Source organism: Ischnura elegans, chromosome X (genome assembly GCF_921293095.1).
Source record: "Ischnura elegans chromosome X, ioIscEleg1.1, whole genome shotgun sequence".
Classification (NCBI taxonomy): domain Eukaryota; kingdom Metazoa; phylum Arthropoda; class Insecta; order Odonata; family Coenagrionidae; genus Ischnura; species Ischnura elegans.
In genome coordinates, this window is record NC_060259.1 from 31,846,456 (window position 1) to 31,904,676 (window position 58,221).

General features: G+C 34.8%; 1 protein-coding gene across 2 annotated transcripts; it reads right to left on the reverse strand.

Moving 5' to 3' along the window:
* Nucleotides 1-22,821: 22,821 nt before the first annotated feature.
* On the reverse strand, nt 22,822-56,355 carry LOC124170475 (NADP-dependent malic enzyme-like). 2 transcript variants are annotated; one of them, XM_046549196.1, is made up of 13 exons: nt 56,094-56,355; nt 48,024-48,210; nt 47,777-47,935; nt 47,483-47,664; nt 47,232-47,412; nt 45,640-45,768; nt 37,871-38,053; nt 37,316-37,454; nt 36,340-36,426; nt 35,132-35,274; nt 27,367-27,537; nt 27,063-27,186; nt 22,822-26,136 (listed from the first exon to the last, which is right to left on the reverse strand). In XM_046549196.1, coding segments are annotated over exons 1-13 (1,821 nt in total). In that variant the 5' UTR covers nt 56,096-56,355; the 3' UTR covers nt 22,822-26,002. The 2 variants fall into 2 exon arrangements, with proteins under 2 accessions (XP_046405152.1, XP_046405151.1); XM_046549195.1 differs by lacking the exon at nt 56,094-56,355 and adding an exon at nt 48,672-48,852.
* Nucleotides 56,356-58,221: the final 1,866 nt, after the last annotated feature.

Below are 58,221 nucleotides of genomic sequence, written 5' to 3' on the forward strand. Positions count from 1 at the left end.
CTCAAAGTGAAAAAATTAAAAATTTTACTTGGAAGTAAATATTTTTGTTGCAAACGCGAATTCACTACTAAAAGTGATAACATTAAAAATTCTACTGGAAAATGAATATACTTGTTGCACACGCGAATTCACTACTCAAAGTGAAAAATTTTAAAATATTACTTAGAATTATTACCTAGAAATATGAATCTTGTTGCAAACGCGAATTCACTACTCAAAGTGAAGAAATTAAAAATATTACCTAGATAAGTATATACTTGTTGCAAATGTGGAATTCACTACCCACAGAAAAAAATTCAAAAATCTTACTTGGAAAAGTATATCATTTGTTCAAACGCGAATTCACCACTCAAGGTGAAAAAAATTAAAAATGTTACTAATTAGTGAATATTCTTTTTGCAAACGCGAATTCACTACTCAAAGTGAAAAATTTTAAAATGTTCCATGGAAATGAAAATTCTTGTTTCAAACGCGAATTCACTACTTAAAGTAAAAAAAAAAATATGTTACTTGGAAAAGAATATTCTTGTTGCAAACGCGAATTCACAACTCAATGTAAAAAAAATAAAAATGAAACTTAGAAATAAATATTCTTGATGCGAAATTGAATGATACCTAGAAAAAATGAATATTCTTGTTGCAAAGGCAAATTTACTTCTGAAAGATAAAATTTTAAAAATGTAACGTGGAAATGAATATTCCTGTTGCAAACGCGAATTCGCTACTCAATGTTAAAAAATAAAAAATATTACTTGGAAATTTCTTGTTGCAAACGCGATTTCACTACTCATGGTGAAAAATTTTAATATATTACATAGAAATGAATATACTTGTTGCAAACGAAATTCATCAAGGAAAGATAAAAATTTAAAAATGTTACTTGGAAATAAATATTCTTTGTTCAAACTTGAATTCACCACTCAAAGTGAAAAAATTAAAATTTTACTGGAAAATGAATATTCTTGTTTAAAACACGAATTCACTACTTATAGTGAAAAAAATTAAAATGTTACTTGTAAAATAATATTCTTGTTGCAAACGCGAATTCACAACTCAATGAAAAAAAAATGTTAAATGTTACTTGGAAATGAATATTCTTTTTGCAAACGCGAATTTACTACTCAAAGTGAAAATTTTAAGTATATTACTTAGAAATGGATATTTTTGTTGCAAACGAAAATTCCCTACTGAAAGATAAAAATTAAAAAATGCTACTTGGAAATAAATATTCTTTGTTCAAATGCCAATTCACCACTCAAAGTGAAAAAATTAAAAATTTTACTTGGAAGTAAATATTCTTGTTGCAAACGCGAATTCACTACTAAAAGTGACAACATTAAAAATTCTACTGGGAAATGAATATACTTGTTGAATACGTGAATTCACTACTCAAAGTAAAAAATTTAAAAATATTACTTAGAAATGTTACCTAGAAATATGAATGAATTAATTAATGATTGAATTTCCTAGAAAAAATGAATATTCTTGTTGCAAAGGCAAATTTACTTCTGAAGGATAAAATTATAGAAATGTAACGTGGGAATGAATATTCCTGTTGCAAACGCGAATTCGCTACTCAAAGTTAAAAAATTAAAAATGTTACTTGGAAATGAACATTCTTGTTGCAAACGCGATTTCACTACTCATAGTGAAAAATTTTAATGTATTACTAAGAAATGAATATACTTGTTGGAAAACGCAAATTCATCAAGGAAAGATAAAAATTTAAAAATGTTACTTGGAAATAAATATTCTTTGTTCAAAGTTGAATTCACCACTCAAAGTGAAAATATTAAAATTTTACTGGGAAATGAATATTCTTGTTGCAAACGCGAATTCACTACTCAAAGTAATTTATTTAAAAATGTTACTTGGAAATGAATATTCCTGTTGCAAACGCGAATTCACTTCTTAAACTGAAAAAATTAAAAATGTTACTTGGAAGTGAGATATCTTGTGGCAAACGCGATTTCACCACTCAAAATAAGAATATCAAAAATGCTCCATGGAAACGGAAATTCTAATTTCAAACGCGAATTCACTGCTAATAATAAAAAAATCAAAATGTTACTTGGAAAAAGAATTTTCTTGTTTCAAACACGTATTCACTACTTAAAGTGAAAAAATTTAAAATGTTACTTGGAAGAGAATATTCTTGTTGCAAACGCGAATTCACAACTCAATGTAAAAAAAAATTAAAAATGATACTTAGAAATATATATTCTTGTTAATAACGCGAATTCACTACTCAAAGTGAAAAAATTAAATATGTTACTTGGAAATGAATATTCTTGTTGCCAACGCGATTTTCACTACTCAAAGATAAAAATTAAAATGTGTTACTTGGAAGTAAATATTCTTTTTGCAAACGCGAATTCGCTAATCATAGTGAAAAAAATTAAAATGTTACTTGGAAATGTACAACCTTTTGCAAACGCGAATTCACTACTCAAGGTGAAGAAATTAAAAATAATACCTATATAAGAATATTCTTGTTGCAAATGTGGAATTCACTACCCACTGAAAAAAATTTAAAAATGTTAGTTGGAAATGTATATCCTTTGTTCAAACGCGAATTCACCACTCAAGGCGAAAAAAATTAAAAATTTACTTAGAAGTGAATATTCGTTTTGTAAACGCAAATTCACTACTCAAAGTGAAAAATTTAAAAATGTTCCATGGAAAGGAAAATTCTTGTTTCAAACACGAATTCACAACTTATAGTGAAGAAAATTAAAATTTTACTTGGAAAAGAATATTCTTTTTGCAAACGCGAATTCACTACTCAAAGTGAAAATTTTAAATATATTACTTAGAAATGAATATTTTTCTTGCAAACGAATATTAACTACTGAAAGATAAAAATTAAAAACTGTTACTTGGAAATTAATATTCTTTATTCAAATGCGAATTCACCACTCAAAGTGAAAAAATTAAAAATTTTACTTTGAAGTAAATATTCTTGTCGCAAACGCGAAATCACTGCTAAAAGTGAAAACATTAAAAATTCTACTGGGAAATGAATATACTTGTTGCACACGCGAATTCACTACTCAAAGTGAAAAATTTAAAAATATTACTTAGAAATATTACCTAGAAATATGAATGAATTAATGAATGATTGAATTTCCTAGAAAAAATGAATATTCTTGTTGCAAAGGCAAATTTACTTCTGAAAGATAAAATTTTAAAAATGTAACGTGGAAATGAATATTCCTGTTGCAAACGCGAATTCGCTACTCAATGTTAAAAAATAAAAAATATTACTTGGAAATTTCTTGTTGCAAACGCGATTTCACTACTCATGGTGAAAAATTTTAATATATTACATAGAAATGAATATACTTGTTGCAAACGAAATTCATCAAGGAAAGATAAAAATTTAAAAATGTTACTTGGAAATAAATATTCTTTGTTCAAACTTGAATTCACCACTCAAAGTGAAAAAATTAAAATTTTACTGGAAAATGAATATTCTTGTTTAAAACACGAATTCACTACTTATAGTGAAAAAAATTAAAATGTTACTTGTAAAATAATATTCTTGTTGCAAACGCGAATTCACAACTCAATGAAAAAAAAATGTTAAATGTTACTTGGAAATGAATATTCTTTTTGCAAACGCGAATTTACTACTCAAAGTGAAAATTTTAAGTATATTACTTAGAAATGGATATTTTTGTTGCAAACGAAAATTCCCTACTGAAAGATAAAAATTAAAAAATGCTACTTGGAAATAAATATTCTTTGTTCAAATGCCAATTCACCACTCAAAGTGAAAAAATTAAAAATTTTACTTGGAAGTAAATATTCTTGTTGCAAACGCGAATTCACTACTAAAAGTGACAACATTAAAAATTCTACTGGGAAATGAATATACTTGTTGAATACGTGAATTCACTACTCAAAGTAAAAAATTTAAAAATATTACTTAGAAATGTTACCTAGAAATATGAATGAATTAATTAATGATTGAATTTCCTAGAAAAAATGAATATTCTTGTTGCAAAGGCAAATTTACTTCTGAAGGATAAAATTATAGAAATGTAACGTGGGAATGAATATTCCTGTTGCAAACGCGAATTCGCTACTCAAAGTTAAAAAATTAAAAATGTTACTTGGAAATGAACATTCTTGTTGCAAACGCGATTTCACTACTCATAGTGAAAAATTTTAATGTATTACTAAGAAATGAATATACTTGTTGCAAACGCAAATTCATCAAGGAAAGATAAAAATTTAAAAATGTTACTTGGAAATAAATATTCTTTGTTCAAAGTTGAATTCACCACTCAAAGTGAAAATATTAAAATTTTACTGGGAAATGAATATTCTTGTTGCAAACGCGAATTCACTACTCAAAGTAATTTATTTAAAAATGTTACTTGGAAATGAATATTCCTGTTGCAAACGCGAATTCACTTCTTAAACTGAAAAAATTAAAAATGTTACTTGGAAGTGAGATATCTTGTGGCAAACGCGATTTCACCACTCAAAATAAGAATATCAAAAATGCTCCATGGAAACGGAAATTCTAATTTCAAACGCGAATTCACTGCTAATAATAAAAAAATCAAAATGTTACTTGGAAAAAGAATTTTCTTGTTTCAAACACGTATTCACTACTTAAAGTGAAAAAATTTAAAATGTTACTTGGAAGAGAATATTCTTGTTGCAAACGCGAATTCACAACTCAATGTAAAAAAAAATTAAAAATGATACTTAGAAATATATATTCTTGTTAATAACGCGAATTCACTACTCAAAGTGAAAAAATTAAATATGTTACTTGGAAATGAATAGTCTTGTTGCCAACGCGAATTCACTACTCAAAGATAAAAATTAAAATGTGTTACTTGGAAGTAAATATTCTTTTTGCAAACGCGAATTCGCTAATCATAGTGAAAAAAATTAAAATGTTACTTGGAAATGTATAACCTTTTGCAAACGCGAATTCACTACTCAAGGTGAAGAAATTAAAAATAATACCTATATAAGAATATTCTTGTTGCAAATGTGGAATTCACTACCCACTGAAAAAAATTTAAAAATGTTAGTTGGAAATGTATATCCTTTGTTCAAACGCGAATTCACCACTCAAGGCGAAAAAAATTAAAAATTTTACTTAGAAGTGAATATTCGTTTTGTAAACGCAAATTCCCTACTCAAAGTGAAAAATTTAAAAATGTTCCATGGAAAGGAAAATTCTTGTTTCAAACACGAATTCACAACTTATAGTGAAGAAAATTAAAATGTTACTTGGAAAAGAATATTCTGTTTGCAAACGCGAATTCACTACTCAAAGTGAAAATTTTAAATATATTACTTAGAAATGAATATTTTTCTTGCAAACGAATATTAACTACTGAAAGATAAAAATTAAAAACTGTTGCTTGGAAATTAATATTCTTTATTCAAATGCGAATTCACCACTCAAAGTGAAAAAATTAAAAATTTTACTTTGAAGTAAATATTCTTGTCGCAAACGCGAATTCACTGCTAAAAGTGAAAACATTAAAAATTCTACTGGGAGATGAATATACTTGTTGCACACGCGAATTCACTACTCAAAGTGAAAAATTTAAAAATATTACTTAGAAATATTACCTAGAAATATGAATGAATTAATGAATGATTGAATTTCCTAGAAAAAATGAATATTCTTGTTGCAAAGGCAAATTTACTTCTGAAAGATAAAATTTTAAAAATGCTACTTGGAAATAAATATTCTTTGTTCAAATGCCAATTCACCACTCAAAGTGAAAAAATTAAAAATTTTACTTGGAAGTAAATATTCTTGTTGCAAACGCGAATTCACTACTAAAAGTGACAACATTAAAAATTCTACTGGGAAATGAATATACTTGTTGAATACGTGAATTCACTACTCAAAGTAAAAAATTTAAAAATATTACTTAGAAATGTCACCTAGAAATATGAATGAATTAATTAATGATTGAATTTCCTAGAAAAAATGAATATTCTTGTTGCAAAGGCAAATTTACTTCTGAAGGATAAAATTATAGAAATGTAACGTGGGAATGAATATTCCTGTTGCAAACGCGAATTCGCTACTCAAAGTTAAAAAATTAAAAATGTTACTTGGAAATGAACATTCTTGTTGCAAACGCGATTTCACTACTCATATTGAAAAATTTTAATGTATTACTAAGAAATGAATATACTTGTTGCAAACGCAAATTCATCAAGGAAAGATAAAAATTTAAAAATGTTACTTGGAAATAAATATTCTTTGTTCAAAGTTGAATTCACCACTCAAAGTGAAAATATTAAAATTTTACTGGGAAATGAATATTCTTGTTGCAAACGCGAATTCACTACTCAAAGTAATTTATTTAAAAATGTTACTTGGAAATGAATATTCCTGTTGCAAACGCGAATTCACTTCTTAAACTGAAAAAATTAAAAATGTTACTTGGAAGTGAGATATCTTGTGGCAAACGCGATTTCACCACTCAAAATAAGAATATCAAAAATGCTCCATGGAAACGGAAATTCTAATTTCAAACGCGAATTCACTGCTAATAATAAAAAAATCAAAATGTTACTTGGAAAAAGAATTTTCTTGTTTCAAACACGTATTCACTACTTAAAGTGAAAAAATTTAAAATGTTACTTGGAAGAGAATATTCTTGTTGCAAACGCGAATTCACAACTCAATGTAAAAAAAAATTAAAAATGATACTTAGAAATATATATTCTTGTTAATAACGCGAATTCACTACTCAAAGTGAAAAATTTAAAATGTTACTTGGAAATGATTATTCTTGTTGCAAACGCATTATTCACTTCTCAAATTGAAAAAATTAAATATGTTACTTGGAAAAGAATATTCTTGTTGCAAACGCAAATTCACAACTCAATGTAAAAAAATTAAAAATGATACTTAGAAATAAATATTCTTGTTAATAACGCGATTTCACTACTCAAAGTGAAAAATTTAAAATGTTACTTGGAAATGATTATGCTTGTTGCAAACGCAATATTCACTTCTCAAAGTGAAAAAATTAAATTTGTTACTTGGAAATGAATATTCTTGTTCCAACGCGAATTCACTACTAAAAGATAAAAATTAAAATGTGTAACTTGGAAATTAATATTCATTTTGCAAACGCGAATTCCCTACTCATAGTGAAAAAAATTAAAATGTTACTTGGAAATGTATAACCTTTTGCAAACGCGAATTCACTACTCAAGGTGAAGAAATTAAAAAGTATTACCTAGATAAGAATATTCTTGTTGCAAATGTGGAATTCACTACCCACAGAAAAAAATTTAAAAATGTTACTTGGAAATGTTTATCCTTTGTTCAAACGTGAATTCACCGCTCAAGGTGAAAAAAATTAAAAATGTTACTTAGAAGTGAACATTCTTTTTGTAAACGCGAATTCACTACTCAAAGTGAAAAATTTTAAAATGTTCCATGGAATGGAAAATTCTTGTTTCAAACACGAATTCACTACTTATAGTGAAAAAAATTAAAATGTTACTTGGAAAAGAATATTCTTGTTGCAAACGCGAATTCACTACTCAAAGTGAAAATTTTAAATATATTACTTAGAAATGAATATTTTTGTTGCAAACGAATATTAACTAGTGAAAGATAAAAATTAAAAAATGTTACTTGGAAATTAATATTCTTTGTTCAAATGCGAATTCACCACTCAAAGTGAAAAAATTAAAAATTTTATTTGGAAGTAAATATTCTTGTTGCATACACGAATTCACTACTCAAAGTGAAATATTTAAAAATATTACTCAGAAATTTTACCTAGAAATATGAATGAATTAATGAATGATTGAATTACCTGGAAAAAATGAATATTCTTGTTGCAAAGGCAAATTTACTTCTGAAGGATAAAATTTTAAAAATGTAACGTGGAAATGAATATTCCTGTTGCAAACGCGAATTCGCTACTCAAAGTTAAAAAATTAAAAATAATACTTGGAAATGAACATTCTTGTTGCAAACGCGATTTCACTACTCATAGTGAAAAATTTTAATATATTACTTAGAAATATTACCTAGAAATATGAATGAATTAATGAATGATTGAATAACCTAGAAAAAATGAATATTCTTGTTGCAAAGGGAAATTTACTTCTGATAGATAAAATTTAAAAAATGTAACGTGGAAAAGAAAATACTTGTTGCAAACGCGAATTCACTATTAAAAGTGAAAAAATTAAAAATGTTACTTGGAAATGAAAAATCTTGCTGCCAACGCGATTTCACCACTCAAAATGAGAAATTCAAAAATGTTCCATGGAAACGAAAATTATTGTTACAAACGCGAATTCACTACTCAAAGTGAAAAATTTAAAAATATTATTTGGAAATGAATATACTTGTTGCAAACGCGAATTCACTACTCAAAGTGAAAAATTTAAATATATTACTTAGAAATGAATATTCTTGTTGCAAACGCGAATTCACTACTCAAAGTGAGAAAATTAAAAATGTTTCTTAGAAATGAATATTTATGTTTCAAACGCGAATTCACTACTCAAATTAAAAAAAATTAAAAATGTTACTTGGAAATGAATATTCTTGTTTTCAAGGCGAATTCACTTCACAAAGTGAACAAATTAGAAATGTTACTTGGAAATAAATATTCTTGTTGCAAACGCGAATTCAGTACTCTAAGTTAAAAAATTAAAAATATTACTTCGAAATAAATATACTTGTTGCAAACGCGAATTCACTACTCAAAGTTGAATATTTATATCTAGGTTACATATTTAAATATTTTTTTTTCAAACGCAAATTCAATACTCAAAGTGAAAAAATTAAAAATGTTTCTTAGAAATGAATATTTATGTTTCCATTGCGAATTCACAACTCAAATTTAAAAAAATAATTAAAAATGTTACTTGGAAATGAATATTCTTGCTGCAAACCCGAATTCACTAGTTTAAGTGAAAAAATTAAAAATGTTACTTGGAAATGAAATTTCTTGTTGCACACGCGAATTCACTACTGAAAGTGAGAAAATTAAAAATGTTCCTTGGAAATGAAAATTTTTGCTACAAGCGCGAATTCACTACTCAAAGTCATAACATTAAAAATATTACTCGGAAAAGGATATTCAATATGAAACGCGAATACACTAAAAGTAAAATTCTTGTTGCAAACGCGAATTCAGTACTCAAAGTGAAAAAATTAAAAATGTTACTTGGAAATGAATATTCTTGTTGTAAACGCGAATTCACTACTAAAAATGAGAAAATTTAAAATGTTACTTTGAAATGGATAATTTTGTAGCTCAATGACCTTCTTGGAGTCGAGACCCTCTTTGACAGCCAAAGATCACTTACCTTCGTGGAAAAGATGCTGCAATGAATTTTGACTTTGAATGGTCAATGTTCATCGTTGGGCTTGAAAGGACAATGACCTTCGTGGAGTATAATGTGATTGCACTGGTTTACCATTGAAAGGTCAATCATATTCGTGGGGCTTGATAGGTAAATGACCTTCGTGGAGTCGAGATTCAATGACCTTTTTTGACCTTGAAAGTTCAATGACCTTCGTGGAGCCGAGATGTATATGACCCTCTTTGACCGCCAAAGGTCACTTTCCTTTGTGGAAAAGACCTTTTGCAGACTGCAATGACCTATTGACCTTGAAAGGTCATTGACCTTCGTGGGGCTTGAAAGGTAAACGACCTTCGCGGAGTCGAGATTTCAATGACCTTGTTTGAACTGAAGGGTCAATAACCTTCATGGAGACGAAATGTCATTGACAACTTTTCCCCTTCAAAGGTCAATGACCTTCGTGGGGCTTCAAAGGTCAATGACCTTCGGGGTCTTCAAAGGTCAACCACCTTCGTGCAGACGAGATGCCAATGACCTAGTTTGAACTTGAACGGTCAATGACCTTCGTGGAACTTCAAAGGTCATTAACCTTCGTGGAATCGAGATCTATATTACCTTCTTTGACCGTGAGAGGTCAATAACCTTCGTGAAGTAGAGATTTCAATGACCTACTTTGACCTTGAATGTCAATGATCTGCGTGGAGTCGAGATGTATATGAACTTCTTTGACCTTGAAAGGTCAATGACCTTGGTAGAGCATGAAGGATCAATGACCTTTGTGAAGAAGAGATTGAATTGACCTTATGACCTTGAAGTTCATTGACTTAGGTGAGGTCGAGATGTAAATGACCTTGACCTTGAAAGGTCAAGGACCTTCGTGACGTCATGAGGTTGATGACCTCCTTGAAGTTAGAAAGGTGAAGTAAAGGCACTATTTATATACTTTTGTTGCTTAAAGGGCGATAAGGTACAAATAAGGAAAATTATAATTTATACTTCAGAAGTCAATTTCATGATGTAAACAAGATTCCACCACAAAGTAAGAAAAATGTGAAATGACACCTCAAATGTGAATTTTTTTGTTATAAACACTATTTCATTACAAAGTGAAAAAAGTTGAACAATTACACTACCAAATGCTACCACTACTTTTGTGGGTTTAAATAGGATTTCAGAACAAAGAAAGAAAATTACGAAATGACACTTAAGAAGTGAATATTTTTGCTAAAACATGACTTCAGTGTATAGTAAGAAAATGCGTAATTTTAAACCAGAAATGAATGTTGTTCTTATAAAAACGATTTTAGTATAAGGCAAGAAAAATTTTAATTGAGTCTGAAGTGAAAACTTTTGCTGATATCACGATTTTAGTACAAAGTAAGAAAATTTTAAAATAACGCTCTGAAGTGAATATTTTTGATATAATCACGATTTCAGTACAAAGTAAGGAAAAGGCGAAAAGACGCTCCGAAAATGTATTTTTTCTATAAGCATAATTTTAGCAGAAAGTAATAGAAATGCGAGATTAAGTGTGGTTAGTACGAATACGATTTTAGTAAAGTTTAAGAAAAATACGTTATAAAACTACAGAAATGATTTTTGTTGCTAAAATCACGATTTAGGCAAAACGTATGAAAAATGATAAAATAAAAAAATACGAAATGATACTACTTACATATTTTTGTCGCATTAAAACGATTTCAAAACTAAGTAAAAAAAGACAAATACATTCGTGGAGTCGAGATGTCAGCAACCTTCTTTGCCCTTTAAAGGTCAATGACCTTCGTGGAGTCGAGATGTATGTGACCTTCTTTCAGCAGAAACATCAATGACCTTCGTGGAGTCGAGATGTCAACGACCTTCTTTGCCCTTTAAAGGACAATGACCTTCGTGTGGTTGAGATGTATGTGACCTTCTTTGTTTAGAAAGATCAACGACTTCGTGGAGTCGAGAAGTCAATGACGAAGATGTATGTGACCTTGCAAGGTCGATGACCTTTTTGGAGCTTGAAAGTTCAATAACCTTCGTGGAATAGAGATGTCAATGAATTTCATTGACCTTCAAAGGTCAATGACCTTGGTTGAGTCGAGATGTATATGACCTTCTTTGACCTTGACAGGCTTTGACCTTCGTGGAGTCGAGATGTCATTACCTTCTTTGACCCAGAAGGATCAATGACCTTTTGGAGTCGTGATATATAGAACTTCTTTGAACTTGAAAGGTCAATGACCTTCGTGGAGTCGAGATGTGAATAACGCATTTTTCTTACCTCGCACTGAAATCTAAAAAAAAAATTAAAAATACAATTCTAAATGCAATTTCGTATTTTTCATACATCGCTCTGCAATCATGTTTATGAGAATAAAATTCAAATCTTGACTGCCATTTCGCCTTTTTCCTTACATCGCACGTAAATGGTCTTACAGCAATAAAATTAAATTCTGGAGTGTCATCTCCATTCAATAAAATACATATCTGCTTTGCCATTTCGCATTTTTTTTTTTTACATCGCACTGAAATCGTGTTTAGGCATAAAATTCAACTCTGGAATGTCATTTCGCATTTTTCTTGCATCGCACTTAAGACATGTTTGCACCAAATAATTTAATTCTGGAGTGCTCTTTTGCATTTTTCTTCCATCGCACTCTAATCGTATCTATAGCAGTAAAATTCAATTCTGAAATACCAATTCGCATTTTTCTTTCATCGTCTTGAAATCGCGTTTATAGCAATTAAAAAAATTCTTGTGTGCCATTTTTCATTTTTTTACATCGCAATGAGAACGTGTTTATAGGAATAAAATTTAATTCTGGAGTGCTATTTAGCATTTTTCTTACATTTCCCTAAAATCGTATTTATAGCAATAACTTCAACTCTGGAGAATTAACTCACATTTTTCTTACATCGCAATGAAATTGTGTTTATAGCAAATAAATTCAAATGTGGCTTGTCATTTCGAATTTCTCTTATCTTGCAATGAATTCGTGTTTATGTCAATAAAATTCAAATCTGGAGAGCAAATTTACAATTTTTCACATCGCACTGTAATCTTGTTTATAGCAATAAAATCACTACTGCAGAGTCATTTAGCATTTTTCTTACAAAGCACTGAATACGTGTTAATAGCATTAAAAAACCAACATTAGAGTTCCTTTTCGCCTTTTCTTGCATTGCACTGATATCGTTTTCATAAGAATGAAATTCAATTCTGGATTTTCATGTCATTTTCATTTCAATTTTTCTTACATCGCTCTGCAATCAATTTCAATTCTTGAGTGCCATTTCGCACTTTTCTTACATCGCACGTAAATGGTCCTATCTAACCCAACCCAAACACAACCCAACCCAAGCCAAGCCAACCCAACACACAAATGAAATTCAATTCTGGAGTGACATTTCGCTTTTTCCTTACATCGCACTGAAATCGTGTTTGTGGCAATAAAATTACATTTTGGAGTGTCATTTCCATTCAATTAAATTCATATCTGGTGTACCATTTCGCATTTTTTTACATCGCACCGAAATCTTGTTTACACATATGAATTTCAATTCTGGAGTGTCATTTCGCTTTTTCCTTACACCGCACTGAAATCTCGTTTATAGCAATAAAATTCAATTCTGGATTGTCATATCGCATTTTTCTTGCATTGCACTGAAATCGTGTTTATGGCAAGAAAACGCAAATATAGATTTTCATTTCCCATTTTTCTTAAATCGCACTGAAATGTAGTGCATAGCAATTAAATTCATTTTTTAATGCCATTTCGCATTTTTCTAACATCGCACCGAAATCGCGATTAAAGCAATAAAATTCAATTCTTGAGTGCTATTTCGAATTTTTCTAACCTCACACAGAAAACATGCTTAATCGAAAAAAAATAATTCTAGAATGCTTTTTTGTTTAATTTTCTTCCATCGCACTTAAGTGGTGTTTATAGCAATAAAATTCAATTCCTGAGTGTCATTTCGCATTTTTCTAACATCGCACTAAGGACATATTTGTACCAAAATATTTAATTCTGGAGTGCTTTTTTGCATTTTTTTCCATCGACTCTAATCGTGTCTATAAAAATGAAATTCAATTCTGGAGTACCAATTCGCATTTCTCTTTCATCGCCTTGAGATAGCGTTAATAGAAATAGAATTTAATTCTGGAGTGCTATTTCGCATTTTTCTTACTATGCCCTGAAATCGTGTTTTTAGCAATAATTCTGGAGCATCATTTCGCCTCATCTTACATCGCCTGAATTTGTAATTATAGCAATAAATTTCAATTTTGGAGTGCCATATCGCATTTTTCTTACATCGCACTGAAATCGTGTTTATAGCAATAAAATTAAAATGAGGAGTGTCATTTCATTTTTCTGTTATCTCGCACTGAATTCGTGTTTACAGCAATAATATTCAAATCTGGAGTGCAATTTCGCAATTTTGTCACATCGCACTGAAATCTTGTTTATAGCAATGAATTCAATACTGGAGTGTCATTTCGCGTTTTTCTTGCATCACACTGAATTCGTGATAATAGCATTAGAAAACGAATTCTAGAGTGCCATTTCGCCTTTTTCTTACATCGCACTGTAATCGTGTTCATAGCAATCAAATGCAATTCTGGATTGTCATTTCGCATTTTCCGTACATCGCATTTAAACTGTGTATTTAGCAATTAATTTCAATTCTGGAGTGTCATTTCGCATTTTTCTTACATCGCCCTACAATCGGGTTAGCCGCCGTAAAATTTAATTCTCAAGTGTCGTTTCGTTTTTTTTACCTCGCACTGAATTCGTATGAATAGCATTAAAAAACCATTTCTAGAGTTCAATAATGGCTTTTTCTTACATTGCACTCAGATCTTATACTTAGGAATAAAACCCAGACGGCACAGGAAGTTTTCGTACCTGAATACGAGGGTGGACCATCAAGATACAAAAATCGCGCTTAGGAAGTTACTAAAAAGGTTTTGTTTCTTTATTTCCTATAGTGACGGAAAAAGATGCAAGAGGACTGGCAAATTCATATGCATCGATAAAATTGTATCTCATCGATAAAACTGTATTCGGTCTGGGACTATTTTCTTTCGCGGTTGGTGCCATCTGGTGCCATCGTGCCATATTCTCCTAGCAAGATCACATGTCTTCACAAGCTAGCACAAGCCGTTGGAGATCGCGTCGTTTACGTAACGTCTTACCACATTTCAGGGATTTTTGTGGTCAAGTTTGTGAAAAATAGAGCGTCTGGTAATAGTGAAGTTCCCCTTATTCTTTAATTTCATTCACTGGGCTTCAGAAACGTTTTTGTGAGATATTTTTGTTAAAAATGCCTTTCGTGTGTTTATTGTCGGGATGACGTAATGGAAACTCCGGGACATGGTTCAAGGTTTTAGCTTTCCAAAAGATCCTGAGTTGAAGAAGAAGTGCATTTGGGCGATAAGAAGAAAACATTTCACCCCTACGAAAAGCTGTGAGGTATGTACTCTTTCTCGCTGTAATTATTTGGATGTAATTTTAAGTTAGAAGTGGCTTCGGGATGTTGATACATCAACATCCCGAACTATTCAGTACTATAGTACTATTCAGTACTAAAAATGGTGATTGAAAATATTGTAGCAGCAATTCTTTTCAAAATTCTTGCATTTTAGTTGTCTTTTTTGTATTAATTCATTCGGTGAACGTGTGGTTAAAAGGAGAAACTAGGAATAAGCTGCCAAGTTTATAGGATCGAATATTGCTTCTTAGCTTGCCCTATGGTGTATTACACGTCGGCTTTCATCATTTCAAATTATCTTATGCTATAGTGTAAAACAATAAAAATATCAGGCATACAAATATATACTATATTTACGAGCCTAGTAATTTGATTTCTCATGCAGAAATACCAAATATTGGAAATGATTTGACCTAATAAGTTACATGGTATTTTATTATTTGTTAATTTTAGGTGTGTGAGCTTCACATCGCACCATTGTGATATCAGGAAGTAATCTGTGGCCTTGGACGAGAAGACGAGGAGAAAATTCTTGCTGAATTGAAGGTGCCCAGATCGGAGGAAGGTACCATTGCTTCACTGTTACCTGTCGCCAAGAAGACAGACATTGTGGCAGAAGTGACATATTTGTGGATGTGGATTTGATTTGTGCAAGTTGATGCTGTGATAGTGGACGTTCATCGGAGAAAGAATTGAAGATAGTTTTTATGTATCGACCAGTCCTCTTTTAAATAATTTTTTATTCGAAAGAGAATAAGAGTAATTGTTTCGCTAAATTAGATGTGGGATAGAAGAGAAAATTGGAAATATTATTGTGGTTGACAATAGAAAATACATAATACAGACATTGTGGCAGAAGTGACATATTTGTGGATGTGGATTTGATTTGTGCAAGTTGATGCTGTGATAGTGGACGTTCATCGGAGAAAGTATTGAAGATAGTTTTTATGTATCGACCAGTCCTCTTTTAAATAATTTTTTATTCGAAAGAGAATAAGAGTAATTGTTTCGCTAAATTAGATGTGGGATAGAAGAGAAAATTGGAAATATTATTGTGGTTGACAATAGAAAATACATAATACAGACATTGTGGCAGAAGTGACATATTTGTGGATGTGGATTTGATTTGTGCAAGTTGATGCTGTGATAGTGGACGTTCATCGAAGAAAGTATTGAAGATAGTTTTTATGTATCGACCAGTCCTCTTTTAAATAATTTTCTATTCGAAAGAGAATAAGAGTAATTGTTTCGCTAAATTAGATGTGGGATAGAAGAGAAAATTGGAAATATAATTGTGGTTGACAATAGAAAATACATAATATATGTATTGTATTTCTGTGGGTTTTTTTCTTTCCTGCCTCTTTAAAATTTCTTGTGGTGGTGACTTCATGCAAAGTAAGTATAAAATCGGAGGTGTGATCTAAGAGATACCATGTTTTATTTTACAAGTGTTTATGCTGGTGATTTGGCAGGACTTTCATATTTTTAATAGGTTGATACATTTACTGCAGTGACCTAGAGACTTTTACTCATCCCAAATAATTTTTCAAATACTTTAGCGCCTGATATGGGTAAGTTTTAGTAGCTGAGACTGAACTATACGTTAATTTTTGCTTGCATTTTGATGAATTCGATCATACTAATAGCAAATGTGTCAGCAATCCTGTTTCATCGGCAATTTTTATTTAAAAATTTTATTTCGTCAGGCTTTAGGGTAAGCTTTTTAATGCTCGTGGGCTATGTGATGTCTTATTTAGTGTCAAAAATAATAAGAATTTACTCTTATTAACATCTCAAGGTTTCCAAGTAAGTACGAGCCACTTGAGAATGCTAGATGCTGGGGATGCGTGAATTAGCCTTGAGAATCTCATTTTTCGCAGTTATTTAAGTGGCCGAATAAGTTTTGTAAGTTCTCAATGGGTAAATAATACTATATCATGAATTCTAATTACCATGAAAAACTCACAACCGACAAAAACTTTGTCGGTCGTGAGTCTTTCATGGTAATTAGAATTCATGATATGGTGTTATTTACCTATTGAGAACTTACAATTCAAAATGATTCGTATCAAGGTTCTCGCTACGGTCGGTAGCTATCGATTGTGTTGCGTTCGATACATTTTACGATCGTGCGAGTTACGATATATCTAATTTCGACCTAATCGATTGAGATTAGCCTGAGTGCCGTGTTCCTGCGCGCTTCGTATCCAATCGTACGTGCTTAGTAGCGGACATTCACATGCTGCGTACGCGCTTCGTCGACAGGCCGCGAATGGAAATTATCCATTGACGAAAAGCGACGGAGCGGCACAGTATCCCCTTAGTCAATGGGTACTATGTACATACAAATTAGATACGGAGGGTTCTGTGCCTTCTGGGAACTTAATACTGGAATCTCATTTGGCATTTTTCATACAGCGCATTGAAATTGTGACCATAAATGTCAATTCTGGAGTGTCATTTCGTATTTTTCTTACCTCGCACTGATATCTTGTTTATAGGAATAAATCCCATTCTGGAGTGAATTTCGCACTTTTCTTGCATCACACTGAAATCATGTTAGAAGCATTGAAATTCCTTTCTGGTGTGTCGAGTCACATTTTTCGCAACATCGCAATGAAATCATGTTTGTACCAAAAAAATTTAATTCTGGAGTGCTTTTTTGCATTTTTATTCCATCGCACTGTAATCGTGTTTATAGCAATAAAATTCAATTCTAGAGTACAATTTTCCATTTTTTGTACATCGCCATGAAATCCCGTTTATAGCAATAAATAACAATTTAGGTGAGTCATTTTGCATTTTTCTTACATCGCACTGTAATTGTATTTCTAGTAAAAAAATTCAATCCTGGAAAGTGATTCGCATTTCTCTTACATCGCACTGGTGTTTACACAAACAAAATTCAATTCTGGAGAGTCATTTCCATTCAATAAACTTCATTTCTGGTGTGTCATTTCACATTTTTCTAACATCGCACTGAAATATTGTTTACGCATATAAAATTCAATTCTTAATTATCATTTCGCATTTTTCTAACATCGCTCTGAAATCGAGATTTTACAAGTCAAATTCAAATCTGGAGTGCCTTTTCGCATTTTTCTTATATCGCATTTAAATGGTGTTTATGTCAATACAATTCAATTCCTGAGTGCCATTTTTAATAGTCCTTACATGGCACATAAATGGTGTTTATAGCAATAAATTTCAATTCTGGATTGCCTTTTCGCATTTCTCTTACATCGCACTTAAATCGAGTTTATAGAAATTAAATTCAATTGTGGATAATAATTTCCCATTTTTCTTACATTGCACAGCAATAGTGTTTATAGCAGAAAAAGTCATTTTTCTAGCGCCATTTCGCATTTTTCATACATCGCACTGAAATCGTGTTTATAGCAATAAAATTCCATTCTGGAGTGTCATTTCGTATTTTTTTAACTTCGCATTAAAATCTTTTTTATTGCAATAAAATTCTAATCGGGAGTGTCATTTCGCCTTTTTCTTACATCCCACTGAAATGCTGTTTATAGCAATAGAATTCAATTCTGGATTGTCATATGCCATTTTTCTAATATCGCACTGAAATCGTGTTTATAGCAATAAAATTCAATTCTAAAGTGTTATTTCGCATTTTTCTTGCATCGCACTGAAACGGTTTTTATAGCAGTAAAATTCAATTCTGGATTGCCATTTAGCATTTTTCTGATATCGCAATGAAATCGTGTTTATAGTAATAAAATTCAATTCTAAGAACAATTTCGCATTTTTCTTACATCGCACTGAAATTGTGTTTATTGTGATAAAATTTAACTTTCGATTGCTTTTTCGAATTTTTCTAACATCGCACTGAAAACATGGTTATAACAAGAAAATTTAATTTTGCATTTTTGCTTTTTTCTGCCATATCACTCTAATGGGGTTTATAGCAATAAAAATCAATTCTTGAGTACCATTTCGCATTTTCTTGCATCGCACTGAAATCGTGATTATAGCAATAAAATTGAATTCTGGAGTGCAATTTCGTATTTTTCTTACATCGCACATAATTGGTGTATAAATCATTAAAATTCAATTCTAGGTGCCGTTTCGCATTTTTTTTACATAGCACTGAAGACGTGTATGATGCAATTAAATTCAATTCTGGGGTGTCAATTCGCATTTTTCTAACATCGCACTGAAAAATGTTTGTACCAAAAAAATTTAATTCTGGAGTGCTTTTTTGCATTATTATTCCATCGCACTGTTACCGTGTTTATAGCAATAAAATTCATTTCTGGAGTGTTATTTCTCATATTCCTTTCTTCGTATTGAAATCGTGTTAATGGCAATAAAATTCAACTCTGGTTTATCATTTCATAATTTTCTTACTACCTACTAAAATCGTATTTAAAGCAACATAATTCAATTCCGGAGTGTCATTTTGCATTTTACTTCATTCGTCCTGAAATTGTTTATATAGCAATAAAATTCAATTCTGGAGTGTCATTTCGCATTTTTCTTACTCCTTGCTGAAGTCGTGTTTATAGCAATTAAATTATATTCTGGAGTGTCATTTTGCATATTTCTAGCTTCTTACTGAAATCGTGTTTATAATTCCAGCAAGACTCAATCATTGACAGCCAAGGCTGGAGTGGGAAGGATATTTGGAGAGACTGGCAGCCCGGCACAGGCTGAGTATGAATGTGAAGCGGCTCGCTGAGAATAGGAATTTAGAAAGTGGCTGGTGGACCCCAATGCCTAATAGCAAAAGGTGAAAAAAGAAGATGAAGATGCCTGATCATTTTATGTAGTGTTACATAACTGAATATTTTAAAACATATTGATTTGTCATTCATTCCGGCAATTTTACCAAGTTATGCCTTCCAAGTTTTATGATTAATTGTTACTTGAACGTTTTTCATCTAAACTGGGTTTACAGCCTTTCTAACCATTTTACCAAGCATATGTACGTGAAGAATGAATGAAACTACAAAATTACTGAAAAACATGTGAGTACAACAGGTAGTGTTTAATTATTTGCTAATTGTGACATTTGTGTTTTTTCTTCTTCACTTTCTTTTTGTACTCTTTATTTGAATAGTTCTACCTTCCTATTAATTAATTACTTGCTACAAACATGAAGTTAGGGAGTTGGATGGGAATCTTGGAGCACTGCACTAGGTGTGTACTCTTACTTTTGGACAAATTCAAGAATGTACACTCCAGTGAGCTTGTAAACGTGGAATTTGCTCCAGGGTCATACTTCACTGATGGCATAAATTTCTGAGGGAACAGGTTCCTAGGCACAAATGTAGGCCACAAGGGTGCTCAATCATCTCCATCAAACAGTTGAAAGTAAGTGTAATGTTATTAATCATGTCTTGAGTCAGTTGCATGAATCTATGTGCCAGATTTACCTGCAACAAAGTAGCATTTCCACTAAATTATGCATTCCATTAGTGCACTATTTTGCACTCATTTGAAGCATGTCGGATGAAATTAAGTGAAGTTTACAGTAAAGTTAACAAAATGTGCTTACTAGGCACTCTATTCAACATCATGTGCAGAGGCGGATCTATCTAGCCCCCATAGATCCACCATCGATAGATATGGTTTAGATTAGATTATATAGACATAGATTGGGTCGAAACACATGCTAGATAATACCGAAAATTTTTGAGGTTGCCACTTGGTACAAAAGTATTTAGTTATATTTTCCAAAGTATTTACCTGCTTTAACAAATTGAAATGCAAGTTAGCTCTAACTAAGGGCCTATTTCACATGCTTTTGGTATGATACTAGCATGTGGCACATCCAAATATATCAACCTAGACAGAATGGTAATTTTGTTCAGACCCCCACCACTGCTTGGAGGTAATCTACCCCCCTTTTGACCTTATCATGGATCCACCAAGGCGTTACCTGTGTGGAATCCCTTACTGAGGAGAGAGCAAGGCAGAATAATCTCTTGAATATGATAATATTTAGTTATTTGAGGGTATTAATGACAGATATTTGTATTGATTGAGATTTTAGCGATATGTTATCAGTCTTTAACTTCAAATAAACATTGCAAGGAGAAAATTTTTAAATACCTAACATTCCAAGATATGTAGGTGGATGGTATGGATGGGTAGAAAATTGATGCGGATGAAAAATATTTAGAAAGGAGAAACCACCCAAAAATGTTAAGGTGGTGCAGATGGAGAAAATTTTCAGGAAGGGTAGAAAATTGATTGGAATGCAGAAGGAACTGTGGCATACTATAAGGCCTAGGATGTGATACAAACAGCAGGTGATGTAGATGTAAAGCAGAAGAATAATGCTGGTGTTAATAGATAGGTGATAGGATACCTAGACTAAAGAGCTAAATACCATCGTCATAAAAATTAAAGGACAGACTAAGACATGAAATCATTACCACAGAGATGATGAAAATAACAGCAGGATATGGGACAATTTTTCACTCCATTTTTACCTAATAGAAGGTAAAAAACTATTACATTACTTAACTTGCATTTCACTCCCATACAAATCTTCATAACAGAATATCAAGTAGTTAACTTACACTTACCTTTCCCACTCATCACAAACATGAATTTTTCTCATCACATACTCTTACCCTGTTGCCGAGAGATTTTCATATTTCTATTAGGTGCGCTACTAAGTTGCCGCTGTTTGTTATTAGATGGCTCTAGCAGTGAGCCGATTTCGACTTATCAGAAACGTCATAAACCAAACTTAGACAATTGGTAAACAAACCGCTTCACAACAATGGTGAGTTTGTGTTGGCGTCAAATACTTATTGTTGCATGAAAATGTCCAAGCTATTGCCAAGTAGCCGTCATTTGTGGGTAGATTTGATTTTCTTCTTTAATTCGAATAAAACAGCAGTCAAAGCGCATCGAGGGCTCCAAAAAGTTTTCAGAGATACTGCTATAAGTTAAACAATGTGTCGTGATTGGTTCCGTTGCTTCAAAGACAGTCATTTCAATGTTGACAACCGTCCGCGTGAAGGAAGACGAAAAACCTTCTAAGATACTGAAATGGTGGCATTGATCTATGAAGATCCATGCCAAACTCAAGAAAAGCTTTCTTCAGCATTAGTAGCTACTCGCCTAGCAATTTCCAAGTGGTCGCAAGCGATAGGAACGATTCAAAAGTAAGGAACTTGGATTTCATATGATTTGAAACCAAGGGATGTTGAGCGACTTTTTTCACCTATGATAAACAGCTCCATCATGAAAAGAGAGTTTTCTTCATCACATCATGACAAGTGATGAAAAATGGATTTACTACATAAACATAAAGAGAAGAAAGTCTTTGAATCTGCATGGTCATAGCTCTATGTCATCGGCTTGGCCGATATTCACTCTGCGAAGGTTATGCTGTGTGTCTAGTGGGACCAGGTCGGTGTTATTTACTATGAACTGTCAAAACCAAACAAAACCATTACTTGGGAATGGTAAGGACTCCAATTGATGCAATTGAGCTGAGTACCGTGAGAAAAACAGCCATAATACAAGCAGAGGCACGACAAAGTGATTATACAGCATGACAACACCCGATCTCATGTTGCAAAATCTGGTAAAACCTACCTGGAAACTCAAATGGGAAGTCCTAATCCACCCGCTATATTCATCAGATATTGCGCCGTCCGATTATCACGTTTGATGGCACATGGACAGGCACATGGATCAGCAGTTTCACTCACATGAAGACTTCAAATAATGGCTTGATTAGTGGATAGCCTCAAGATGAAAACCTTTTCCCGTAACGGTATTCAAGCTCTGCCAGAAAGATGGGAAAAAGTTGTAGCCAGCAATAGAAAATACTTTAAATGATTCAATTGCAACATTTTTTTGTACAATAAAGTTGTGATTTCATTAATAAAACAGCAGGAACTTAGTTGTGCACCTAATATAAGGAGATATTGCTCACACTTTTCTGTGAGAAAATTATTGACTGGAATTCAGGGAGGGTCACTAGGAATATTATTTTCATTTACACTCTGAAAATAAATATCACAATTCTCATGTATTTAGAAAAACAAATTCTCCAGAGATTAAAACAAAATGAAACTAGCATCCTATTCCACCATTCTTTCACTGCACTATGGCACACTTGCAAAAAATTTGAGACACACAAAGGAGGATGAAATAACGAGGAAAACAATGTCCACATTGAAAAAAAAATTTAAGACAGTAGTCATACATTCACTTAAAAGTCACACAAGCCTTCCAAGTATAAGCTCTTCCTTCAATGGCTTTCAAACCTCGTATTAACACATCCTTTAAAGCCATTTACTTTTCCTAAAATACATATTTTCATAACATCACCAAGATTGTGATCCCAATACACCAATAATACGCAGGACTTCAATAACATATATCACTTGTCTCCTGAACACGTCATTTTCAGTGTGCAGGGTAACAGCATAATCGGATGGAAAAATTGACTAGGAATGATGACTAGGATGATTGGTTCATGTAAAAAATGCATTAACTGCCAAATACATACAGAATGAAAGGTATCTACTCAAAACTGCAAAGTTATATATGAACAACTCAAAATTATTTTCATGAAATTCATGGTTAAACCTGAAACCAAATCAGAATCCACTTGAAACTACAATGAGTCAAGTTATAACTATAATCCAGACAGTCAGAGAGTAAGAAAAATATCCATAACTTGAGTTCATATCCACAGTATATAGGAATTAAAAAAAAACAAACATTTCACTGACCATTTGAACACAGCAATGAGTTTTTTCCAATTTTTTTCTACTGACATTGGGAAATATCTAACAATGACTCTCACTTCTTGCCTATAATGTCAATTGATGTTAAAGCTGCCAAAACATTAGGCACCTCAAAACATGTATGGTTCAAGAAATAATGACTCGCAGAAATTACACAAGTGGACTTGGGTCTCTAGATCTAACTAAATATAAAAAAAATTAAATCTTCAGATGAAAAGAGAGAAAAACCATGGATATCACTGAATAATGTTTGTGACTAAATGCAAGACAAACAATATGGTAAAATATTATTAAAATGACAAGTTTAGTTAAACAATATCTGGATTGGGAAGTAAGGATAAAACATAACACCAATGGAGAAAACATTACTAACATGGCTTTCTTTGCGTAACACACACAAATACACCTAGTAGAGGTGCTTCCTAGAATTAAAACATCATTAAGGTATAAAAATCCTAAGGAAATAAAAACAGTTCCCTATCTACACATTCACATAAAGAATTTTTCGATAATTTTTTTACTCCTCTCATGGCACCATGTTCATTGAAATGTATTTCACGCGAGGTAAAGTTTATACATTTAGGAGATAAAAGAATAATCGCTGAAAATTTACGGAGACTCTGATTTTCAGTTAAGTATGAAAAGGAGAGCAGAAAGCCAAGAAAATATGAGTTCTCCTCCCTAAGAAGTGCCAGAAGAGTATCATTGTCTTCGTATGGGAACTCTACGACTTTCCTGAGTCATTAAAATTAAGCAGAATGCAGCCTGGTGTTTTTGAAAAGTGATGAAAAAGATATCAGAAGAAAGAGAAAATAAAAGAAAGATGATGGGATAAGATAGGAGGTACGAACTGAGAGAAAAAAAATTGAATGATAGTAGCAGCCGTAAGTTTTAAGATAACTCTATGATGTGAAGTTTGACAAAAAGTAAAAAATAGTCATTAAATAAATCAAATATATTTTAAAATCAACATCAAATGAAAATCATGGTAACTTTGTACTGACAATGAGAAGTGTTCCATGTCAGGTGCAAATTTGGCTAAAAATTTTTTAAGAGGGTCCCAACAGATGGGCAGTTAAAGAGAGATTCCCTGCTTAACACAAGAGATTCATTCCAAAACTTTAATGGGTACCATGAATTTGTGCCAAGAAACACTTTCAAGCCCTAAGATACAATGCATATCAGACAGGTGATGAAAAATTCAAAATCTATTGAAGTATATTGCATTGTGCACATGCATAAGATTGCATACTGCACATAACAGTGTACCTGAATGATATACCCCAAGTTCTGTGAAGTTCTTTGATGGATGGAATTAAAATGGCTATTAATTTGATCAGAAAAGAGAAAGAGTATATTTTTCAGCAAGCCATCATTCTTGGTTAGGCAGAGGCATGAAAAAGATCCTGATTACATCAATGCCATAAAGAAATAAAAAAACTTTCAGCATACTAAAACATCTGAGGAGTGTTACATGATAAGGATGACTTTACATCATTTGTAATGACGAAGAGAACTTTGCAGCTTTGTAACTTGAATCTTCTTGATAAGCTACAGGCATTTTGATAAAATAGGATATTTAATCATGGCTGGTAGTTATAGCCAATGGTACTTTTCCAGCAAAACATAGGGAAAATGTCTTGTGTTAATCAGGGGGTACCTGTTGAAAAAATAAATGAGGCCATTTAACTAAGGATTAGTTTTGAACAGTAAATAATACAGATGATGGACAAAAACTACCAGTTGAACTAAAAATGAATTCAGATATTTCCAGAGGAAAAAAATATACTGAGTTTAGAGTATTAATTAACAGAACTGGTGGTAAGTAGCTAGTAAGTCACATTACTGGGTGATATAGTGCAATGAATATTTGTTGATGATTCATTCACAGATTTTTCATAATAAATTATTCCCTTCTGGATAAAGTGCAAACACACACACTTTGTAGCTGCACCAAAATACTGCTTATTTGATGATATAATGATCATCAGAATCACATCAATTTGAGGTCAAGTGTTTTACAGCTGACTCAAATTTGAAAATTGCACGTAAATGAGCTTTGGAGACATTTTATGCCTCATTTTTAAAAACATCATTAAAACCAAAACAGAGACACCATATGGTCATCACAAAACAGAGATTATGCCATTAAATATGAAAAGCTCCCAATGAACAACAATGCATTGCATGCATTGTAATAAATAAAAATAAATATTTTTTAAACAATTGGCTGACTCTACTGCTCCTACAGTATTTTGGTGTCTCATTACTCTCGTCACTCAGATCTTGGAACAACATAAATAATATGTTTTGTTCTATAGCTCATAAAGTAAACCATACACTCTTGATGACTGATTCAGCCTAAAAAATTATTTAGCTATTGCTTCAAGATAATTGTTGCTAGGAAGTATTATGAAGCTATTGCGGCAATTTAGTTCTTAACCACGAAGTCCAGGCAGTTGAGGCCATTCGTATACTTCTGGCATCGCTGAACGGTCATATTGATAATCATACATCTGGCTCTCAATAAAGGCCCGCTTATCCTGTGGCTCAGGATATGTCGTGGCAATACCTATCAGAAAATAGAGAAAAAATTACTGAAGTAGAGAGTAAAGTGGATTAATAAGCAAAAATTCTAACTGCTACATTTCCTGGCCTCTATGATGCACCAGCATGAATGATGCATTGTGATTTTTCAGGTTAGATTTAATGAAGAATGCATGAATCAGACAGAAAAGGATGTTAGTACAGTGGAGGACCTCAAATCCAGAAAGCTTGGGACCGAAGGGCTTCTGGATTTTTGGTCTTCATAGCATATTTAGTAAATTAATTAATTTATACATGTGCTCAGGCACTTGTACTTGATATTTGATATCCTTATGTGTCCCTGACAAGTTTCTTAGCATACGTCCGTAGCATGTGCTAAATTCCTACTCATCCCAGAACAAGGCTTGGAGAGTGGTGCCACGAGGTGGCAAGTCAAAACACTATGCAGAGGAATTTTCGAATGTTCTGGATTTCTGGTTCTCTGGATTCCAGATTTGAGGTCCTCAACTATACTTATTATCAAACTATCACCCATTAAGAAGAAAAATAAACTATTGTATAGATTATTGAGAAATAAATGAGCATGGAAAGTTACTAAAAACACAACTAAACAATATTCTCCACAACAGTAAAAAATAAAACGTTATTCTTGGCAAAGCAGCTTTAGTTGGTAGGAGACCTAAGTTGGTAAGAGACCCTGGTTGATTTTTTGCCAAATTTGTGAGAAGAAAGAAGCACTGGTGATGGATCAGGAAATAAGACAACAATCGAGCTAAAAATTCCAAATAACAAATTTCAAAAAAGAAACCATTTACTTTTCCCTAGATAATTGCATTGACTTCCAATCTGCCCCATGAATAGCAGTAAAATTCACATTTAATGCCATAAGAAAAAATTCATAAAGCAGTTTCAGGAAAAAAGATACTAATATCAACTATATTCAAAGCATACCTTTTGCATATGCATGATCAGCAATTTTTATTGCTATGTTGACCGAGCATTCCCTAATTTTAGCCAGAGGAGGATATAGCCTTCCCTTTTCCAGGTCAGCGTCCTCTACAATTTCTGACACAGCCTGAAAAATATAAGTTATTCATGCCATTAAGTAATAAATACACAACATCCACCTCATAACTAATGTAATACTATTTTGTAACGCATCTTGAATGTATCTAATATAATTTGTGCAAGCATAATTCTAAATTAATTATTCTCTTAAGAGATTGATTGATATGTATCCTCCACTCTGACCAACCTGAGCTGCTATGAGAAAGATTTCTTCACCAATATGATGCATTCCTGTGCAGATGACTCCAAGGGCTACACCGGGGAAAATGTAAGCATTGTTGCCTTGTCCTGGATAGAATGTTTTTCCATTGTATTCCACAGGAGGGAATGGTGAGCCACTAGAGAAAACACAGCGTCCCTAAAACAATAAAATATGCATTTTAAATAACTGCAAATATACCTAGTTTAATAGCTAACTCAGCAAACTTTGTACCACCTGACAATAATTGAGCAGATTAGTTTAACCATTTATAAATCAAGAATGACTATAAAATTTTCAATAATATTTGAGATGTCATAATAAAATAATGAAAAAAATTCAATTAACCCTTTGAGTGCCACGCAACGATATATCGTCGTTTGCAGAATGTGCCAGAAGTGCCAACGACGATATATCGTTGTTGACTATGAACCCTGTTAAAACAATATTTTTTTCATTCAATTAATACTTTTTATAGTACATAACACCATAACAGTTTATTTTTTACCACGTTGCATTATAATTTTAATTTTTAATTGCAATGATCAACATATTTTTAAATTTTTGTGACCATATGACAGATGGAAATTTCTGAGCGCCATTTTTTGTTCTTACGAAACAGCTTCCTAGTGTTGCACTTCATAAGCCGCATTGTTTGGTCGCCTAAAATCAACTGGCTTTCATTTAATATACTTTGTACTTTGTATATCTATCAGTGGTATTATTTTTGGCTAGTTCCTATTTCCTTTCAACTTAATTGAAGCATTTTATCCACTGCGAAGCGCGTCTTATTTTTTTTCAGAGCTCAAGCGATATATGATCGTTACTGGAAGACACGAGGTTTGCATCTATGCTCTATTACTTCGAAAGATATAATTTGTTGCTGAATGTGGCATTTCAATCATGTTTTTTATATTTAGCACCGAAAGAGAGAAGGTAAGGTACTAAGTATGTAATTGATACCGTGCAATCAATCATAGCTTGTGTACCGGTCAACTGGGGCACCGGGTCGACAATGTGACTCCGATTTCCAACCTCGTTTTATGGTATCTAAGGCAGTAGTAATTGAAATATGATGACGGTGAGCGTAAAAGAATACGTTGTGTGCCGTCTTTTGCTGTCATTTACTCAATGAAATTACCCCACCTATGTAAAGCTCACAGTTTTCTTTGCGTGGCCAGTTTCATCCAGCGACGAGCGGGATTGTAGTCGCATTTTACCTCTTCGAAATTGAAGTAGCCTTATAGTTTAGTAAATGGGGTCAACGTCGAGAACTGAGTTAGCGCCTGGTGTTAACGATGACGGATTAGTTGAATATATAAATTAGCTAAGTGATCATGACAACGGTTCTGTGCGAAGTGAGGACAGCGCCCATTCTCGTCGAAACAAGAGTGAAGAGGAATGTTATCAGACTCAGATGATACACTTTGCTAAGAAGAGACCGGTAATAATTGACTTTAGTGATGATAGTAATAGTTCTGATGAACTTTACAGTGGAAGTGGAAGCTGTGAACACTCTCCAGAATTCGTTGAAGTTCAGGGCAATTGTGATTTACCCCAGACTCCAAATTTTGAATTCTTGATAAACCTGGGCCCAAACGTCTACCGCCACACAACTCTCCTCCAATTGTGTAATTCAACCACTTCTTTGCCATCACATTCTGGAACACGGTTGTAAAGGAGACCAACAGGTACGCTGAACAGTTTTAGGCTTCACATAATAGACTCTCAGCGAATTCTAGAATGCAGAAATGGTGTCCAGTCAGAGTGGAGGAAATGAGGTCTTTTATTGCGGTGTTTATGGAAATCAAATCACTAGAAGAACAACCATTTTTTCGGACTGGTCCACTAATTCTCGCGCTCAATCCCTTGGTTTGGAAAGATGTTTTCAAGAAATACGTTTCAATTGATTTTGAATTTTTTTCCATTTGACAGATAACACGAAACCCCTGTATTTTATGCAACTATCATTGGAAAAATGAAAATATATTTACTGAAAATTTGAGCAATTTTATTTGCAATTATGTGACTATTTTCTAGAAAAACAATGGTATTTCATATTTATTTTTGTTTGGTTCATACAAAAAGAATTTTGTTTGTCCATTTTTGGGTCAAAAGTGAAAAATATAATAATTCAATCTAGTAAAATTTAAAATTTAACTACAACAATTGAGCTTTACGAAACAAAACTGCCAATAATTTTTTATTTTCATTTAGATGAAAAAATTCACTACCAAATACAAAAAGAATTGTGCATAAACAGCAATAAATAAGCAACTTATTAAGTTTTCAATAAAGGTCTACAAAATTAGCAAAATACCCATGGCACTTCTGGGAGTACCCATCAAAAAACCCATGGCACTCAAAGGGTTAAACTACAAAATTACATATTACAATGGCTTGTCAGATATACATTTCCAAATACATATATATATATATTAGGGTTTATTCTCTTAAATCAAGCACCTACTGATAAACAACAGTTTTTGTTTTGTTATCAGGGCCAAGACCTAAAAAAATAAAGCGGATGGTTTACCAACAGGTAAACATGCCACATATAATTGACAGAGGGAAAAACATTGGTTTTCTAGATTTGGACCACAAACACTAAAAATTTTTAGGTAATTAAAGGTATACAACTGGCTCACATTCATCATTTTGCCCAATATTACGATGGCCATTTTGCCCATTGTCATCAGGGGATCAACCTGCCCTGCTTACTGGCCATTGAAGGCTACAGCATATGGTACATTCAGTGGGTATTGGCAATTGGAGTCATTTGGAAATTAACATTAGTAGAATAGTTTAAAAACCTAGCTAATCAACACAAATTAATCTTCTACATCCCATTACTACGGATAGGAAAATTTTGCAGGCACGAATTTTGGGAATTTAGACAAAAAGTGCCCTTACAGAGGTAAGTAGTTACAAAATACCCCAAATTGACTGGGGAGATGACTTTTGAACTCATGAAATGTCACGAATTGTATCCCAAAACACAAATTTTCAATTTTTTGGGAAAATGGCTGAAACTATCATTTCAAATGCAAGAAAATACATTGCATTATGTACATGGAATGTTTTCAATTCCATTAAAATAGACACAAGCGCAAGTAATCCATAGGTATGTGGAAGAGTGCAGTTCCTTGTAGCATAACTAATGTTACGATACAATTGCGGGAGGATGGCATCGCATGTTTTTGATTTGCAGTCATACAAGGCAATAGACGGCAATCTCCAATCTTACTCCTAGAGAATAGCCATTTATTTCTTTCTGAGTTGACCAACGGTAGAGCAATATACACATTTTTTTCTTGTCAACATCACGATCAAATATTACATTAGTAGAGGAATCTGAAGCCTGCCGCTAGAACTGTTATCACTCCATGCGCATTAAAATCAGATTTCAGCGGTCAATACTGAGTAGAGCTGTCCGCTCCTATCATGAATCAGTGGCATATCTTGCAAAACATGCAAAGGACATTGTAGGGTTTATGCGCAGTGAGGACATAACAAGTGACAATGCTGGAGTTGATTTTCTCCATAGTATTTCAGAAGAAGACTTGGAAGCAATCCAAATACAGGCTACGTTCATCACAGAATACAGCAAATTCATTGTTGAACTGATCACATTTCTGGAAGGACAATCACAGCCAGCTATATATATTCTAGATGGGCAGCTAAGGGGAATTCAGCAAGCCTTTGAACTCGCTACACGAGGGAGTTACGGGAGCAATTTTATTAAACTACTAGAGGATTGTGGAAGGACAGTTAGTAGGGCCAAAATGAGTGCAGTTCTGTCCAGTGCAGCTACCCATTCTGTAGCCAAGCTACTGGAGTTATGGGCTAATGATCCTACTGGACAGTTTTATAAGTATATGAGCACATTTGACCCTGCTGAAATAATTGAGAAAATAAGTTCGTGTTCCAAACAGGATAATATTGATGTAATGCAAGGCTACAAGGAACTGAAATCTTTTGTGAAGAATCTTGTAACTGGAAAGCTAAAGGTAGATATTGCAGCAGTATTCTAGGGATATCATTAACATTTCCAAAATTTAGTGAAGCTGTGTTGAAATCGATTTGGATTCCTTGAGCAAATGTAGACTGTTAATGGTTCTTTTCTACACACATAAGTGTGTTGGGTGACCAGCGTCATCGTTTATCTCAAGAGAATCTAGAACTCTTTGGTGAAGTATACTTTGAAGGTTGAAGCAAACAAAATCTAATAGATCACGGAGTGTAAGTATGCAAAATCTTGAGTGGCATTGACTCTCAGAGATCCTGGTGGCTTGATTTGACTCTCCTTTCCTATGTTATTCTAGATCCAGTGGGATTTGTAAAAGAAGTAATTTAGACTGTAATTTACATATTAGAAAGAATCAAAGCTCACTAACCATGCTAAACACCATGCAATTTTTATACATATCACCTTCCCCATGTCAATACCGACATGTATTACAGCTTACTTTTCAACTTAGCTTCACTTTCCAGGTTTGACCACTGAGGTGGTTGTCTTCAGTCATAACATGGGAAGTGTCACATAACCGAGATATATTTGGTTAAACTAAGGTATTGACCCTTTTCTATGTTTTGAAATAACAACTAATTTAAGTATTTATTTAAATTTGTTGTTTTCGTGAAAACACCGAAATGTCTAGTTGAAAGTACCACTTTTCTCCCTCTCAAACCACCGAAAAATTCCTATCCCTACCCGTGACGTATGATGAATTCACTTTGTAAGATATATGAAAACCATGGGTAGACACTTTTGATACAAATTTTAATTCTTTCAACGCTTGCTCTTTTTTTCTTACAGGAGAGAATGTAACCAGGTCTATATTTTTGACAAAGTACTTTGAGGTGTGCTAGCAAATGTTAATGGTTAAAAAGAATGTTTAAGTTACACACAGCTGACCCAGACATCCCAATCTTAGACAACTCCTCCTGCACAACTCATACTGGCACTCAAATACATTCCACCCACATGACCTTACCTTTTTTGTAAAGACAGCCTCAAAAAATTAGCCTGCCAGCCTTAAAAACATTGTCACAATTAAAAATTACACACCAGGTAACTTTTCAGGCCTCAAATTTGTGTACAGGATAATGCCATTAGCTTTTACATGGACAGTCTCTGGTTTCCTCTTCTAAGTTCTAGTGAAAGAGTTGTCCTTCCTCAGAGAAAATTAATATCCTTCTCCCACATTTAAACTCTAGTCTGTAGTAAGCCAGCACCTTAGCTACCTCATCAGTAATCTAATTAGTTGTTTCAGGCTTGACTTTATGGAATCTACTTGACATAATGAAAAGAAAATAAAACTTTGTAATTCCACATGTATGATCTAGGTTTTGATGCGGCACATCAACGCCTGGTACAGATGCACAGAAGACAGAATAAACAGTAACGCACAAAATTGTTTTAAAAAATCTCAAAAACACAATGGTCTGAGGAGAGGGGCAAGGGGTGGAGTTTAGCCAAAGAGGTGGAGAATAGGTGTAAGAACATGGAGAGGATTTGAGATTTCCGTACTTACATTGCCTTCAAAAAAGGGGGAAAGGTAGCGGCGCGTGGGTCAGGTGAAAATGAAGAGGGGAATACCAGTGTGTCCATGAAAACATAGTCTTCTGAGGTAGTAGGGTAGGCAAGGCCAGAAAAAGGTTTGTTTTCTTTTAACCCTCCGTTGGGCGCAATAGATCTGACAGGCACAGCGCGAGTTTTTTTTCATTTCTTTGCACAACTAGGCGGCATAGACGCTTAATGCTTATAGTAGCTTATTGTTTTGGCACGCTCTATACAGCCTTTTCCTTTTCGAATTTATGCCGACAGATCAGATCAGGCCTCTACTAGTAGTGCCTTTATTTTGCTTTATTGTGCCATTATTCAGCATAATTAAGCAAAATAATGGCACAATAAAGCAAAATAAAGGCACTACTAGTAGAGGCCACTGATTTTCGCAGAAACGCAATATCGCGAAATAACACCAAATAACGCAAAATTCATAAATAAAAACGAAATTTCCCGTTTTTGTGATTTTAGGGTGAATTAGTCAAAAAATCACATCTAATGAGTCACAATCTATTAAAGCCTAAGCCTTCATTGTTTAACGCTGCCGATGTTCATTTGCTCTATTTCATTACATTTCCAAGGTCAATTGGCTTGTATAGTCTCACACAAAATGCATTCGCATATTATCGGGCACTGTAGTGATTTCTCCTCCGGAATATGCTGTTAAATTTATAACAGCCTCTCTCTTCCATTCCCATGTATCAATCCTGAAATATTTAGAATGAGGTGCTTCCTTACCAGAAGAATTAGATATTATGAATTAAAAGTGTGCTGAGAGAAATTTAATGCGGCCGCGGAAGAGCGGAAATAAAAGCTCACACTCCCGGCTTGCGTCATTGCCGAGCAGTAATTCCGGTGACTCACTGCGACGCATTAGACAGCGTTATTGGATAACTTGTTACAGGAAAACCTTGAGTGTGGGTCTAATGTAACAATTTCGTTGACTTAAACACGGCCGCTGGCCAGGACCGAGCCTCCGTTTACGGCACGACCCACAGCGTGGCGAGCGAGTCATTACGTCTGAAAGCAGCCTGAATTTCACGGTGTTGTGACGTGAGCAGTGGCCAGCGAAAAGTTGTTGAGTCAGAAAGCAGCCTCAATGTAAATCTGCCTGTATTTAATGCCGTAGACGGCGCACCGCCGGGCCAGATTGAAATGGGTGCTGTGCCGTCTACTGCACGATGCGATTTGTTTGAAGACATCTACAGACACACATGATTATTTGAAAGCACGAAGCACTAGCAGTTGGGGGAAGGGAAGAAAGGAGCAGAAAGGCTAGGAGGAGATGGGGTTCTCCTTATTAGCGGACGGATCTTCCGATATCCGGCTCTGCACTGAGCTACAATGCAAAAAAAATCATTTTGACATTGGCCAAATTTAATATCTAATTCTTCAAGTGAGAAATGTCTCATTCTAGATGTTACAGGATCTACAATGGGAAATAATTTTTCAAGTTTCTTTGATTCCGATTATGTTTTGTTATGTGTGCTTCTTTCACCTTTCCTGACCAATTGGCAAAAGCTGTGATCAAAACTAAGCGTTTTTGTTGTATCTGGCTGCTGCCCTACCTCCCCTCAACACCTGGGTAAGGGGTATCGAAAGGGAACCACGACATGAAACATTTTGGCCACTTTGTAAGTTTGTACTGAACGTGTATCACAAAATAATAAAACGCCTATAAACGCGGTAAAATTGTAGCATTAGAATAACACCGCCAAGATTTTCTATAACACTGAAATCATGTGGTTTTAAAACAAATTTTAGCAAAAAATAAAACCACTTTCACACACCTCTAACTATTAGATAAATACGTTAGCCAAATAAAAAACACTGGTCTTATAGATTTTCACATGCTAAAATGCATTGCATAGAATAATGCTAAATAGCAGAAAGAGCCCATTTAATCGCACCTTGCTGGATTGGCCCGGAGCCGTATGACAGTGTATAAAGGGGTTTGTACATAGCAAATAAGACATCATTTTAGTGTTCGTTTACACTAATAATGGTGCTTTAAACTTTAAAGGTGTACCACTGAGCCATGCTAAGAGTTAATAATGTTTTTTCACATCTGTGCCTGTCAGGCACATTGCACCCAAACCAAAATAATATTTTTCTTATTTTTGACACTTATTAGAATCAACACTACTATAATAGTAAATTAGTCCAATGATAGTCATATCTCACCTCAGTATTGACATAGGCTTGATCAGCAGTACACTCAGCTTTGCTAGTGGGATTGCTGAGGGCAAAAATTATAGGGCGTTCATTGAATTCAGCCATTAAGGATAAAATTTCTGGTGTGAAGGCTCCACCAGCAGCTGAGGCTCCTAGAATTGAAACCATACAATTGTTTAAGTAGGTCAGCAAAGAAGCAAGCAAGGGTCGGCTTACTTTAAACCATTTTTTACTAGTAATGTGTATAGAAATTACATTTGAAGGACCGGTTTGTGGTTTGATTCCCGGTCCAGGGAAATCTTATCCCATGGCAATTATTGTGCATTTCACCACCATTCACATCATGGCAGGTTAGAAATATATGTCACATTTACTGACATATGAGGCTTAAGCGCATGTATGGGGATCATCACCAGTAGTGAATTCTTCAAAGTGTCTTTCAACACTAACTATGGAAACATTCAAATTTTGACAGCTTCAAGAATTTTTATCACTTTCTGTGCTGCATAAAATTTAATACATATCTATCACCTCAATTTTTTCCAAAAGAATCTTCAGGGTCCTCATTCTTAGGTGCTACACTTGGTGTAGCACCATGATTGGCTCATTAACTGCTAAGGGGAAAAAGAATTCCCAAAAAAGAGCTATGCTAGGGAGAATTGTATTTCTGATTCTTTTAAAGCATTGCACGAGTTCAATTGAACTCTATAGAGCGTTTACATGGGGCACATCATTGGGCAGGTTAGCACTGAAAACATGCTGCAATTGCAAGAATGTTTGGAATTAGAGCAGGGGCTATTTTGCCATCTTGCATATGTTCTAGCAATTCAACTTTATACGAAGCAATTTTGAATGTGCCTTTCTTCATACATCAGCTTGTGCCTTTGTTCATACGTCAGATTGTGCCTTTGTTCATGTGTCAAATTGCAAAATGACATGCCACATGCAAAATGGCCTTAACATTTACATATGCTATCCTAGTTAGACTCAAAGATCTATTCTATTAGATAAGGGGTTCAAGGGTCCATAGTGAAAATCCACATCCTGGTGATATTATATCATTACAACAGAGGGATTGTGAAAATGGATTTCAAACACATCCGTGGAAGCAAGTAAGCCGGAGCCAGAATAGCCAGATACTGGATACATGTAAGAAGGGAAGAACAGAAGATAACAAATCTATGTGACTATGATCATTTTAATCAACAAGTACTTACCGATCATAACAGATGGACGTACTTTCTTCACTATTTCCACAAGATTCTTCATGGTTGGATGATCTTTGGCATAATGGGCCTTATCACCTGAAGTAAAAAATGAAAATGTCACAAAATGCAATGCAAGATTTTGACTAAACTTAGAAAGGAAACTGTTCGCAGTTATGCAAATAATGAGAAAGATAAAATACTTAATCAATTTACAAATAATTTAGCAAAACTCATCATGGTTTTACCACCATGTACTGTGTCATATTTCCTGGTGCTAGCAGTGAATCTGTTCAAGCAAAATCCAGAGGGAGAAAAAGACACAGCTAGAGAATAATCATCCGAGATGTTTATGAGGCCACAAATTAGCAAGATCACATTTCATGAGATCAAGACCACAATTGAAGGATGTTTCTCAAAAAATAATTTTCTGATAGAGAACTTCAATAGAGGTTGGATGAAAAATTTGCAAGCCTGAGGTAAAAATACTCCCCCCCTTGATTATTTCCACATACATAAGGTGTGTACACAAAAAAGTCATTATATGAATTGATTTTTCTATCCCCCCCCCCCTACTGTATGTGCTAGGAGAAAAATCAACAACCCTATCCCTCTAGCATAGAAGCCAATGAAGTAGCAAGCTCTAGTCCAATGGTTCACTGCTTCTCAGTTACTCCAAAATCCCTATTCTCCCCTGAAACATACATAAATTAGTAAATTAAGGGAGAGTATTAAATTAAATCAGAATAAACCTCCTGAGTTCTAATCCTTTCTTCCAATTTTGATCAGCAAAAACCTTGACAGAGATTTTGCAACTTTGATTTTTCGGACCAGTTTGAAAAATTCATCCTTGAAAAATTACATGGGTAGTAATCCAAAAAGGTACCTAAAATTTGGAAGGTTTTATTTAATTTGCAATCAATTCCTATGCATGATATATTTTGCGATTATTATGGCTAATTAGGTTTTATTTTAAGCCCATACAAACCTTCTAATTTTCCTTCAGGACGACCTTTGGCCAGAAGTCCATCAATGTCAACCATCCAAATTTTATCGCGAGCCTCTTTCAAATCTGTACCTTCCACTACCATTGCTTTAACACAAAGGTTTGCAATGCCAATCGCAGCCTGAAAATAGAGGACACAATTACTTTCGAATACTATCTTTTCATTTTACTCTCATAAAAATGGACCATAAAATATATCATATTTAATTAAGCCTGCTAGAGTTTTTTAATGGTCAAAATTCAGTTTCCTAAAGTAGAGTTTACGTTTAACAAACTAAACATGTATTCAGCAAAATATAGTCAATAAATTTGTGGAAAAGCTTAAGGCACAACAATAAATAAGCACATAATTGGCTCACATGCTCTGTTCCCCACTATTCTAGTCCATCTACACAAAATAATCATTGAAACAGAACATATGAGCCATTCACCTTCATCAGAAAATTTCCTATTGACATTGATTTTATTTAACAATATTTGCTCCCCCGATAAAGAATGGAAATTATAGTTCAAAATGCATTGTGGACTTTCACTCACCTCACCAGCACCCAGAAAGAGAAATTTGTGGTCTGAGAGACGCTTGTTAGTAATCCTTTCTGAAGTGATCAGTCCAGAGACAGCTACGGATGCAGTTCCCTGGATATCATCATTGAAGGTGCAGTATTGATTCCTGTACTTGGCCAAGAATCTAAACGCATTGTGATTTCCAAAGTCTTCAAACTACAAAGAAAGATGAAAATAAAATCAAAAATAAATATCAACGGAAGTAGCCATACTGAAATTAGATTATTATTAGATGTGCATATTCCTCACATAAATAAAATTCAATTGGATTTTTAAAAATAAACAAATGAGCCACAAACCAATTCTACATAGGCAAACATTTTTCCTCAGACCTATCCTCCTGCTTAGCTAGGGTAATAAAACTCAAAAAGAGATGGGATTCATTCCTTTCCATAAGCATAGTGCAGTACTGCTGACTTATGGAAATGATCTCTCATTTGATTTAATATCCATCAATGACCAGTGAATATCCATGAATGAGAAGTACAGATTGGATGAACAATATTTTATCACACATGGATGAAATGTACATTCAGTACAGAGGAAAATTCTTATTCAAGAGAAAATGAGTGACATATGCAATATCAATGCAGGACTGCTATGCCAGCATGCGTAACACAGGAGAAAGTTTATACTGCACATATTAATTATATTCAGGTATGTACTTCAAAATTCATCCAAAATAACATCTGAGCAACGGTAAATGAACTGAAATCAACAAAAAATCATGCAACAAGGAACGTTCAAGAGAAATGGGGGAAAGGCAAGTGATGCCATGATTAATAAAGGTAGGCATCACAAAAAAAGCCGTAAGTCGAAATCGACCATAACTACGGCCTCGAGACATATGTATAGCTTCGAGCAATTCTACTCTGAGCAAAAGGTCAAAAGTTGGGTGGTAGCTATGGCTTAAGGCCGTTATACTATGGCCTGCCTGGGAGGCCGTCATAACATGCCCATGTGAAATAACATTGCTCGCCTAAGGAGTTAAAAAAGAAATTTACGAAGTGTCATCGATTATATAGCGATTGTTTCAAGAAATATATGAATATTGTGGGGGAGCACATACGGATTCAATGGGCATTGGCTAGATATATAAAAGAAAGACGTTGATTTCATCTGGAAAGAAGGAGGATACAGGAGACGTGCAATCCGTTCGCATACGATAATGATATTTTCATTAAATATTTCCGCGCATCAAAAGAAGCTGTTACTTACTTTGTAAGTAGATAGTGTGTGAACTGAAAGTTTGCTTGTAGTTAAAAGGTAAGAAATATGTTTTAAATGGATGCTCTGTTGAAGTGAACAGAGAAACAGGCTTTTATTTGCTTTCTGTGCTACATTTGCTAGCAGATTTCTTACTTGTTTCGAAAAGCTGTAGGTAACTTGAATTATCTGCTATGAAATGTTTTATATTTTAAGATTCTCCTTCTATTACGGTTCATGAGGGAGGAAACCAAAGAAACATAGGGCAAGACATTTTTTTTGGCAGGAAGGCAATCTTCAGTAAGTCGATGCGTAAAGGACAACTGCCGTCCACAAATCAAGGAAAGAATTATAGCCTCATATTAATGTTATAATTTTATACTGCTACCTAAACATAAGCCTCATATAATAAAATTAATGAAACTTAAAGTTTCCATTTCATCTTTTAATTTCAAGCATTGGCTGGATTTCTAAGGCTTTTAAGGGCATATGATTGCAGCCATGAGACAATAGTTACTCCATTGGAAGGAGATGAAGGGGGTTAGAACTACAAGAGGATGTCATGCTCTTACTCTATCCATTATACATATATACAATTCACGAATATTATAATACTGTAAGGTACAAATCGTGTACAAATTTCTTCTGCTTCTTCTCGTCCGGGATTTGCATTCTTCACTTTTTTCAAAGCTCCCCAGTGTCTGCCAGCAGATCATTGTTTAACACGTTCCAAGAAAATCCAAATTTATCCTTTAACGAGAGTCCATTTAAGGACCATAGAATTCATTTTTTATCCATTTTGGAACAGATTTCCTTCTCAAAAAATGATTAGTGTTTAAAAAAGTGAACCCAACTTATAGTACCAATTATAATTCTCATACTCGCCTACACAAAGGGCGCTAAGACTTTTGGCTGGGCAATACGATATGGATTAAGAGTGGAATCGGTATAGGCTGTAATTTCGGGTCAGGCCATACGAAACTTATGCCACATGTATGGCCCTGTTTAGTAGAATAGCCCTGCAGGACATATGAAGGAAGCACCACCATAAGTGCAAGGGTATGATGGTCATTGAATTACAAATAAACTAACTCACAAAAGGGAGAAGAACCCAAAAAAGAGAACAGGCATAAAAAAAATTAATAAAGCTCCAATAATCTTCCTCACTTATGGCAGATATAACTGAGACTAAACACCCAAAAACCCAATGCATTTCCATTACTAAAATAATTTGAGAAACAGCTGTTTTGGTTTCTCTAATTTTAGAGGAAGCACGCTGAAAATCTTGCTTATGGCTGTACCCTTAACCCACATATCAGGCACATTACGCCTTGGAACATACATATTTGTTGAAGACATATCACAGACACCATTTCCCTATGGCTAAAATTAAGTACATAAATCCATGCAAAAACATCATTTTAAATACAGCAATTGATTCATTAAAAAGTTCAATTTTATGCATGTGTACATTTGCCGTTAACATTTATTGGAAGGCTCTTGTTAATAAAAGATTTAACTTCTACTCCTTTTTCCATGTTTGACTAATTACTATTAAATCAAACAATGCTTTCCTCCATTACCTTCAAAACAGACTAACTTCACTCTCCCCGGGCGTATAACTGTCATAAATCTCATGAAAAACCTGGATATCCTCATTGCCTTGGCTGACAACTTAAGATTCTACAGCCATTGTACACCAGTGACCATACGGCAAAGTACAAAAGGGTTTTAAAAGATTCTTCTTCATACTTCTCTATAACTCTGATTTCTGTTGGGAATTAATCCATCGCATTTTCCTGGAACTCTTCTATGGAATGCATCTATATGTTGGCAGATTTTTATCTCCCACCTTTCATCCATTCCCTTCCACCATATATACTCATTAACTCCTCACCAAGTTAAGCTCTAATACCCTCTCTCCCAATCAACCTATTATCATGGCTATCATTTAGGTCACCTCACTCTATCCCTCATCCTGGCCGACTTGATGCTCTTCACCACTACCTTTCTCAATCTAATTTGCCACAAATCCCCAGCACTGATTTTCTTTTTGATCCCTCCCACCTCGTTGTTGCTCATTCATCCGTTCACACTCATTCTCACTCACAACGCTTTTTCATTTAATAATAAGCACTACATATGTATCTACACTACATATGCCCGGCTGTGAAATGGGATGGAAGAACATGTCCTTCCCACGCAAATCTCTTCCTTGGACTTTTGGAAGAAACTGTTCTCACTAACTACCTTATAAATTCTCTTCTTTGGCTTTGGAAAATCAAAGAAATCTTCCCACTCCGTTCCGACAACATTAAGTACTCAAAAACCTTAGTTGCTTCACTCAAGACATCGACCCTGTATCATTCACACTCCATTGCCAGTTTTAGCATCACTTTCTTAAGTGCTGTCATCTCGTTTTCCTAGGACAACAAATTGAAAATATATGCATGCATTAAGGCCACTAATAAAAACAATACCTCAAATACAGCAGTGCCATCCATCTGACCTCTAATGATCTATTCTTTCTCTATCCACAAACATTAAATCAGCAATAATCCTAACCTACAGAATTTCCATTCCACATTAACACTCATCTCATCTAATATCTCTTCCAGTAAAACACTGTACTCTCTCCCTCTCCTGAAAACCAATTTCCCTCATGGTTAATAAATATATTTACAAATAAAAACTCACAAACATATACACTCAGCCCATAATAATGACTACGATGGATAGACTTTGTTCAAAATTTACCTAAAATGAGAACATCTAAAGCATTAGCATGGTAGGGGTAAATACAATGGATTGGATAAAAAGTACAAGGCTCACAACCACTTTCATATTGTATCTGAGGGAGCCAGGTATAACACCCAAGCCATTCATGCAAAATATTTGTAACTAGTATCTTTTCCCACAGTTTACTGATAAAAACAGTGCTTTATAATGAAACCATTTACTGTGAATTTCATCAGCCACATTAAAAAGAGATCTTATTTACTTATATGTACAAATTTGAAGTTATAAGTTTTTAGACGAAGTCAAAAATACAAAATTGGAAGTCAAATAGAATGTATAATATGACATTAGGTTGTACATCTTTTCAGATTGGACCCCATTTATCAATGTCAAATTTTTACTGTGCATATATGTAACTATGTCAGAGCCTCATACTGACTTACTGTGCCTGCCTCATAGACACAACTGAAACTTCAATTAGCCACTTCTTATTCCACTTATCCCTGAAACTGACATTCATTTTGATTAAATTATACTCTTCAAAGTCTGCACTAGACTATTTTTATTTATTCATGCATGAAACTATTACAATATTTCCTTTGCTAGCTTGGAAATTATGCTTCCTGAACATTTCCAGCCATCAGCTTGCTCACGGGATTAAAATAACAAAGGCAGCTTATCAACAAGTATTCCCAAGACCGTGCAAATAAAACTTTACAGAGGTAAAACCATGCCATGGGAGGTGAATAAACCCACTTAGGCGGGACTTCATTTACATTCCCTACCAACTTGAAAAATTTTCAGAAATTTGACCACTCTGCCATTAAAGAACATATGAATACACCCCAACAGCAAACAAATACACTAAGAAGACAACTTTGGGAGCATGAACTATCACCTAAAAATGTAAACACTAAAACCAATTTTTACAATTACATGAATATGCATACCCAGGAAAATACTATGCACATCCAAAAACATAAACACACCACAGACAAAGTAAACGAATAGGACAACAATGATGGTTATTTAACCATCCTCATCAATATCAATTTCATTGAAAGCAGACATACACCATACAAATTGAATTTTATTTATTGAATTATAGCTATTAAACCTGAAGTAGAATGAAACATAAGAGAGGATGTTATTAGGATTAATTATTTTTCAGGGAAAAATTAGCTCTACGCAGGAAAGTTATCTACTTATATCAGGGTCACAGATGTGACTTGAAAAAAATAGGATAATGTTAACCACTGTTGCGCGACCCCTTAGGAATAAAATGTTGCAAAAATTGATGCTGAATTTGGAGACAAAACAAGCATTGAGAATAAATCACTGCAACTAAACCATTTTGGCTATAACCCAATTATTATCATACATTTCTGCAATATGTTAATGAATTTTCAGGGGTATCTCAAGAGTTTTATGATTTTGTATAGTGTGAGAATGGTCAACAAATTACTAGGGCAGGTCTTCAACCTCCACATAAACAAATGTCTGGCTGCGCGTGGCATTGCTTCAAATTTTGCCTTTAGAAAGAAGAATATCCATTGGTATATAGCCATGCCATTTAGACAATAGGCAATTGAATAATAATTTACAGCAAAATATGGGACACAATATTTTCTCAAAATCCTAGAAATTAAAATTTGACTCTTATCTATTAATTTCAAACTTCACTTTAACCCATAGAGTGAAGAAGTGTTTTTATACATTTTGCAGTATTTACCCTAATTTTTATTGCTACCTGGATATCTTTGCACTCGGGCACTTTCCCTCACTATAAGGATCACTAAGGGGCTTAATTCTACCAGAGCAGCCCTCGTGGCAGGGGTGGTCTTTTCTGCACTGGCAGGCAGCTAAAATCTTGAACTCCCACAGCCCAGGGGTTAAGGAAGTGTAGTTCTTGGTCAAAGGCAACATTACATTCATCATGTCAAACTACAACTTTCCTCAGTAAAAAGATAAATGGACAAAAAAATGAGGGTATAGTAAAGTTGGAGACACAAAATGTCCGTTACGTAATTTAAGAGTCATAAGAGTAAGTGGTAGTGGTTTAATGAGCTTCCAGTCTCTCTCAAAAGTGGGATAATTTTTTATGAAAAATGGCGGCATTTCAATCGTATGATTGTATCTCCAAAACCATTACAATGCTTGCATGATCCCTGCCTGGCCCACATTATGTTATCATACACCAGACTCTCGATTATCCGGGTTGCGGATTATCCGTGCATGATTTTCACTCTCGCTCAATTTTTTCCGCGATCTTTATTTAAAAAAAATAAAATCAGACTCAAAATCATTGGAATTGCTGCATTAATGTTAGGATACACCGAGCTTATTATTTCCGTTACGATCCCATTTGTAAAACGGAAGCGATTGCACGCTAGCTGCATTCACGGAAATCCTGTGTTTCTGTTTTCTAAGCTTCGCAGTGCACGACCGCACTCCGTGATCAAGGATAAACGTCCTGCAGTAGTTGCAACCCGGGCAACTTGAGTGAGGTGCCTGACATTGTAGTTTCCGACGTCGATCAGTGGTTTTGAAGCATTCATGCGTACCACTTTTCTGAATCCGTGATCATGCAGTCACGGATGTGTGGTTTTTGAAACCAGGCCTTACATGGAGCATTAATAATACGAGTAGAACCATGTTATTGCCCCTAAAAAGATTGCGAACTGGCGAAGAATGCTCTCATTGAGGCCGGAAAGCGCACTAAAATAACAGAATGACTCAATAAATTATAATATGTATATTGTTTGTTTTACGTAAATTAAGAACATTGCAAGACATTTAAGTGAAAGTTTGGGTAATCCGTGTTTTCCGATTATTCGTGCCCTCCCTCCCCATCATTAGCCTGCATAGTTGGGAGTGCACAGTAATTGATGAACTTGACTGAATAGCATAGCAAAAAGGGTGCTAAGAGAAAAAAAAAGGAATAAGGTACAGCATGACACACTTATCAAGAAAATATGTAGTTCTTGAACTAATTCTTTGTCATATTTTCAAAATAATAATTAAAATACCTCTTGATAGATGATAAGCCCCATGTTTCCCGCACATTTAAGACAAATCATTATATGAGGTAGATGCCATGTAGATATAGCTATTAATTATACCTACAACAACAAATTCTCCACTAACTTCAACATAACAACAAAAAAATGGATGACTCAATGCAGATTGCAAATTTGGCTCCATAAATTTCCTAGATGCCTCTCCTCTACCCACAGACATATGAAACACACATTGAATCATGGGTAGTGAGTATAAGCAATTGCTTATTGATGATTAATGCGTGGAGCTCTGTTTCTTAAGCTTCGCAGTGCGCGACCACGCTCCTAGATCACGGATACACGTCCCTCAGTAGTTGCAGCCTGGGCAACTTGAGCAAGACGCGACTATGTGGCGTGGTGCCTGACAGTGTAGTTTCCGACGTCGATCAGTGGTTTTGAAGCATTCATGCGTACCACTTCTCTTTGTACCACTTCTCACATATCTAAACCATCCTCAACCTCCAAATGAGCCTACATATTTCTGATCACACACTGGAAACACTTATTTTCTCTTCTGTAACACCAGTGCCAATGACTTCATGGCATTATTGACAGCAATGAAGAAGATCAAAGGATTTAATAGCCTTTTAAATTTGCCATACGCAAAATACATGCAGTATGAGCCTTTAGGAAGAATAAAACTACATTGCCACACCAGATATAGGAGGTTCAGTTGCTCGCCAGAAATGACAGCAACATATCAAAGATAGAGAAAAGCCAATTGAAATTTATAAATACCTGGATCAGGGTGTTTTGTCCATAGCGTTGAACAATTGCTTGCATGAACTCATCTATGAATTCATCATATTCCGCTCCTTCTTTCCTTTTATGTCGTAGCCCCATATACAAAGGATCCAGCAAGAGGTTCTGAAATAGCAACAAAACAATGTAGCCTCAATACTTCTGCAAACCCATCATCATAGAGTAGACACATTAAAGGCCAAACCGAGGTATTTCAGTTTTACACTGAAATACAAGGCATATCTACAGGATTGCATTGTTCATATTCAAATAAAATCCTCGAACTGAATGCAGAAGTGATGTCTATCATGATTTTGCCTCTGATCATCATGATATACCATGTCCATCCTAATTCACAAAGACATCCCATTCTATATGATGCAAATAAATTATTACACTGAGTGAACTATACTAAATGAGAATCTGTATCCCATTATAATATACATGTTTCCTTAAATTTCCATTGTATATTGTACAGTGCAATTTTCTCAGGTCAATAACTGGCATCATAACTTTCTCTGATCAATGCCTACAAAGGCAACTTATGCGATAGTGCACAAAATAAAATCGTAGTTCTTGAGTTGGTTGACACTAATCAAAGTGAGTCTGTTGACAGTGAAAAATAACATGCATCAAGGTTCACACAGCCTGAGTTGAAGGAAGTTAGCCCAAGAGAGCTGATTATAGTAGTCACATTGTGCTCACTGTAACCCAAGTCAATTGATGACTGAATGAAGTGGGGCAAATTTTGGCCACCAGTCTAACTCATGCTGCTTGAACTTTCTGCAAAGTGATAAGGATGATGGTAAGGATGATAGTGAAATCAAATGATTAAAAACCTTGTTTAGCTGGCATAAAATTTTTAACTAGATGCTCATCCTTGTACATACTTTAAAATTCCACGCATGAAAAACATCAAAGCTATGCATAAAGGACAATAGTGAAGTCAGCATTGTGAAAGTCCTTAAGTAGGATAAAATGCACATCAAATCAATAAAAGTGACATAGCTTTAAACACAAATATTGAAATATTAACACTGTCTTCAGAGGGAAATGGATGAATTCCTAACAACAAATAGAAAAGAGAAATACCTCCCAGTTTAGAACCAATGACCCCCAACTTCAATTAACCACTCACTGTAGGGCATAGAGAAACTAAATAAGTAGTAAGTATGGAAATAAACAATCTTTAAAACAAATCACTGAATTAAGTGACATGTTGAAGGTATTAACATGCCTTTGGGAGGGGGTTTCTAGAAAATTCTAGAATGAAAAATTATGGAATAATGGCTAGCACAAATATTAACTCCATCAACACAGAAGCAATTAAATATATCATTAAATTAATTAAGCCATAAATAAATGAATAAATAGATCACATTAGAACAATGTTGATATTGATCAAAATGCAAAGTAAGGTGAAAATTTACACAGAACTTCTACTATAGTAAATCTTTTTAACACACAGGCAAATTTTATCAAGAAACTCAGTACTACAGAATGAAACAATACAATTATTCCATTGGGCATGAAAGAAATACCTGTACAATGCATAAGCAACATCAGAAAAACCAAATTAATAATTTTACCTGGTTGTTTGTCCCAACATCCAAAGTCACAGGAAGGCACTGGGAAGGCTTAACACCTGCTAATGCTGTATACAGAGCTAGTTTTCCTACTGGGATTCCCATCCCAGATGCTCCTAAGTCTCCAAGACCTAAAATTCTCTCTCCATCAGTGACTACAGTAGCTCGGACATCACCCACAGGCCTAAAATGAAAATATGTAACTGTAATACTAGTAATAAGTAATTGATTAGATAAAAAAACAATATTCTTACCAATTCCTAATTACATCATAGACATGCCCTTTGTCATGAATTGTTATAAAGAGCCCACGAGGTCTGCGGTATATAAGGCCAAACTTCTGACAGGCTAGGCCAACTGTTGGAGTATATACAATTGGCATCGTTTGCTCTATGTTCTCGGAAAGCAACCGATAAAATAGCTTCTCGTTCCTATCCTGCAAAATTAAGTAGATGGTTAGCACAAACCCTTTGACTCAAGAACAACAACAGCTAATATCTTGAGGCCCAATGAATTTCTTGGACCAGTCATTATATTAATACATTTACCTGAAGACCGACTAAATAAATATATTTGTCAAGATCTTTTTTATACATCTCTAAACTGGTCAGGCAGAGTTCAAGCTGTTCCTCTTGTGTTTTGAATCTGGGAGGGATGAGTCCATGGATTCCTAGTAGCTGCCTTTCTTCAAAAGTGAAGGCCAAGCCCTTGAACAGACATTGAAATAGGAACCGAAAAATCCGACAAGGATGTCAATGGTTTTCATTTTTTTAATGAAATTATATGCACTGTTACCTTATTCAGGCGCGGGTCACGGATGTGGTCGATGCCCCTAACCATAGAGGGGCATATTGTATCTCCTGTTCCTTCATGATACAGCCTTTGGGAATGTGTAGCTGGAAGACTTTGATTTATATTTGTCTTTTTGGAAGAACATACCGACAATTCGCCATTGATTATGCTACAACCAAGGCAATTACTCCTGAAATGTTTTAACAATAAAAAGATAAACACCAAATGACAAGTTCAGCTCACAGGTAACCGGGGATTGGAATTAATAGACGTAACTGGCCTAAGGAAATGCTTCTGATAATAATCAAGGATCAGGCAAACACAAATTATGGCAGAAAATATGTGGTATTACGTTAAAACTTAGCATAGTTTCCGAAAAAATTGTTGAAAACCGACGATATAGCATGGAAACACTTGTGTACACATTAAATTAACGCTTTCAAAACAAAAAAAAATTACCCGGCGAAAAAAAAACAACACCGGTGTATCATTGAACAAAATGAGGCCTCAAAAATGAAAAATAACATACAAAAGAGATGAATATTATATTATCGAACAACAACTGCTAAAATTAGTCCCAAGTTCATTCAAGGGTAAAAAAAGGGTTTTGTGGATACACAGGAAACGTGGATAAAAATAAAACAATCTTACCTAATAGATCTCTGAAAGTAACGAAACATTTTATAGCACTTCACGTCAAGTGCTTCAAGCAAGTAAAATAATAAAACAGCAACCTAACCCGGACAAATCTGCGACCACAATGAACGGTCTCACTTTCTCCACCTTCCAGGGACCTTACGAGCTGCCGAACGACTACTACAGGAAATAGCAGAAAACCCACAAGCACATGAAAGAACAAGTGAGCTACGAAATTCAACTGATGGCGCGAGATTCGCCGTGACGTTAAACAAGAGCACTATTCACCTGGGATGCGTTGGGCGATCACGGTGTTTTTAATGCTAAATACATTGATGAAGACGTAATTATTTTACCTATGATAAATTTGTAACCAACATTGTAAAACAAAAGTGAGTTCTGTATAAAATATATGATACCAGTATAATTTTACACAAAGAAGCCCATTTATAGATTATTTATCAGTAAAATAAACTTTTATTGATTAAGTAATTTATTTATATCATAAATTCGATAACCAGTCACAGTAGAGCCTTTTATATCCGCCAATTGACGTGAAATTTAATAATCCATTGTAAGATTCATTGGCACTACTACTATTCATTGCAAATTGACACAACTATAAATTTGATAATAACATCAGACCATCATTCCAATATGTTGCTGCCCCCCGCTGGGTACGCCCATGCATTGAAGAGAGGAAGTAGCCGTATACTCCGGGTTTCAACCTTTATTTAACTTCGAGTAATATACATCATATAATTAACCTTTTCCTGATCGTCATTCACTGCTGTGTAAAAAAAAACTGTTCCCTATTAGAACTTAATTGTTCGCATTCTATCAATTTCATTAATAATAATTTTTGGAGCTGGAAATAGAGAAATGGAAGTAAATTATCGCTGTATCAGTATTCAGAAGTAGGCATAAAAATTTCTAATATATCTACTACCGTTTGTGTACATTTTCAATATCCGCTCTTGGCACTGTGATCGCTGGCAGAAGGGGAAATGGCAATTTGTTTTCGGTGTCTTACATCGTGGTGTGGGCAAAGTTTCCAAGGATAGGGGCCTATACGCTGTCCTGATGGAGAGGTAATGTATACTGTACTGCCTGGGCAGCGCTGACCCCAAATATCCTCCGTAGTTTAAACCATCTGCACCGTTGCTGCAGGTGCTAGAAAACCTCGAGGTTAAGAATATGGTCGCCATCTAGAAGACATCTAATGAATGGTATACTTCTTTCTCACATTTGATTTACAGTTAAGTAGTTCGGAAATTAAAAATATGACCAAACGACGCAATAGGCCTGATATATAGAGCAAAAAATAGGGGGAGGGAGAAATAGATAAAAGGATAATTGCACAGAAATGAAAGAATAGCATATGGGGTATTGAATCAGGACTTAGAGGTCTAATATATTGGAGATTTTTCGTAAAAAACCTATGAATAGATTTCAGTAATAAGGAGTTTTACCTATAATTACATGGACAATAAAATGAGAGAATTTTTTTTCTTTTAAAAGTGAATACATTACCATAAAGTAACCATTTTAGTGGAAAAACTGTTTTAGCACATGAAAAAGCTGTATATATTTTGATACAACGCTTACTGGGATAACATGGCGTTAACTGCCTTAAACGACGTTGTGCGCGCAATCCGGCCCGTGGTGGACCAAAATATGTTCTCGCGGGGACGTGTACCCCAGGCTATGCTAACGGAAAGACTAGCACACCTTTAATCAAATTCGGATCTCTTTCGCGCGCAACTTTTGGCAAAGCTCACGGCAATACTCTGTGTCCACACACTCCCGACTTTCGACAAACACTTTTTGGATAAACATGTGACACCCACGCCGAAGGCAGGCGCCCGGATGAGGAAATGTTACTGACCCTTGAGTAATGGCACTGTCAGGAAATTCTTACTCCGAAAGGGTGCGAGTGAAGTCATCTTGGCTGCGACCACGGGAGAAGGGGGCCAAAAGGACCGAACCTGGGGAAACCGGAGCACGATGACACTCGTCACAGGAGCCGACAGGCGAGGGCGGGGAATGAACCCAACAGACATTTTTCTGCAAATGCACGTATCAACTCATCTACCGTGACTGTTGTTGAAAGGGTTTACCCATTATCTCATCCGGAAGGTAACCTAAAAAATATCTACTTGCGATATCCTGATACAACTCATCATTTTATCATGCATGTCTGCTCTGAAAAGATAATTTTTTTCTCAAAGAAAATCGCACCCATGAATGAAAAATTTAGATTGGCAATACACAGAAAATAACAAGGAATAGATGGCCACGTCCAAAGAAAACAAGGTTGCAGGTAACTACGTAGGTTTCCACGGTGTCCGGGTTCCAACTTCTCCATTCTTCCGATGATACCGGAATTATCAACAAGCGACGCGGTAGCACCGGAAGAATGGAGATATTGGAAGGTTGTTGGTATCTTAGACGACATCTCACCCCAAACATTACATGCGAATTTCCAAAACTTATTTCACCTACTCATGAGCATCAGCGTTGCATATAACTCTTTGTTACCGATTGATATCTATTGGCGTTCAAAATTTAAGCATGTAAAAAACCCGTCAAATAAAAAATCTGTTGTAAAACACCAGAATATTTAAGAGCGGGGCTGAGAATCTACGTCAAAAACGGTAATATAATAAACCACTTTCAACAATATCAGCTTCACGGGTATCTGAAAAGCAGACTGCTAAGTATGCGTGCTTAAAGAAATTCAAGCTACTAATTTTAAGCTTCACGGAAGTCATGCACTGATAGTCTCATGACCGGCGGGTGGCGTGAATCCCAGCGTAATGTAAGTAGTGGCGCGTATCTCAGACACCGCAACTCAACCTCGTGCAAAAAGTATCAATTTATTCTCAATTCGTGCAACACCATGTGACATTGACAAAATACCGGACGGGCATCGCAAAGCGCAAGAACGCGCAAGACCAGCGAAGAGTTAACCATTTCGTAGATTAGTTGATGACGTCATCAACTCCTTGCGAGCGCTCTACCGCCTCTCCGCCACTCTTGGGCCTCGCCCTTACAGTCTTCCGCGATTCACTGTTTTTTACATCCTTTCGAGAGTTTGTTTTTTAAATAAGCGCTTCACTCTGAAAATGTTAATTAAATTCTTAGTGAGCCAAAACAGTAATTATGTCATCAACTTATGAAAAGTGGGCGGCAACTTTAAAGATTTGTTATTCGAAAATTATGGGAGTATTGCTAAATGAGGAAGATTTTTTAAGTGGTAATTAATCTCCCCCTTCCATCTACCGAATTCTTCTTGAGAATTACGATTTGCGGTCAACAGTCCCAGAACTGAAGTTTTTCGAAATCTCTATATCTCATAATTTCATAGAATTTGTCCGTGAGCTCTTGATAACATGTTATTGTGAAAGTTTTGGCTTTCTGTATCGTGTGCAGCTTCTGAACTAAACAAGAGGTATCCACAGGGATAACTCACAACGATGAATTTTCGATTTAAGCAAAGAGGATGTACTGGAGTTCTGAGTAACTTTTATTATTTAACCTATATTTCAGACTCATGTTAATGAAATTTCTATGCCGGTTTTGACCAATATCGGTATTGTTATTTCATTCACCTCTGGCGAATGTGGTGTCCAGCAAGATGAAAACAGTGGACCGGTTTTTACTAAAACCCATTTAAAGTTTTAGCAATGAAATTGTGAGTTGAAAGAATTTTTTATTTATTTGCGTGGATTCCTTCGTGATTTCATAACATTTCAGCGTGAAAGTTTTACGAAGAATTAATGAGGTTGCGCGGTGTTAGGATTTTAAAAGTGAAAACCATATCATTTAACCATTTATCATCCCCGATTTATGTTGAAATTTATAATGTGAGCTCGTTGACAAGCACGGGAAGAGAGATAGATGAGTCGAAACCACTGCAGGGGTTTCGTGTGTTCTTTCATTTCACAGTTCATGCACTGGAAGGGTCCAATGAAAATCCAAGGTGTAGTGAGAGCCACTTCCGAGCTGAGGCCGTCCGGGGCTTTTAGCCTTGGGGCCTATCAGGACTCCCGAGATTGACCTCAAGATTTTTAACAGTTGTTTCGCAATGTAAGAGTTGAAAGAAAATGTTAGTGGAGAGTCTGATCTGGGGCCGTATTCTGTAACTCCAAACCGATCGGTGCGGCACCGATTCGTCGGGTGCGACGTCACACCGACTCCCGGCAAGCAGATGTGCGATTCTGTACGCACCCGATCGGTGCGGCACCGACGTGAGAACGGGAGATTGTCGGTAGCCGTACCGACAGCAAAAAGGTGTCGGCACGGCCACCGACTAGTGGGTTTCATGAACATTGCGCCCGGTGCGCATTGTACGTTTTATTTTGTTTTTACCTCATCACCGAGAAAATAATGAGGTTTTCTGCAATGTTATCTTTTTCTCCCCCTTCGAATAGGCCACTATAATTCACTGTGTCATCACTTATATTGATTACCTTGACAGAAATATAAGATATTGGCTAATAAACATGAGATTTGCCACCATATAATGATTTTCTCTCATTTATGTTACCACTTTCACTTGCTTGTAATAGGATTTATTTCACTCTATCATCATTTATTTGCTCCTTTGACATAAAAAATATATTTTTGATTAAATATGAGTTTTGTCGCAATGTTATCACTTTATCTCGCTCTGAATAGGCAACTATTATTTCACTCAATCATCATTTGGCGTTTCTCTCGGCATAGAAATAAGATCTTTTTATTGAAGTATGAAGTTTTCCACAACGGTATCACTTTCTTTCATTTGTAACAGGCAACTATATTTCATTTTATCGTCAGCAATTGATTCCCTTAACGATAAAATAAGATATTTGTTAATAAGTATGAGGTTTGCCGCAATATTATCATTTTCTCTCACTTGGAATGCGCAACTTAAACATGTTTATTTCACCCAATCACAATTTCTTTACTTCCTCGTCATTACATTTCTTTTAATTACACCCAGCTCCATATATTTATAACAATTTCCTAACTTGTTCCTCTAATATGACATTTACATCACCGTACCGACTGGTTTGATACCGACGACCATACTGAATCGCTGAATTAGCCGTCGTCGGTACGGAATGATGTGCTGTCGGTGGGCTGGGAAGGGAAACCGACCGGTGCGGTACCGGCGAAATACAGAATACGGCCCTTGGGGCCGTATTCTGTATTTCGTCGGTACCGCACCGGTCGGTTTCCCTTCCCAGCCCACCGACAGCACATCATTCCGTACCGACGACGGTTTCCACACGGCTAATTCAGGTATGGTCGTCGGTATCAAACCAGTCGGTACGGTTCCCCCTCCTTCTCAAACAGGGAAAATCCGAAAATATCCGAAGTTAGAAGTCATCTAACGTGTCTCCACCAATGAAAGAAGGGTAAAAACAAGTGAAGACTCATTGGCACAGTGTGTTGTCGTCATTCTCAATCTTTTTATTTGCGGAAATTACGACTTATTGCTAGATTAAGATAATCGATATTGGATAAGTTGTTAACAATGCTTATATAATGTGTGGTAGTAATGCTGTAGTACCTACAGAATACAAGAAAAGAATATTACAACATCACAATATAGTTTGTATGTGATGGAAATTGTTGTTGCTGGAATGAATTATTGAAACTATCCTTGAGATCGTAGTTTATTTTAAATATTGGTTCCGTATACTGCTATTTATTCATGATTTGGTAATATAGTTGTCATTAAGTAAGTTCCGTCTAAATTTTATCAACGGAAGGTTATGCCATTGGCACCGTAGCAGACGAAAATAACATACCATGGAACGTGAACGTAGGATTCAAATGTAAATGTCATATTAGAGGAACAAGTTAGGAAATTGTCATAAAAATATGGAGCTGGGTGTAATTAAAAGAAGTGGAATGACGAGGAAGTAAAGAAATTGTGATTGGGTGAAATACACATGTTTAAGTTGCGCATGCCAAGTGAGAGAAAATGATAATATTGCGGAAAACCTCATACTTATTAACAAATATATTCTTTAATCGTCAAGGGAATCAATGGCTGACGATAAAATGAAATGTAGTTGCTGTCACAAATGAAAGAAACTTATACCGTTGTGGCAAACTTCATACTTAAATAAAAAGATCTTATTTCTATGCCGAGAGAAACGCCAAATGATGATTGAGTGAAATAATAGTTGCCTATTCAGAGTGAGATAAAGTGATAACATTGCGGCAAAACTCATATTTAATCAAAAATATATTTTTTATGTCAAAGGAGCAAATAAATGATGATAGAGAGAAATAAAGCCTATTGCAAGCGAGTGAAAGTGGTAACATAAATGAGAGAAAGTCATTATATGTTAGCAAACCTCATGTTTATTAACCAATATCTTATATTTCTGTCAAGGTAATCAATATAGATGATGACACAGTGAATTATAGTGGCCTATTCGAAGGGGGAGAAAAAGATAACATTGCAGAAAACCTCATTATTTTCTCGGTGATGAGGTAAAAACAAAATAAAACGTACAATGCGCACCGGGCGCAATGTTCATGAAACCCACTAGTCGGTGGCCGTACCGACACCTTTTTGCTGTGGGAGGACGTTACACGTGAGGACGGGAGATCGTCGGTAGCCGTACCGATCGGGTTCGTACAGAATCGCACCACTTCTTGCCGGGAGTCGGTGTGACGTCGCACCCGACGAATCGGTGCCGCACCGATCGGTTTGGAGTTACAGAATACGGCCCCTGGAGCGCTTTACGGTGCGGCAACATGGACACTTAGGAAGGAGGCAAAGGAAAAGTGGAGGTGTCCCAGATATGGGTTTGGAGAAGAATGGAGAGAGTAAAGAGGACCGAAAGGAGGAGGAACGACGAAGAGCTAGACATGGTGGGTAAGGAGAGACAGGTTTTAGGTGAGATGCGGAGGAGAGAGAAAGTATGAATGGAACGAGCTTTGATCGGGGAGGGGATTTTGAGAACAGTGTTAGAGGGTAGAATGCTTGGTAAACGAGGGAGCGGAAGGAATAAAATTGGATTTTTAGATACGTAAAATGAAAAAGAGTAGGCCTCATTGTGAATTAAAGAGGGATATCCATGGAGGATGGGGAGCCTTCCAGAATGCTTCTTAATGGGAACCTATCTAACCTATCTTAAAATACTCCATGGGAACCTACCTTAATCGGTAGGGTATTTAAATAATTATCCCTGTGGGTTAAATTTCATTAATTAAGGGATCCGGGAAACGTGACACTCGCCGCGCATGCGATGACTAATATTGAATGTCACACTTTGCCACTGATGAGAATGCTGTCTTGAGTGGACATTGAAAGCTAAAATAAATGTGAATCGCGGACCATTTAGAATGCAAGCATAATGGCTGCGTTGAAAATATGGTTTGATAACTGCTGACTAGTAATTTAAGAACTTCTGTCGTAATACTCACATTCAATGTTGAAGAGGTATTCTATAGCGGGTTAAATTCCATGCATTCAAAAATCTCTGGCTGCAGACTCGTAATTCCGATATCAGGGTTGTCATTCTTGGGACAGATGAATGTATCACTATTTGGCTTCTCATACTTTTTTCAATCCCTATTTTACCAATAACTCCACGGAAACAAAACATGAAAAATATCAAAATCCTACTTAGCACACACTAACTTCTTTTCACGAATCGTTCTTTGATGGAACTCAGCATTACATGCATCTTCCTCCGTCAACGGGATGATTGAAACTGACCCCAAAGAAAACCAGTGCGACGGATTGAGCGATAACCCATGTCGAAATCATTGATGTCTTGCATCATAAATATCTTGACCTTCTCCGCATAGCTGTCTCAGCTGTAGCGTTTAAAATAACGAAAGAAATTCAATAAGAAACAGCACAACATTTCGACCTCCTCAATAACATTATTTTAATGTCTTTTTTCAAATAAATCTAATCACCTATGAGACATGCACTTCCTGATCATAAAGCTTTTTGCAACAGCTACAAATAATTCCTTTTTTTTCTTAATTTTGGTCATACATGAAGAACTTTTGTCTAATAAGCTGTAGATCTTGGGTAGATTATAATATAAATCAGGGCTATTTATAAATATTGGTGAATTTTGGCATCATAAAATGTATTTCACGCATATAATTCATATCAGGAGTTAACTGGAAATTTTAAAATTAGTTCATGCGATTAGATGATTTGGACATATGTACCTATCCTAAATGGAGCAAGATAAATATTTACAAACTCCAACCAAGTGAAAGAATGGCTAAATACAATTATTATTGACATTAGCGTATAAAGCCTACGAAGAAATTTTAGTAAAAATACTCGGCAACAGCTAAAGCGTGATATAGAGTCGAAAATTTTCAGGTAAAATTCGAGCAAATGGTAAATCCAACTATAAAAAGAGGGACTTGAATAATGATTTTATGCATGTTTACCACGAGTCCGCACTTCATACACTAACAATAAGTTAAAACAATACTATTATTTTCTCCTTTGAGAGTATATTTCAGTGCAAAATTTTCACTAAATTGAAAAATTGTTTATCCAGGTTTGCCTTGTTTATGCATGGGTACGAGTTCTTGTGTTCGGTCTAAAAGGTGTCTATTGACCAAACCTAAATGGCTAGAGAAAAACTGACGCACCAAAACACCTGCAAAGAAAACCATACAAGAAGAACCACTGAGCTTATATCCTCTTTCATAAATCTCTTCTTGGGAATGGTGAGGAAAGCTTTTTAGTACAATGTAAAAACTCTCGGTGCTGGGGACTGAAAACCAAGGTTGAGGCACGGCAGTAACCCCGCTACAATAATTTATACATTTATTTATAAACCTTTGATTAAAAATAATTTTTAAATTATTGTAACATCATTACTCAACTCTATTGTTGAGTTTCGCTCTGGAGACAGTTATGAATTAATGCAAATCGTTAAAATTTACGATGCAGCTAAGAGAACGATACAAATATTATTTGTCGAAAATGGCAGCTCATATCTTTTCTAAAGAACTAGAAATAGTGTAAGAATGCACTTTCATCTGGTTTTGATCTCTACTGAAAATGTTAAACGGATAGCTAATCGCTAAGTGCTTGGTGAAGAGTTCTCGGGATTGCCTAAAGGCGATCTCGAGAAGTCTTCACGAAGTATATTCGCCGGGAAAGCACTAAATTTTTTTCCTAATTGCTAACGTTAAATTTTAGTTGCAAAACTTTTCTCGGAGATAAAAACAGACAAGCAAGAGACTTAATACTCTCAAAATAAAATTAAATTTAAATTACATTTTCAATATATATTCACAAGGACTACGTGGGATAAAATTAAGTAATTATTGCTTGGAGAGAGAAACCATGATCAGTTTAACTAGTGCAGCACTGACGAGCTGCTATTTTAAACATTTGCGACAGTCATTCCATAGAGTTTGTCTCAATATGTTCTATTATAAGTTAAGACAGAACATTGACAACCAGCACCACACCACATATTGTAATAGGTTCCTCATAGAAGGCGAGAAATATAGATGACCCTCTGTTAAAAGGAGTCAATTCATCATCATTAGCAAAATATTGTAC

Bases quoted from the DNA above. Each gene is read 5' to 3' on its own strand.
- LOC124170475 (XM_046549195.1), bottom strand. From the start codon at position 48,700: ATGTTTCGTTACTTTCAGAGATCTATTAG. The intron at 37,455-37,870 runs GTGAGTGAAAGT...CTCTATTTTCAG, and splicing joins TCTTTCTGGGTGCTGGTGAG to GCTGCGATTGGCATTGCAAA. The intron at 27,187-27,366 runs GTTGGTCAGAGT...TATATTTTTCAG, and splicing joins TCTTTCTCATAGCAGCTCAG to GCTGTGTCAGAAATTGTAGA.